Raw genomic sequence first — 69,843 nt, 5'->3', positions numbered from 1 at the left:
GACCTGTACTTTGTAGCTGGTGGCAGTTTGTGGATAAGGAGACTGTTACGTCTCGACACATTCCCTTTTCTCTGCTGTCCTACACTCTGAACGTACACCCACAAGCAGATTCACAAGAAGAAAATAAACAGAAAAAGACCCCACAAGTTCCTGGAGAGGCCAGTTCTATGCCCTAGCATGACTCTCACACCAGACTTGGGAGCCGCACATATTTTGGCCCAGCACCAACTGTCCCACCCTCCCCCGCCACTCACTTCGTCTCATATTCCCCCATGGCATCCTGGGTGATCTTCAGCTCTGCTGCCTGCCTCATCTTCTCTGCCGTGAACTTGTCCATCTGCCTCCCGAGGTTGCCGACATAGCCCTCAAAGTTGGGGTCCAGGCTAGTGGTGTGGGATCTGACACCCAGCTGCAGCAGCTCCCGCCTGGTTTCCAGCACCTGGTTCTGCTGCTCCAGGAACCACACCGGGTACTAGTAAGTCCAAGGGCCTAGGCTCAGGGGACAACCACAGTGGGCTTGAGCCTGGAGAGAGTGACAAGTGACTCCAGTTTCGTGTTAATTCCCAACATGCTATGGATAGAGGTTAGTTAGCCCTATTATTTGAAGAGATTTTAAGCATGTTTATACAGAGGTCCAGGTTTCCTAATGTAGGATAGGGTCTGGGCCTTTGAATGTTTACCAAGTTCCCTCCTTGATTATTAGTTCCATCAAAGTTTGAGAACTATTGGCCTGCATCATTTGGGAAGAGGTCAGAAAGAGACCTATCAATGAGCCAGCAAAAAACTCACTCTTGGGAATATTCTTTTACCAAATAGCCAGTTACCTGATGTGGACAAAAATATTCCCTTTTCCCTACTTCTCTGTTTTCATGACATTGCAAGTGACAACGACAGTAAGTACAAAAGAGAAGAATTAACTGACAATCGGTACCTTGAATGTGTTGAGCACCTTTTTGGTAAAGCTCATGAGACACTGTCCTCCTATAGTGAACCTCCTCCCCTACTCATCCCTCAACTCCTGCTCCCACCTTTTGGCCCAGCAACCCTTGTCAGGCCATGAAGGAAAAGTATAGTTCAGTTTAATTTTTTTTCCCAAGCTGGAGCTTTAATCAAGCAGGGGCCCATACAATCCCCCACATTTTTTTCAGTCTTATAGAGATATAATTGAGATATAATAAATGGTAACATATTGATAGTATACAACATAATGATTTGATTTATGTATATATTGTGAATGGGCTCCCACAGTTGAGTTAATGAACACATCCATCACATCACAAAGTTATCTTTTGTGTGTGTGTGTATGTGTATGTGTGTGATAGAGAGAAAGATAGAGACTTAAGTTCCACTCTCTTAGCACATTTCAATTACACAGTACAGTGTTATCAACTACAGTCATCAGGAAAGAAAATACTTCCTTTTTTAAAAAGATTTTATTTGTCTACTTGAGAGAGAGAGCAAGCACAAGTGGGAGGAGGGGCAGAGGGAGAGGGAGAAGTAGGCTCCCTGCTGAGCAGGGAGCCCAAAGTAGGGCTCAATCCAGGACTCAGGGATCATGACATGAGCCAAAGGCAGATGCCTAACTGCCTGAGCCACCCAGGCGCCCCAAGAACATAGCTCCTTAGTACACCATCTATAGTGCTAAGATGGCCCTAAATCCAGAGCTCTGGGCACATTCACCAATTCTACTTTACTTCTTACTGGCTTCTCCTTATTTTTTTCCCAGCTCCAGGTCTATGCAATAGTGCTGACCCATAGTTGCCCCTCCCTAAGAAAGAGCACCTTGAGAAGGGTGGGGTTGGGCAAAACTACAGCATTCCTCCCAGACAACCCTGAGCGTCCCATTGGCACAAACTCAAGATGCAACCTTCCTGCACGCCTCATCTTCCCCAGGGCTACTCAGAGTAAACTTCAATCCAAGATTGCTGTTTGGTGTAGCTAGCATAAGAAGTCTGGCCTCCTTTTGGTGCTAAGACTGGATAAGATCTGAAGGTCAGGATTTCTCCAGGCTATGAATATAGTTCACCACTCTCAACCTGGCCAACAGAATTTAAAAACCACCCGGTCAAATCATTTGCTTTGGCCCCATGCTCCTTTTTCCAGAGCCCATCAGCTAGACGACGTCTGGTTTTTGTGGTCTCCACTCATTGGCTTTGAGAGTGGAAATGCTGGGCTGCTGGAAAGAAAATCCAAGACTCAGAATCACGTGGCAACTTATGGGGAAGAAACCATTTGCCAAAGTCAATGTGTCCACTTACAAGATACCTATTGGCCATTTTGACTTATTTAAGAATGAACCTGTCAGCCTGTTTTGATTTACTATACATGCAGAATAGATTGCCTTTATTTAAGGGTGAGAACATGAGGCCATAGTTTGACGAAGTGGTGACAGGTAGCTGAGGGTCAGATCCAATCTCCTAGGGAGGCTTGGAGAACAGGAAGAATAGAGTGGGTACCTTTCACCAGGGCCAATTTTAAAAGACAGGGACTGGGCTAGTTGACCTCAGATAATCTAGACCTATACTATCCAATATGGTAACCACTAGCCTATTTCCATCATGGAAGAAAGACCTGGAAGAAGACTCACCTTGTCAGTGAAGAAAGTGTAATTGTCATTGGGTTCCTTGATCTGCTGTCGCTCCAGCTGCTTCACCTCCTGGACCTCAGGGTTGATCCTCACATCCAGTGGCTCCAGAAAGCTTTGATTCATTACAACTTCTTAGGTGCCCCCAAGGCAGACTGCTGGACATACAAACCCCAGCCCCCCAAAACCACCACAAAGGCCAAAGCTCACCCTACTGAGGCTGCCCACCCCAAAACACCCACCCCCATAGCTCCCAGACTGCTGCCTTGGCCCAGACCCCCAGCTCTACTGATGGAGAAGCTCCTGCTCCCACCAAAACTAACAAGACTCCCACTACTGTAACCTCCTGGCCTGGTGTGGTTTTGGCAGCAACCATCACTCTTGCAGACCAACAGTTAGTTTTCTGCCCCTCTCTGGCCCCCTCCTGGCAAGATGGCCAAGCCTCTCCAAAGCTCCTGTTCTGACACCTCAAGGCATAGATCTGCCTGCTCATGGTGACTCAAGGAGCATGAGTGATACTGAAGAGGTGGAAAGAGGCTGTCTCAATGTTCCTCTGCCAGGATGCAGAAGGATCCCCTCATATCTCCTGGAGTTGGCAGCTGGCCAAGGATAAGTTCTTGGGTTTGGCTCCCTTGAAGCTGAAAGTGACAAGAAAAAAAACACTACCATCTACTTGGGAACAGTATGTCAAATAATCATCACTTAGTTAGCAAGGTTTTCTTCTTATTATTTATCTATCAACTATCTGCTGACCTAGGCAATACAAAGTGTGTGTGATTATATCCCAAAAGCTCTTAGATAAGGCATTTTCTGAAACCACTGGTATTTCAACCTTATTAGTTTCTATCAGAGCGGTATTGAAATTCCAGGGACATCTTCTAGAGCCTTTAGACAGTGACACTGTTGAATTAGAAAGTGATCTGGAAAGAATGGTGACTCAGTGAGACCTATTCAATGGAGCCTTCTATAGTTGGTGGGAGTTGCTTCTGCTTCTCTAACCACCCCACCCCCCCCGCCAAATAGGTGTGTGAGTGTGTGTGTCCCAAAACAGATGTCCAAAAAAGAATAGGAAATAGTTAAATAAACTGCATCCATAAAAGGAGTATTATAAAGATAATTTAAATGATGGTTACAAGTTTTATGCAAACAAAATTTTTTTCCGTTTTCTTGTTAACTGAGAAAAGGAGAAATCAAAACTGAATAATCCGTATGACCATGAAGTCTGAGGCACAGCAAAAGAAGACCTAGAATAAGATTGGAGAGCGAGTCTGAATGTAGCTATGTATTTTTTAAAACTGACAAAAGCTAAATACCTTAGAAAAATATGTTCAAAGTATTATGCATCTATATCAAAGTGTCAACAATAGTTATTTCATGTAATGGTTTAAAATTTTCTTACCTTTCTATATTTCCAAGCTTGAAATAATGAGCAGGTGTTATTTTTATAATATAAGCAATCAAGCCCTGTAATGCTCCAAACCCCTCTGCAGGGAAATGAAACAGCCCTTCCTTTAGAAAATGCTCAGGCAGGCCAAGGACACTGGTCCCTTCTTTTGGTCACCCCATAATTATGAGGGCAGCTGCCCGAGGGAATATTCTGGACTCAGGCTCCTCTCACCATCTATCACCCAGGCCAGCAAAATGCAGGTTACCACACTGACCCGTGGCCCCATCTCGGGCCCTTCATACTCCCCTGTCCCCCCGCCAGAAGTCACCTGGTACCCCCGAGCGTTCACACGTGCACTGGCAAGGCTCAGCGATCTCTCCCAGTTGGGCTCCTTCTCCAGACCCAGGCTGAGTTGTTTCCCTCACCCTAGAATCCTGTACCCTGCCTGCTCCACCAGGCCTAAGTACCAGACCCCACCCATTGTACAAACACCCCTAATCCGATCCAGGCAAAGGAGGAAAACAGAGTGGGGGGGTATAGTGGAAATGATGTGGGATGTAAGATGTATACCTTTCATTCTTCATTCCAGCTCCATTACTTTCCAGTTTCGTGACCGTGGGCTTTTCAGCCTCCGTTTTGTCACCTGTCAAATGGGGTGATAATGACATCTGTCCTTGCTATTTAACGACGGCGTTATATAAACCCCTCAAAAGAATGGGAGAAACTACTCATTTTCACCATTGGCATTTTATAAAGATAAATGTTAAGTCCATGTCTTTCTCCAGCAGCAATAATAGCACCCACACCCTAACGTCTACTGCCTGATCACCGTGTTCCAGGGTGTGTGCCACGCTTCACAAAGATAATCTCATTTAATCCTCACGGCAGCACTATGAGGTAGATATCACCATTATCTTCAGTTTTTAGAAGGAGAAACTAAGGTTCAAAAGATTAAGGGCTTTGCCAAATACTGCAACTAGTGAGGAGGTAGAGGCAGACTTTGACCAAGGCAGACTGCTTCCAGAACTCCATACGTAGGTGTCGAATTGAATCAGATATTGAACGCATAAAACCTGCGGTGCCATGGATTGGGAGCCCTGCTGGGAGGTGGTGCACTTTGGCCACTAGACCAGCCTAGGCCCACTGGGAGAGAGGGGGTCTGAGGTGGAAGGAGAGGCAGAATGTGATTGTACAGTCCGTTCTGTATTGTCTTCTTCCTTTTTAGGTAAGGCTGGGATTCTAGTGAAAGTCATCACTATTTTGAAAATCATTTTCTTAAAAATTTTCTTGAGTGCCACACCCCAGGCACGCCATTCAACCCTGGACCAATCTCTGTGGAAGGTCATGAGCTGGAGAAAGTGTTCTCCCGGCCCTCGAGGCGTTTCTAGTCAAAAAAGGCAAAGAAAGAGCCGGCCACAGTGGGTCCCCAAAACTTCTTCTGCTCTAGCCTCTCCCTATGCACCTCGGAGCACCCTCCTCTGGGCCTCCCTGACTGAAATCCTATCCCCACTCCAGCCCTGCCAACTCAACAGCACAGACAGGGCTCTTTCCACCTGAGCTGGAGAGATATGTAAAGATAACCTCATTCTATCTCCTTGGGGAGAGAAATGACTAGTCTGATGTTGCACAGCAATTGCCCCCAAGGTGAAGGTCAGCATTTAAGTCTCCCAACTCCTGGTGAAAGGCCTCCCCTTCCTCACAGCAAAGAGGAGCTTGAGTGTCCCACTCAAGCAGGCTTTCTGGAGGGGGTGAGCTGTCCAAGGACTCTCATTTGAGTTGAGAGTGAAGAAAGAGTGTGGTAAAGGGGGGAAAGGGGGAAAGAAGCTCATTTGAATTCAGACCACGACTCACAGGTAGAAAAAGGGAGGGAACCACCGGAGGGAGGGTGTCCCAAATACTCTGCCACATCATCAGGATGTAAATACTTAGCCCAGTTCCCAGTGGAAATAGAGCTCATAAAACCCTACTGTCTGTGCCCATCGCCCTTTTGAAGCCCAAGACCTGACAAGTCAGTTACCAGATTAGGTGGAAGATGAGCAGAGGTAGGAGAGGTGTGTCCCAGATTCTGGACTAGTCTCCTGTGACACTTAGGAGGAAAGGAGACTCCATCCCCCAAAGCTGGCCCCTCACTCCATTAGTTGTTTACAGCCAGATTTCTTTCAGGCCTCAGGCCCATGTCCCTCTGAGCAGGCTCATTTTGCTATTGGAGCCCAACAGGAAAGTAACATGTGTCTGAGTAAATCGGAAGAGAAGGGCTTCGTCCTAGATAGAGTAGAAGTGAGGAGTGTGAACCATAGGTGGAGTGAGAGACTCATACCACCAATAGTCTCAGCAATTAAGGTAGTTGGGAATAAAAGCTGCCACCTTTCCTGCCTCACCTTCTTTCCCCTCAGAAAATTATCAGAATAGCTCACTGTTCCTGAAGCCTTTACACAGTACATGAATTGGGGAGCGGAGGCCCGTTTTCTATGCCCACCCTGGACCTTATCTGTTTCCTTACCTATATTGGGGGCTCAAAATCACTGATATTAAGGCTCCGTTCCAGCCCTAAATGTCTGGGAGACTAGGCCCTGTTTAAGGCTATGTTCATGCCTGCATAGTAAATACACCCTAAAACAGCCAAGCCCCTTGCTCTTCCCCTTCCTGGCTGGCACCCTCACCTCCGCAGACTCTCCCACCTAGCCAAGGCTGCGTCGGCCACAGCACCCTTGACTGGTCAGCCTCAGCTACTGTCTGTCACCCTGTGGCCTGCAGCCTTCAGAGCTCTCTCTTCCCACAGCCTCAGACCTGGGGCCAGCTGGTCTGGGATCAGGTGAAACCATCTATTCCTTATTAATGCCTCCCCTGCATTGCTCAAAGTCACCTCAATAGCCTCAACTAAGGCCTCACCAAGGCTTTGAAGCTAAAGTAAAATGAAAGAGAAAAGAATCTCCCAGGATTTTTTTTTTTTTTCTGAGTTGTTTTAAGCCATGTCTGCTGCATCGAATACCACATACATATAGCTTGACCTGACCCAACCAAAGCTACCAACTCCCATTTGGGCAACTCTGGCCAGTCTAATCCCAACCCCAAGAGCCCAGTCCTTCCTCAGCTCCACGAAGCTCCAGTGAGGTGACAGGCCTTTGTGGGGAAGAGGCTGAAATCATCCCAACCCCAGGGGAAGGCTGCCCTGATTGGAATGTCCAGGGCTAGGGCGTCTCAGAGGGCTGTTGGATGTGGGGCCTCAGTATCTGCTGAATGTGTTGGGGAATTTCTCTGATGGAAGTGGAGAAATGTTCTGTGAAAATAGTGGTTGTTTATTTTGGAGATCACTTTATAGTCCTCCAGAGACTTCCCCAGATCCTCTTCTTCAGCCTTCATTGAGAACTCCTGCTGGGGACTTAGGGCTTCAGGGATACAGAGTGTCCATGACCTAGGTTGAGCTAAGGGAATTCGGCCTTGGAAGCTCAGAGCTGCAGACAGCCTGGATGGAACTCAAGGGGCTCAAGCTGATTTGCCCTGAGGAGAAGGGACCTCAGATCAGAGCTCTTGTCAGAAGAGGGTTAGGGGGTGGGGGCCGGTAGCTGTGGGTAAAGCTTGTTAAGAGTGGCTTTTTCAGAAGAAGATAGCAGGAGGGGAAGAATGAAGGGGAGTAAGTCGGAGGGGGAGACGAACCATGAGAGACGATGGGCTCTGAAAAACAAACTGAGGGTTCTAGAGGGGAGGGGGGTGGGGGGATGGGTTAGCCTGGTGATGGGTATTAAGGAAGGCACGTTCTGTGTGGAGCACTGGGTGTTATGCACAAACAATGAATCATGGAACACTACATCAAGAACTAATGATGTAATGTATGGAGATTAACATAACAATAAAAAATTAAAAAAGTAAAAAAAAGAGTGGCTTTTTCTGGGAAAGAGAATTTTCCACAAATCCCACTGTCACCCTCCTGGCAATATCACAGTCCCCAGATCTGGCAAATATTTTCTGAGAACATCACGCCCACACCCTGACTCCAGGGCTAGCCCCTCCTGTTTCTGTTCTTAAAGACTTCCAGAAAAAAATATGTATATATATATATCCTTGGCTTCTCACAGCCACACTGCCTCAGGGCAACATGTCCCTGCTCCAGGAAGCTTCTTTTTTATCATTTCCCAATCTCTCCCTTTTCTGGTATCTTAAATCAGACAGGCAATGAGTAATAGCTCCTGGCTACCCACTTCTGCCAAAGCTTGACATTAAACACACACCGCATGTTATAAATTGCAAATGAAGTTTATTGTGCAGACACCAAGACCACAGCACTTTAGATGCAGAGCCAGCAAGGTGGGCTATATACACAGAAACATGTTTCCCTGGGGGCAGGGCCACGAGAAAGGTGCAGGCTTTGAAATGGGGCCCTCAACAGAACAGTCATCAGGAGAAGGACCACCAAATGGGCAATGCAAGGAGGGGCCAGGAAAGGGGGCACGGCTGGATGTACAAGGCCAAGCAACGCAGAGTCTTCCCTAGGGCTCAGAGGGCGTCACTGGCTCCCACTAACTGGTTTGGAGAGAAGGTATTTCAAACATGGTGTGTGGGCATCCTTTTCCTCCAAGATGCCACCAGAGGTGGATGACAAGCTTTGACTTGCTGTCGATTGGATGTACAGAGACAGGCTTCTACATTCTAAAGTGGAAGAGTCAAGAGGGGAACTCCATCCTTATCTAAAAGAGAAGGTCACGCTGGAACCGTAACCTTCACCTGAGCCAGAACCACCCTTTTCAGAGCTGGAACCTCCTCTAGAGCCACCTCCAGAGCCGTATCCCCCTCCAGAACCATATCCTCCTCCAGAGCCGGAACCTCCTCTGGAGCCGCCTCCAGAACCATATCCTCCTCCAGAGCCGGAACCTCCTCTGGAGCCGCCTCCAGAACCATATCCTCCTCCAGAGCCGGAACCTCCTCTGGAGCCGCCTCCAGAACCATATCCTCCTCCAGAGCCGGAACCTCCTCTGGAGCCGCCTCCAGAACCGTAGCCCCCTCCACCGCCACCTCTGGAGCTGGAGCCTCTGCCTCCCGAGCTGTAACTGCCACTTCCAGAGCTGTAGCCTCCTCCTCCAGAACTGGATCCTCTACCTCCAGAACCATAGCCTCCAAAGCCGGCCCTGGATGCCACACTCGAAGACATGGTGCTGCTGCTCACAGCTGCAGAGAGAGATAGTGTCCTCATGGAAATTCTGACTGCCTCGGCCTGCGTCCTCCCATTACACCACCATGGCCCAGGAACACCCCACTACTTACACACAGTCACGTTGCTACTGAGGTCTCCAGACATCCTGTCAGGGAGAGAGAAAATAGCTCATGGTGGGGCCCTTAGACTCTGTGTCCATATTGTTCTAGAGCTTCCACCTGCGAGCATGCACCTTGACCATCAGCCACCAGGGCCTTCCAGAGGCCCCTCTCTCCCATGCTGCCAGATCACAGAGATGGGCAGGCCCCACGTTTGTCCACAAGGCATAGCAGCCCAATGCATGCCAATTTTTTGCTCAGATGAAAATGATCAAAAGGCAAATTCACTTCTGATTTGCAACCCATTTTTGAGTTTAAATCCATGATACTGAGTCTGATATTCTGAACCCAAGCCATGCTAGAAATTTTGAAACGAGGCTGCACTGCGAGCATCCAATTCAGAAAGAACTACAACTCTGTACAGCCTCCCCATTCTACACCCTCCTGCCCCCGCCTCCTCGGCTGCATCAGAAATCTCTCCCACTTCTTCCTGCAGGCTGGGCATAGGAGGCATGGCCTCGAAGACAAGTGCAGAGCAATAGCCTAAGCAAAGCGGCTCCTTCCCTGTCATGCTGGCTTGCTGGTGGCCTGGGGTAGCTTGTCCCCTTCCGGTTGCTTCAGCCAGATGAAATCACTGGGGATGCTACTACCACGGACAAAGGGCTCAGACAAGGTCCTCAAACAGAGGAAGGAAAGGTTCCCTTGGGGCGGTTAGCAAATGATTCAGTTTGTCACCCAGGAAACCTGCACAGAACCAGGTCTGGCACCTGCTGCCGGGGAACAGCCAGCCAGTCAGGCCTCAGCCAGTCAGCACCTTCCAACGTGGTCCCCGGGCTCCGGCTCACAAGGTGGAGGGAGAAGACACCATGCACCCTGCTTACCCATAAGCCAATGTTTCAGGCTGTCTAGGACTAACCTGTTTTCACAACATTTTATTTTCTCTTTCAGAAAAAAACAAGACTAATTTATTGCTTAATTTAATCTGCCTTGATAGTCATTCGGTATTGATAAATCTACAGCTGTATACTAAATGCTTTGGGTCATGAATGGCTGCTTGAGGAACATCGTGATGTCAGCTCTCAGCTGTCAGAAGGCCCTGCTCCACCCCCAGCTTTCCCTGCCTTGGCCTCCAGCCCTGGTCCTAGGAGAGAGCGGCTTCTGCCTTCCCAGTGCCCCGCACCTGCACTCCTCGCCCTCCAGCAGCTTGCGGTAGGTGGCAATCTCCACGTCCAGGGCCAGCTTGACGTTCATGAGCTCCTGGTAGTCACGCAGCAGCCGGGTCAGATCCTCCCGGGCCTGTTGCAGGGCAGCCTCCAGGTCAGAGAGCTTGCTCTGAGCATCTTTGAGGGCGTGCTCTCCCTTCTGCTCAGCATCTGCGATGGCTTCTTGCACACTCTTACACTGGGAGAGAGGGAGAAAAGGTTTCTGTTGGTCTGGAAAGTGGAGTCTGCCTGGCACGGGGGGAGGGGGAGCGGGTGTGTTCAGGGTGTGGGAAGCCAGACTCACTGGCCCTGGAAGGGTTGGGTCCCTCCGGAGTTAATGCAAGGCACAAACAATGATGCTAAGGCCTGTTGTCATTTCTGGGGCATCGTCTATCAGTCACCTCTGCCTGGACCCTTACGCTTTCCCCGTACTGAGCTTTGTCCTCACAACACAGGGCATTATCCCAGCTTACAGCTGCAAATGAAAACATCCGACATGGACCACTTCACAGAACTTCTCTGCCCCTGGAGTCAACTCTCTGCCCCACATTGTCTCTTCCAAGCTAAGCCCCCCCCCCCCCCCCCCCGGCTGGCCAGCTCCCTGCTACACCCACTGCCCCACCACCACACCACTGCCCGTGCTTGGGGCCGGTGCGAAGCATGGAGGCCAAGCTCCGCCTCCAAACCCCCCCCCCCCAGCCAGATGACCTTGTGCTTTATTTGTTATCACTCTCTTTCATTTATAGAGACAATCTGAAAGGTAACACACTTCTTTCCCTGCCCTAATCCTCACTTTGGAATGTCTCTTAGACCACCATAAAAATTGTTACAAGCCTTAAATTATGTTATGCTCGATGTTTGGCATCAACACATGCTAGATTAGAATTACTCAGTTTCTCCTCTCTCTCTCTCTCTCTCTCTCTCTCTCTCTCTCTCACACACACACTCACACACTCCCACCCCCCACACACACACACCCATACACGACCTCCGCCCCCCAGCAAGCCCCACGCAACCCCTGGAGCTGCACAGCCCTCAGAGCTGCGCCCACCTGCTTCTTCACGTGGGCGATCTCCCCTTGCAGCCTCTGGATCATGCGGTTCAGCTCGCTGATCTCCATCTTGACCTCCTTCAGGCTGTCTCCGTGTTTCCCCGCCGTCACCTGGAGCTCTTCATACTGTACGGGAAGAGGAGGACAGTGGCAGCTTGGAGGAAGCCTGGCTTGAGCCAAGGAAAGTCTAATACAGGGTGGGTCAATCAAGCTGCCTTTGTGAGCAGTGGGGGACCGTCTCACATCCCCAAAAGGACTCGGCGCCATTCTCAGTTGAGGGCAGTTTTGGTCCTGTGGACACTCTTGCTTGGGAATGATGCCCAACTTCCATTAGACAAAGACACCCGTCAGCTCACTGGACACTTTCCAGCCGAGGTGAAACCCAGCTTTTTAGACAAAGCTGTGGTTCCCTCTGCTCTCTGCGTACTTGCCTTGCTGTGGTAGAGCGCCTCGGCCTCGGCCTTGCTCTTCTGGGCGATCTCCTCGTACTGGCTGCGGACCTCGGAGATGATGCTGTCCAGGTCCAGGCTGCGGTTGTTGTCCATGGACAGGACGATGTTGGTGTCGGTGATAGTCTGCTGCATCTGGGACAGCTCCTGCAACACGACGCGAGGCCTGGCCATGGCTTCCCTGACCATAGCCAGGGCAGTGAGGAGGCATCCCCCTCCCCAGAGTTAGGGAAATGCAGACTCTCAGACTAAGCTGAGTGGGATACGATGGGCGGGATGAAAGTGAGATAACCACCAATCCCCGCCCTCTGCCGAGGGTGCCCAGGGAATGACGGGAGAGGAGTCTATTTCTGAGCCCCCTGCTGGATAGCCTTCACCATGTAGACAAGGTTGATAAGTTTGATGCCCCCAGAAAGAAGCATGTGGATGACAAATGCTTCAGAAGATGTGTGTACACATGGGCACAGAGGGGAGGTCTGAAGCACGTTAGACACAGGGATGGGAAAAGGACAGCTCTCTGCCTAAGGGCAGCAGGACATTTGAGGAACGAAGTGAAGGGAATTCGTCCCAGGTTTCCCGAGCCTTCCTTCATCAGAGAAGATAGTTCTCTCCTCCAAGACCTACAGCCCCAGAAACCCCTAGTGGCCTGGAATGGTGGCGAGTGGGAGTCAGTCAGTCCATAAACCGCACTCATCCCACCTTTTCACCCGTTGGGAAGGACTGCTTTGATGGGAAGGGTGAGAAGCAAGGGTCTCTCCAGGAGCAGCCTCCTTACCGCCTCAAAAAGGAATTTCATGAACTCAAGCTCCTGGGTCAGCACATCTGTCTTGGCCTGCAGCTCCACCTTGGTCATGTAGATCTTGTCCACGTCCTGCAGAAAATGTGAGGAGTTTCTGGAGAAACTCACGCACGGCTCAAGGTATGGGCCCCACCCTCTCTCTGTGTCTCTCTTCCACCCAGTCCCTGTCAGTGGCTCTCCAACGTCCCAGGCATCTCAGGTGAGTCACGTCTCCATGGGGCATCATTTGGCACAGAGTCCACAATGTATCTCGACTACAGGCCAGGTGCCCTCGTTCCCTGCTCACGTTCCTCAAGACCATCAGAGCTCAGGCGGGACGAGCTTTGTCAACCATTCTCTCCCTCCTGCTTGAGACACTGTGTGTTCCTACTATGGAGCCTAATGGCCTCTGTGGCTTTTATCAGCCCTCAACTCTCCCTCCTGTCTGTCCATCCCACCTCACCCGAACTTCTCTGGATTTTACACCAAAGCTTCTGCAGGAACTGGGCTGAGAAGCCACATCTCTGCCTTCTAGCCCAAACTCGTCAGCACAACTGACAACATCTTTAGGCCTTCTAAGGGAGGTCCATCCCTTCCTCAGCTCTTTAGAAGACAACTGAAGTGCTTTCTGTGTTTGCATCTTGCAGGGCGCAACATAAGCTTGAAGGAGGTTATTGGTGAGAATGCTCCAGCAAATCTGCAGAGCAGCTCCAGAAGCTTGAACTGCAGAGACACTTTTGTTTTCAAGAGAATCAGCGGAGGACCTGCTTCACCCTTTTCCCTTAGTTACTGCTGTTTCCACTCAGAGTTGTTCTCCAGCCTGTCTGCCTGGACCCGGTGGGCTTCTGAAGCCTCCTCAGTCCCACCCAGCCATGACATTCTCTTGCTCACCTTTTTAAGGGTCACAAAATCATTCTCGGCAGCTGTGCGCTTGTTGATTTCATCCTCATACCTGTGGGGACCCGGGGACACAGCTGTTAGATGAGTTCTACTTTGTTTACTTTTTTCTTTTCCTTTTCCTACTGGACTCACTCCCAAATCCTCCACTCTCTAAGAGTATAAAACACTCCTTCCCTCTCCAAAGGGTAACTATGATGTCCCAAATAAGGATGCTTTTCTATAAATTAACTCCCAAACATGTGAAGAAAACATGATCTCTAAAGCCCTCAATGTCTTCCCCACAAATAATCGGCACACACAAATTATCACCACAAATGCAATGGGGACATGAGTGGCCTCCTGGGGGAACAACCAGATGGCTACGATCAATATTTATTTGGTATTTACTCGGCCACCTACTTCTTCCTAAAATCCTCAACAAGATCCTGAATGTTGTTCAGCTCTGAATCTTGGGATGTTCGTTCTGCAGAGAGCGTATCCACGTATTTCTTCAGTTTGGCAATGTACGCTTGAAAGATGGGCTCCAGGTTGGTGGTGCGGGTGCCCACATCCAGCCGCTGCAGCAGCTCCCACTTGGTCTGTAGCACCTGGTTCTGCTGCTCCAGGAACCGCACCTACGGGGACCAGAGGAAGAGCACAGGAGCTCTGGGTTGCCCTTCCCACCAGCGGGATTCATTTGCCAGAGGCAGCTCTGACCCTGCTTCGGGACATAAAGAAGTCTACTCGGCTTTGTGCTCCCAAGCTGGATGCCGGATCCAGCTCCAGCTCCCTGCCTCCACACTTGGAAAGTTCTATAGACTCCTAATGTTACATCTGGTACTTCCCTCACAGAGAACTCTTTTTCCTACTTCACTGCCCACTATCTTGTTTGCAGCTGGTCCCGAGACTCCAGGCCATTTCCCTCTCCCATCCTAGTTGAATTCCCAGCAAAAGTGCCATAAAGTCTTGGGCAAACCAAAAATAGGCATCCACTGGCACTGCTCCTAAAGGTGCTGAGTGTGAGAGCACTGCAGGGCAGGGCTCCTCGGTCTTACTTTTAAGAGCCTCGTAAATTTCTTAGGCAAGTTCATCTGCCTTGAAATAGGACAAAACCCTGTAATGCTCAAAAGTGACACCAATAAAGACTTTACGGGTCACAAAACTGAGAATGCTTCTCTTAAAGGCAGGAATTTCGTTCATCCCCAAGCAGGTTCAGCTTCCCAGAACTTAAGAGAGTAATGACTTCCAGGGAAGGAAAGACTGTCTCAGAAGATGTTTTACCAACAACTTCTTCCAACACCTGCTGCCACTTGGCCTGAACTACTCAGTCCATTACTTGTCTATATCAGTTTTCCCATGATTTTCAGAATTTTCCATAAATCTTACTTATTTAGGCTGAAACAATAAAGCCAAAGGCATACATAATTCCTAACTGCAGACTGTTTCAGAAGACGCAGCCCAGGAAGCTGGCCTCTTTCCCATTTGGGAAATAAGCCAGGCTAGTTTGACTACACCAAGGGCTCCTAAAAGAAACAGGAGTGTTTTCTATGTGTTGTTTCCTTTCCAGTGAGTAGTGGAAGTAGGGCATCCTGAGCATCAGATGGAGCAAACTTCTCATGACTCACCTTGTCAATGAAAGAGGCAAATTTGTTGTTGAGCGTTTTGATCTGCTCCCGCTCCTGAGACTTCACGTTCTGGATCTCTGGGTCAATTTTCACGTTGAGAGGCTGCAGGAGGCTCTCGTTGATGGAGACTTCGTGGATGCCTCCACCAGGGAATCCTCCAGGCCCACCGCCGCCAGGACCCCCAAAACCTCCAAAGCCACCGCCACCTCCAAAGCGGCCTCCTCCAAAGCCACCGCCGCCAAAGCCGCCACCTCCAAAACCGCCTCCTCCAAAGCCGCCTCCACCGAAGCCGCTGCCTCCACCGAAGCCGCTGCCTCCACCGAAGCCGCTGCCTCCACCGAAGCCGCTGCCTCCACCGAAGCCGCTGCCTCCACCGAAGCCGCTGCCTCCTCCGAAGCCACCTCCTCTGCCACCAAATCCACCACCGGAGCCAAAGCTTCCACCTCCTCCAGCCACACTAATGGAGATGCTCTTGGTGCCTCCAAGGCCAACAAGACTCCGACTGCCAAAGCCGCCCCCGCCGTAGCCCCCTCCGCCACCACCATGGCGGCTCAAGCAGGAGAAGCTAGTGGCCGATCTCCGGCTCCCACCGGAGAGCACGGCTGAGCCGCTGCTAAAGCCCCGGAATCCTCCTCCTCCTCCTCTTCGAGATCTGCAGGTGATCTGACAACTCATGATGCCCCTGCCCAGCGAGGAAAATTGAGGTTTCCAAGACGAGTTAAGGCTGGAAACTATGCTCTGCTGTCGGGAGACAGTCAGGGTCCCCTTTTATACCTGCCAAGTAGGTGTTGGTGTGCATGGGTGTGGGCACACTTATGCATGGGTTTGGTCTGCCTGGAAGCTACGCCTGGTTAGTGATTATCAAGCTAATAGCCATTAAAAGTCTGCTAATCAGCTCTATCCCCAAACTTGCTTTGACTGCAAACTTCTGTTTATCTGGGCATCTGTCATGCAATTCGATTTTTGTGAAATCATCAAAAGAGGAGATCAGAACGTGGGTTTCTCAATCTGAAAGAAAGACCTTCTGCAGACTGCTGTTCCCTGCTCTGGACCAATCCAAAGGAGGGCAGCTACCACCGGGCCTGTGCTGGCTTGCCACCAGGTGAGGCTGATGAAAGAGGCGACAGGTTTATTAACTACAGGGGCCCCTCAGTAGCAGCTTCAGAGTCCTTGCTTCTCCCTCTGTTCCAGGAAGAGTGTCAACAAGTGCTTTTGGGGAGTACGAATGCAACGTGGGCAAGTATGCATACTCTTACAGAAAGAAGTTGGCCTAGGATGCTTCAAAAGAGTTGTCATTTTTCAAAATATCTTGACTCCTTCCCATACCACACCAGGAGAACACAAGAGCCAGTCACTGAGGAGAGGAGAATTCTCTTTCTTGTAACTAGAAGTCCTTACAGCTATCAACCCTGTCATTTTTTGACATGAAAACCCAGAGGCTGAGGGACTTAGGGAAAGCCTCTCTATTCCTGGGTCTGTCTGACTCTGGGCACCCAACAAAAGGTTGCCATCAAAGGCTTTCCGTAACTCTGAGGTCCAAGTGTACATTGATGTAACCAGTCAGCAATCATGTATTATCGGGTGATTCTGCTAAGCAGCCAGGAAGTCCGACTTTTCAAGATCACCAGGGAAGGATGAGTATCAGAAAACCCATCAAGTCACCAAATGCAGAGAGAGCATCCACTCCTAAACTCAATCACAGTCCTTCCTTTGCCTGTGTGGCCAGGCACGTGAGTACTGGAATGGAATTTAAGGTCAGATGATCTCAAGTGTGAGTCCCAGTTTGTGATTTCCTGGCTCTGTGACTTTCAATTCAACATTGAGGCTCTGTACTCTTAGCTATAAAATGAGAAATTCACGCAAAGTGTTTTGAAAACCTTGATATGATACAAATGTTAGATATCACTACTATTTTGGGTGAAGCAAAGCTATCTCCTTCTCCTTCCTGGTGCTAAGGCCGTGCATTCCACGTCGGCCCATGAGTTACAGAACCAGGATTTCTCAGGGCCCAGGACAGAGAGAGCATAAAATAACATAAAAAACATAAGTTTTGAGTTTAAGTCTCAGTTTCACTGTATTTTAGCTAAATGACCCTGGGTCATTCAAAATGCTCTTTGAGCCTGAATTTCCTCATTTCCAAAAGCGAATAAGAAGAGTATGGCAATTGCAAAAACAGAACAGAACATGTACCTATGTGCCAAATGCAGTTCCTAGTTAGTAGCAGAAACTCAAGAATTGTCATTTCCCTTCTCCCAGCCCCTCCCCACCATCTCCGATCCTGTGTCTTAACTACATGGCTGGAGCAGGGATGAGGGTGAAGAACAGGGAGCTAGCTGTTCATGCTACTTGGTTTGCAATAAGAGAATGCTGAAGGAAGCAAACCCATGTGTCTCCTTGATTTTTTTTTCCCCAATCTGGCTTATATAATCATAATCGTACAAATAAATCCTGAGGCTTAAAGCTTAGGAGAGAACCTCAATCCAAAGTCAAACATGTCCTTATCTGTGGATATCTGAACAACACCCTAATTGTCCATTACTCCACCATGACTGTGTCCAGGCCACGCCAGCTTCAGGGGCATCTGAGTCCCTCTGTGAAGGAAAGGAAGGGACATTTATTGAGCATCTACTATGCCCCAGGCTTGTGCCGGGCACACAATCTGCATGTGTTCCTGCTCTATCATTCTCCTTTTACTCCAAGTCTCCCTTGCCATTCTCTCCACTGGGCACCTTCCCTTTCTAGACCCATTTGCTAGTTTTTGAAAGTCAAGTTGAAGATGGAGAGTCCTCCTTTTCCCTTGAAATGTGGAGGGTAGAATTAAGTCAACTTCGATGTCATATACCATTTTACTTCCATAGTTTTCACTTTACCTTTTACATAATCTCCATGTGCGTAAATATTAGTTAACACTTTATTTCCGTAGTTTTAAACTTTATCTTTTATGTCATTTCAGTGTGCTCAGCCAGATAACATGTCCCACATTCTCTAAGAGAGTGCAGTGGGAGTGAAGACTCAGTTCTGGCTGTGATTTGGTGGCTGACTTCCCCTGTGATCCTCAATGCCTTCACCTATAAAATGGAAACAATATCCCCCACAGGGATACTGACCTGTTGGTGTAATGGGTTTTAAGCTTTGCTGCCTCTGATAACAGAAAAGGGATCATCCTGTAGGACAAAATCCTTCTTTCAACAAGCTGCCAGCAAGCACAGACCCCTAAATGCTTTCCCTCATAAATTTTCAAAAGCCTCTAACCTGGCCAGTGGAGCAGAAAGGCAAGCCCCCAGTGTGAAGGGAACTGTTCAGCCAGTGAGAAATACACATGGATGCTGAGGGCAGACTCTCCTGGTAAGACTGAATCCCCTCTGCCCACACTCCCTTGTACCTCTCTCACAGTCCGTCTCGTCCTCCTTGTGCTGCAAGCCACGTCCCTGGACGTGAGCCAGGGTCACATTCATTTTTACCCCAAACCTCCAACCCCTTAGCGCAGAGCAGTCATTCACAGAATGAGCCTACGGATCCAAAAATCATGCTTCGGGTTTGGGATTGGGAATTGGCAGCCTTCCCTGACATGGAAATGTGATGCGAGCAGTGCTTGAGTCTTCACAGCCTGCCCTGCACCTGTTCCCCAAAGATCCCACCTGGACCTTGTCTCAGGCTTCTGACTCAGCCCCGTCAAGGAGGGGCTCCCCTCCACAGGCCAGAAAGGTGAATGTCTCCTTCCAAGGACTCAGAGCATCGCTGAACCAAGCTGCCGAGACCAAGTGCTTGGATTTCAAAAACAAAACCAACAACAAACCCTTCTCTTCCAGTCCCGGCTGCTGAGTTTGGGGTGCTCTAGGGACTAACAGCCATACAGAGCCCAGTAACATCAAAAAGTTCAGAAAACCCTCAAGCTGGAAACAAGCCAGCCACAGGCCAGCCTGCAGCAGAGACCTGGAAAGGCAGCAGATGTTCCGTCCCCGTCCCCGCACGGGTTGCTAAGCAGGGCATACTCCATCAGAGTGTCTAGATGGGGGCACAGGGGCCAAAGGAAAGTGGGACAGGGGGCTTACAGGCTCTTAGCAGGAGCCACTTGCTCAATATCTCCTCTGGGATACTTTATTACCAATGAATATCTTAACTCTGCTCACTCAGTCATTAGTCCCAGGGTCATCCATTGCAGCCCGGACCCCTCCTTTCCTACCTTTTTCGGGTTTGTTTGTTCGTTTGCTTTTGCCATGAACCCCATGGCTATTGATTTGAAGGCGTCCTGGCCAACCTGGTTGGAACTGAGAAGCCAAGGCTGGTGGACAGCCAGGCACCCACAGCATGAAGTGCCTAACATTCCACTGTGTGGACTCCATTTTGGAATGCAGAGTCCTTGGAACATACCACGTAACAGGCTTATCAGGAAATCAGAGTGTGCCCACTGCTCAGAAGCAGCGTAGACCCCAGAAACAGTAGGGTAAGGGCAGGGACACTGCCCAGGGCACGGCAGGGCCTCATCGCATATGCTGCTGGAACTCCAGCACACCATCACGACATGAAGCCTCCAGCATAGCGCCTGACCCACAGCAGGCACTCAACAATATCACTTCCTTTCCCACGGCTGTGGCCATAGAGGTCACATGCAGTTCTCCTTTTTCTACTTGGGAATTTTCTAATTCCCAGTAGACCTGCGCCAGACAGTGGGAGGTTACCCCTCCCTGCTTCGTTCTCCACCGGGTCAGTGCACGGCCCCGTGAGCTCAGTTCTGTCATGGCTACCTGCGCCTCGCAGAGACAGGTGTCCAGGCGCGTCCGGGCCGTCTGGTTAGTGATACCACTCCGACGCGTCTGCCTGTAGGTTCTCACCTGCAACACGTCTTCACTCACAACACAGAGAGCTGGAAAGTGGGTCTTCATGGAAAGTACTTGCTGTCCCCAGCCCCAACCCTCGTTCCGGCCTGTTTCCCAGACCACGTTTTCCTCCCATGCTGACACCAATGTTCTTACTCTTGCCCTTCAACCGTATAGCCATGCCAGCATGGAAGGACAGACAGCCATCAGACAGCCCCTCCCACCCTGGCTGCGATTCCAGGAAAGCGGGGGCATCATCGGTACACCACTCAGGCCTTCCTCACAGTTCAGAGATTCCTCCAGGCTTCCCCAGATCTAATGCTACCTCCTTCTTCCCCTACCCCTCACTGTCGGGGTGCCTTCCTGCTAATTTGGTATGACACTGCTGTCATTCGCCCTCCGCGCCTCTACCTGGATGCCTGCCCTTCCTTCAGCAGTGCCCCATCAAGCTGTCAGCCCACGTGTCCGCCCACCCCCAGCCCCCGTCTCACACCTCCCCATCATTAAATCTGACCCCCCATGTGACCTCTTTTATTTCTTTCAAGGCCTCCTGTGTTGAGCTGGCTGGGGATGATGGTAGGAGGAGGCAGGTGAGGAAACCTATCCCCTCTCAAAAAACGAGGGAGAGAGAAAAGCATGAAAACAAATGGAACTGTGGACCACCCAACAAATCACCTCTCATTTCAGGAGATTCCTGCTCCGCAGTGTGGCAACAAAGCTCTTCAAGCTGCCTTCAGATCTGCGGCGCTGGGGTGCCTCATTTGGAAGGAATGGCTGAAGGGCTTGCTTCTGGATGACCTGCTTGCCACAGGAATTTTATTAGGAAAAGAAAGATAACTGTTCAAAATTCTCAGGCCATCTTTTTTTTTTTTCCCCACATCGGAAACCATGGGTCTTCCAAACTCTTCTTTAAGAACCTTTTAAACCTTAAGAAAAGCAAGTGAAATCGTTACTAATTAAACAGTAAATGTCTAAAGGACTAATACAGCCATTCTTGCTGGATGTGTTACATTCGTGACACGAACTATATTCGTATGAGCCATGGGAACTCTTACTAGCCTGTCAGGTAGTCAAAGCAGTATTATTTGTTTCTATTTAGCAGTACTTTTATGAGGGAAGCTTTGTGACAAGCTGGGACAAGCCTGTTTGGTTGTAAAGGTCAAGTCCCTCTGCCTGAAAGTGACTGCGTGACCGTGGTATGTCACCCCTCCTACCAGTCTTCCCCTTCCTCACCTGTGGACTGAGGGGTTTGGAAACCAAGAGGGCTAGGAAGAACGTTGAAAGTGGAGTCAGAGGACCTACATCCTCCTAGCAGCCCTGTGACTGAGTGGCTCTAGAACCTAGGAGCAGCCCTCAGCCTTTCTGAGCCTTGGTTTTCTCATCTGCAAAACGGAGGCGTTGAAAAACAGACCCAGAAGGATCCCTTCAGTTCAGGAGTCAACCCGGGCTTCAAATGGACATGAAGGGGTAAAGCCCTGCGAGCTGAGGCAAACTCTGGGAGAACCTGGAGAACAAAATGTACAGACCCAGACCTTTCACTGATTTTCTCACTGAAAATAAAGAAATGGCAGGAGGGAAGGGGGAGAAATGGCAATAGCAAGGCAGACAGAGGGAAGCCGGAGAGGAAGGAGAAGGTCAAACAGGTATGGCTTCAGCTGGAGAAGGAGAGCTTGGCCAACAGGCAGGAACCGAGACGCCCCTGCAGGCTTGGGCAGTTCGGATCTGAGAGGCATGATTTCGTTCCATCTTGAGCACCACTCCCACCCCCTGCCCAGAAGCTCCTCCAGAGTTTCTATCCCTGTTTTTCAAAGATGCCTAGAAATAGACTTGATAATAAATAGCTGTGTCTTCGAAATAGCATTTCACCACCTCCAAACGCCGAGCACAGTAGCTAAAACCCAGGTCTGCTACTTCTTACATTCCCTGTCCCGGGACTCGGAGCTCACCTGCAGCCCTGGGAGCAGCAGAGAACTTTGCCTCTTCTTCTGGGACCCCACATTAGCCAGTCAGAAAAATTTTAAGAAAAGTCCGTCTGTCTGAGATTTGGAGCCCTTGGGATATGAAATCTCCAGGCTCTCTCTCTTCCCTTGGGTGGAAATACCTTTGCCGTTTCTGGCATTTGTCAAACTACCGACTGGTCTGGGTTTGCAGGCTTCAGTGCTGTATCTCTCCCACGCAGAGCAAGAGCCAGAGACGGGAATGTCACAGGACCTCTCAACAAAGATCCTTGGGGGGCGAAGGTGGCGGTGGAGAGTCTGTATGGACCCCATCTTCCCCCCCAGGCCTCCAAGTCAGCATTTCAGCTGGCCCTTAGATACCAGAGGGTAATATGCTGACGTTTCCTGGGCCCCATCTTTCAGGGAGGCTCCCAGGCAGCCACGCCCTGTAGTCAAGGCCTGTCCTCTGGCGACCCTTTACTCTATCCATGGAGTTGGCTCACTGTCCGTACGATGAAGTCCCCAGAGGGTCAGGATGATGTCCATACTTCTCTTTGTAGGTTTAGTTCCATGCTGTCACTATTAAGCAGAAACAATGCTTCTCTGGTAAGAAAGAGAGATGAAAATGACAGAATTTTATGACGGGGATGTTGTGGTGGAGTTGTCTAGGCAAGCCCATGACATTTTCTGTTGCCCCGTGCCATGATGACGTTCACCAAGCACATGTCCTCCCATCCATAGACAGCAGAGAGGAGGGCAGGAACCACCAAGCGGGGCTTCCTCAGGAGCAGGAAACATAGCAGCTGGAGGCACTGACCCATGGAGGGGACAGGGGTGGTGTGTCTACCTGGTTTGGCCTCCTTGGCAGAACCTCAATGTCTCCCATCTGCACAGCACTTTGTTTGTCCTTTATTAGGGGGTTGCTTTCCCATCCCTCATTCTATTCCCCAGGGCATGGTATGAGACAGGGAAACTGAGGCATGGAAGGGTTTGCTGTAAGGACACAGGCCTTGTGCCCAGGACACACGCTGTTGTTCATCACAGGGATTCCCAGTGTCTCTCCAGACACCAGAGGGCCAATAGTTTGGACCGGCCGCCTTCCTGGCTCCTCCCCACACATCCCACTTCCCCAAGGAGAGCCTGCTCCGAATCCCCCTTTGCTGGAAAGCTTTTCTGATGGACCCCAGGGGTGCCCGCCCCCCCCAGCAGTGCGCTCCCACACTCTGTAGCACCTGTGCCTTGTTCTCCTCACTTGTTTATGGCTCCCCTTTCTCAAGTGGTCAAGCCATGTTTGCCTATCTCAGCGCACAGACTCCCAAGCCGGGTTCTTAAGCGTGAGTCTGTGGAAGTGAACATAGAGAGACCATGGTGAGGCTCTGGGCAGTTCTTGCAAAGCTGTGTTCTTACAAAATGCTTGTGTGGGGCTGTGCAGTTTCACTGAGGAGACGGGGTAAAGCTCTTCCGGGGTCTCTCCGGGGCCCATGACCCAAACATGTTGACACACCCACACCTGTCCTGAATTGATCTCACTTCCTTGTGTCTCTTGTCGCCTGCCCCAGGCCCTGACTCCCAGAATTGGATTCGGCGCACGATGTTGCCTCAGATGTGCTGACTGACCCGTCTCTTTCGGGCCACTGCCTGAAAGCGGCCCATGGGGGCCAAGGGAAGAGGAAGGACTTTGCCGGGTCAGGATGGTCAGGCTTTCTGTTCACGCTCAAGGGGGTGGACACAGTGGGCAGGGAGCAAGGAGGAGGGGATGGGCATGTGGGCCCGGGGGGGTGTGGGGGGAGGAGTATGATAGATCATCAGATAGAGTGCGAGAAAGAGGGGTGGTCTCCTCCCTCTTCCCACCTCCCAGAAAATGGAGGTGTCACAACTAGAAGGGACAGGACAAATCTCAGCCTCCTCCTCCCTTCACCGAGTGTGAATGCAGCTCACAGTCCCTGTGGTGTGTTACTGCAGGAGACAGCAGGGAAGGACCAAGGACCGGGCACGGCAGTGCTCCGGGGGCAGTGCTCCAGGACCAGCGGGAGATGAGGAGTAAATCAAGCACGAGAGTGGGGAAGTTGCCACCTGCGCTGTGTCGGGGCCACCAAACCCCCAGGGGAATGGGTCTCGGCACTTGTAGGGAGGCTGGGAGCCAGAGAGTGTTCTGGGGCTGGAGGGCAGTCCGGGGACCGACACTGGGGTGGCCGTGACTCGATGAGTGAATCCCCCTGGGAGGAGTGGAGCGGGGCCACAAGAAAGCAGGGAGTGAGGAGCTTGTCCTGCTGCTAATCTCAATGCTGTTGAAAGAAGTGCCAGGCTGTCTACACAGTATTTTAATAGCTCCCACACCCTTGGGGTTTGATGTCTTACTCACCAGCCGCCCTCCTCCCATATTTTCCACTTCCCTGCTTCCCTAGAGCAACAGCTGGGAGATTGGGTTTAGCTTGACCCCCAGGATTACCCTGAACCTTCCTAACCCTTGCTCCTGCAGAAAGTTCCTACAGCTGCAGTCCCCACACAGACCCTGGTGTGGGTGTGGTGTCCTGGCTTTCCTAGGAGCAAACTGCTTCCCAGACAGCAACCTGGAGAACATTATAGTCCAGCACTTAGGCATCTTAGATGGTCCTGGAAAAACAGGCTTTCCCTTTGCCTTAAAGCTCAGACAACCACCTGCCAGAGGGGGAGCAGTCTCCACCAGCTTCTCTTTGAGAGCCAGGGAAAGGAGTAATGCCAGGCAGTGAAGGGGAGAGATTTAGGTTATGCTGCTGATGAGGCCGGGAGATGGCAGAGAAGGGGTCCTCACTGGGGTTTTAGCAACAGCACTCGGCTCTCTGCTTGGCATTGGGGAAAGCAGCCTCCCCTGTGCCCGGGGAAGACCAGGGGCCCTTCAAAGGACTGGGAGGGCAAGGCTCCTTATCAAGCTTTGTGAGTCTCCTGGTGGGGAAACAGCATGAGAGGGAGCTTCTGAGACTGGGTCCAGGGCTGAGCTGCCCTGCTCAACTGGGTGGTGGAAGCACAGGCTTCCAGAACTGGGCCTTTGGGGGCTCTTCCTGTCCCTTCGGTCTTCTCCTTGCCCTCTGCCTCCGTGGAAAAAGTGACCACAGTCTCCCAACAGAAAAGATTCTGAGGGGGACACCTGGGTGGCTCAGTCGTTAAGCGTCTGCCTTCGGCTCAGGTCATGATCCCAGGGTCCTGGGATCGAGCCCTGCGTCGGGCTCCCTGCTCTGTGGGGAAGCCTGCTTCTCCCTCTCCTGCTCCCCCTGCTTGTGCTCTCTTGCTCTCTCTCTGCCAAATAAATAAGTAAAATCCAAAAAAAAAAAAAAAAAAAAGAAAGAAAGAAAGAAAAGATTCTGAGGGACTCTGTGTTCAGGAGGAGAAAAGCTATGATGACAAATGACCCTCACAGAGTGCCATGTAATACACAAAGTCTACGTCACACGCTGGTTAAGGACATGGATTCACTGTGCAGTGAATCCTAGCCCTACCACTTATCAGCTCCGTGACTTTACAAGGGTTACCTTCCCTTTCGTGGCCTCTATTTCCTCATCTGTAAAGTGGGCATGATGGTGGTCTTTACTTCAGAGAGCTGATATGAAAATAAATGAAATAATGCATGTGGCACTTAGCACCATTTCCAGCAGGAAGCACATGTTTCTGCTTTCCTATTGCCCACAGCAGTCGCAGACATCTAGAAATGTCAACATCGCGGTAAAATAAAATAAATAAAATAAAAACAACTTCACCACCCAACCCTGCTCTCAAGCCCACCGCCCAGTCCCATGCTCCCTACAGCTCCTGTCCCTTCCCCAGCTGGGACCCCACGGCAGTCAGCGTAGCCCTGCCGAGGTATTAACCAGCCACTCACTGCAGAGCTAGCGGTATCCGTTCTAAGATATGAAACTACCCCTGTGGATGAGTGCTTCTTTTAAAAGGAAGATTCTTGAATGCTCCAAGACCCATAAGAATGAAGCCATAGGGAAGAATGAGAGACAGGACAGCACCTTGGTCCCCAAAGAAGCAGCCTTCTCCAGGCGCGCCAGCTATGTGGCTACCCACGGGCCCCACCTCGCACTCAAGAGCTTTCTCCAAGAAGGACAGTGGTAGTGACGCACCCTCCCTGTAACAGTTCAAATCACCCTCACAGATGTCACTTTGCTTTTGTAATGTCCTGAAGTAAGTAGGGCAGGTACTATTATGCCCACTTCACACATGAGCAAACTGAGCCTCTAAGGTAGTAAGAGATTTGCCTGAGGTCACCAGGTGAGTCATGCGGCTGACTTAGGACTTGTACCAACATCTTCAGGCTCTGCATCCCTCTGTGAGCCCCACTTCTGCTCCCTCCACCCTCTTCGGCCTAATGCCTGCTCCCCGCACAGAGATTTGAGGAGAGTGCTCTGCCCCTCTGAAAAGCTCCCCACCCTGTTCCAGTATCTGGATTAACAGCTCAGAAACAGGTTAGAGACCACCCCAACTGATACCTTCATTTGTAAGAAGAAACTGAGGTCAATGATCTGTCCAGGTCCCATGAGAGAAGAACCCAGCCCAGCAGGCCTGCCACTGACCCACCTACCCCTGACAGCACGGAATTTCCAGCCAGAAAAGGCCTCAGGTAAACCAGCTGTGAGGGCTTAATAGATACCACAATCAACACTCAGTTACCCACAATGATGGAAAATAGGAAGTAAACAGGAGTTGTGTCCTTTCCAGACTGTTAAATCTTCCATTGCAACACTTCCCCTGGGCTGTTAAGGCATCAAACCACCTGCTCCTTCCTATTCACACCTCTGTGGATGGCCCAGGAAGAGGCTAGTAGGTTGGTTCCAGGGGCAAGATCATCCAACTCTCACTCCATCAGACTGTCAATAACCACAGGCTGGTGATTGACCTGCCACGGGATAGACTGCATTTCTTGCCCTGGTCCTGCCAAGTACAGTCCTCCCTGTGGTGGCACGTGGCAGGTCACAAGTGCCAATGAGGTGGCATGATGCTCCGACCACACAGCCTTGCCTCAAAGTCTGATGTCCTCACCATGGAAACCTTGTTTATGCATTATCAAGCCAAGAGAGAGGATTACTGAGGAGAAGGCAGCCAAAACTGGGCACTTCCCCTGGAGCCCAGAGGAGTTTCTCTGATCCCAAGCATGCCCTAGCAGTGAGCATAGTGTGAGTGAAGACATGTTAACCAGTGAATGTTGATCAGGAATGGTTTCAACTATAGGAACGTCTCGAGTTTTCTTCAGGGACACCGAGGGAACACACTCTTGTTTTCTACTTGTCCAGAATGTTCTTCCAGTTCCACCAGGTATAGAACAAAAGGGAATCAACTGTGCTGACAACAGGAGAAATTTAAGGCTGGTAATAAAAGGGACTAATCAACTACCCTGTTCCATACAGAGTAGGAATGAGAAGAGTAGAAATGCATAGGTTGTTGGATCCAGAAAGCTAAGCCAGAGACCCGCCCGTCCCCACACCCCTGCTCATCTTCCAAATAACTAAAGTTAATTAGGGACACCTGTATGTAGCTAGAGGGTCAAGTTGGCCTCACCTCAGTCCTTGCCTCATACACACCCCACCGTGAACAACCCATGCTCAAGGATTGAATTCTGGCATTTTCTCAACTGAACAAACAAAAATGTTCTCCAAATCACCTATCTGATCAGTTCAAACCAAGATCACACTTTCATGCTTTCTTAAATAACAAGTCGAAATATTCTGGAAGTTGAATCTGAGACTTGGAGAAAGAAGGCAGGAAGAAGAATATGGAGGATTTGGGGAGATTATGGGGGAAGGAAGAAGGCGGTCTCAAGGTTGGAAGTGGTTCCATTCGTAACTGACTCTCTCCTGAAGTACCCTGGCCTTGAGAAAGGCCAGTCTACTCGCGTATCTCTGGTGGGGATTAACTTGTCATCTCATGAGGCATCTCTTACCACCATCAGACAACTAAACAGGGGTGAGAGATCTTCTTCAGAGGGACCCCTGTCACTGCCAAGCAAGAACAGGCCTCACTCTCTTCCTTCAACAATGGTGTGGTCCATCTTCAGTGAAAGTGACCACCATGCCCACCCTCAGTCATCTTTGATCTCCTTTCAAGTCCTTCCCTTGCCTCCGTTCTTGCCCCTGAGTTGACAATAGCTTTTCAGGGAGTCACTCAACCTTTCCAAATGCTCAGGATGGAGCGTCACACTGGGGGAAAACCTTTGCCCCACTACCAGAGACTCCCTGTACCAAGAAGGATTTAACTGCTTCCTTATGTCTTTATGACTAGCAGAACAGAACCAAGAAAAATGTCTTTTTATTATTCCCAAGAACTTTCTGAAAGACTCAAATTTCATGATCTTCACCCTCACTGCCCCTGGGAATGACTGCCTTGCGATAACCAATACAGGCCCCATCGTGTGTAAAGGAGCTTTCGTGCCAGCAGAGGACACTCTATGCTGCTTAGACAGAACTAGCAGTGCCTATTGACAGATTGGAAACTGGGCGTGGGCAGGAGGGAGGGGTGGGAATAACCCAAGGTGAACCTGGGAAGGTCATAAATTGACTAAGACTGCTCCATTTTTCTGATAATGGGTGGCAGGGAGTGCCACATTCCCTCCAGCAGATATGGGAGGGGCAACACAGTGACACAGAGCATCCCAGGGCAGCTTGGGTATCCATCCTTCCAACAAACACCAAAAATTGCTGGTGCCACCCAACTGTCTTGTGCGCATCTTTACCCTCCCTTTCATCTGGCACAAGACACCAGCAAACTACGACGCCAGCAACTTTATAGACCACTTCTCTGGCCTCTCACTGTAGCCAGCCTACTAGCCACGTCCTCTTCACAAGGGAAGGGGCCAGCGGTGCCCACTTCATTCCTTTCACCTGCCTGAATCCTGACCATGTTTCTAGGCTCTTCTCAATGTGTAGTTCCTCCAGGAACCTTCTGCTCACACCTGACTTCTCTTCCTGGCTGTTTCTTGGAGTGTGTTCCTTCCCTTTTGGTGTCCATGACATCACGCTCTCATTTCTACTATCCTCCATGACTACTCTTGTACACTCGACTGATTTCTCTTTCTTTTCTGTCCTTAGGAAGAATGCTCTCAGGAGTTTGTTCTTGATTCTCCTCTTTCTCTCCTTTTTTTTTTTTAAAGGGAGTAAGTTTCTTTAATTGCAAATGAAACAAACTAATGGAAACAGTCACACAAATCAGGGGTCCATCTCTGAGATGGAGATATAGCTTTTCCACACCTCCTCCCACTCCACGAGCACGTGTGTGCGCGCGCACACGCACGTACAGTTGAAAATATGTACATCATATTCCGCCCCCCTCGGATGCTCTAAAAATGTCTGAGCTTCAAAGTGTGTCCTAAAGCAACAGTACTGTCAGCCGCTCTTTCTGCCCACGGGTCCTGTCCCCTGTGCTTTAATAAAACCGCCTTTTTGCACCAAAAAAAAAAAAGAAAAAAAGCAACAGTATTGCCCTAGAAATCTTTTGGAAATCTGTGGAGTGGTTTTTTTTTTTGCTTGTCACTGTGATTTGGGAGGGCTGCTACTGACATTTAGTGAGCACGATTCAGATTACGCTAGACTTCCTGAACAACTTTTGAATGCCCCGCCATTTATAATGGCTTGGCCCAGAACCCAACTCCATGTCACAAACACACACAAAGTGGTTCTACTCAGTTTTCTGTTCTCAACAACTGAGTGGTTGAGGAAAGCAACAGCTGTGTAAATCAAGAGAAGACTATATTTTCTTTTCATTAGAAAGCTTACAGGAATTTTCACCTTTTAGGAATATTGTGTTGGTCAGTGGCAAAGTTGCTCATGTATTTAGATTGCCAGACAGCAGACCTGTGTCAGCCTGCATTTGTAGCTGGTTGAACATACGGTGATTCCATCTGTCAGTGCAAACATCCAATACTTCATTATGTTTTCTAATACAGTCCTGTCTGAGAAGTTACAAAGTGAACTATAGATGATATGATTACCAGTATTTTCCTGTTTGTGTCTCCTTTATATTGCAGTTAAGGCACTGTATTGATTTGTATTAATTATATGTGATTGCAAGGTTTACCATCTATGCTTTTCTTTTCCTGACGGTGAAAGGGTATTGTTTTAATTTTTGTTATAAAACAGAGGGCAATGAGACTGATACCTTTAGAATAACTGACCTAAAGAAAGAACATGCCTTTTCAAAGTAAACTTTTATCAGTGTCCATAAAGCCCCGGTTAAGACTTCCACACACGTTTTTGATAGAACAGAGTAGTTGAATGAGACTTCCTCATAGTCCCTACAAGGGACAGACAGAAGGTCCCCATTCCAATGAAGACTGTCCTGGGAGGTTATGGTTCCTAAAGTTCCATGCAAAGCCATAGGCTCTGGCTCAAGATCATCTTTTGAATTTTCTCTCCCAAGGGCTAGTGAACAGCCCCTGAGGCTAGTGAAGACCCTCTCCCAAGGGAGGGAGTGGAGATGGCAGAATTGAGCTAAGCTGAACTAGGACCTGAGAGGTTGCAGGAAGAGTTGCTGGATTCTGCTTTTTTCCCACGGGCACTAGATGATTGTCCAAGGCCTGGAATTATAGAAGAGGCACTCAGTGTGGAGGAAGGGGAGAAGTTGGGCAGGCCATTCTTCTTCAGAGTTAGATGAATCTCAGAACTCTATTAGGGACGTGGCTGTGTTCAAGCCACACAGTTATGAAAAGAAACTTTGGCCAGTTTGGAACTTTGGAAGAGTGGCCTTCCACAGTCAACTGATGGCTGTGACACTGTGACCATTCAAGGAAGAAGAATGGCCCAAATGGAGCCCCAAGGGCCAATGGAAGGATTCTGTCCCTCCAGCTGAGACATTCGGAGTGAGACACGTGGATCTAGACCCAGGGAGAGAGGCTGGCTGTAGACAACTTAAGGTAACGGCTAAAGGCTAAAATTGGTTCATAGGCTGTGGCATGTAGGCAGAAGCCACAGCCAGATTCCAAAAGGCTTATCTGCTGAAGAACATGCAGTTCAAATCCCAATGGAGACAGTCAAGTCTGGTGGCAGGCTTGGGGGAGGCTGGGGTGGCAAGACCTCTGAGAAAAGAGAATAAATATATAAGTGTATTTTTACTTGCATGTGCATATGCACATACCTTTGGAAGGATACCCAAGAAACTACAGTTGCCACAGAGAAAGGGAACTCAGTGGTAGGGGATGGGAGAATTTATATCATACGGTTTTACTTGTAGATTTCCACCCTTCTGAATATTATTATTTGGATAGGCACCAAGCCTCAAATTCACACTGGACTTACCCAAGGATGAAATAAGGGAATCTAAGGGACTCCTGAGTGGCTCAGTCTTTAAGCGTCTGCCTTTGGCTCAGGTCATGCATCCAGGGTCCTGGGATCGAGCCCCGCTGCCTGCCTCTCCCTTGCTTGTGTGCTCTCTCTCGCTCTCTCTCTCTCTCTCTCTCTCTGACAAATAAATAAAATCATTAAAAAAGAAAGAAATATGGGAGTCTAAGATTTTGAGAGGTTATCACTAGATCTGTGGGACCCCACTGTCTTGGCTGGAGAGCCCCCGAAGAATTGTGTCTGGTCTCATGGCCTTTAAATTTTCTCCTTTTGAGCAAGCTCCTTCCATGTCTGTTTTACTTTCCTACTGCGTGTTCTCTGCAATTCTCCCTCTACTCCTTCTTCCTGAGTTATCTCATAGTTTAACTTTCAGATTTTGATGAAGTTCAGTTTACACCTCTAGCCCCCATAATTATATGGATAGAATAGAGGCACCTCAAAAGACCTAACGCATCATTTCTCCACACTAGCCCTCTTGCTACATTATCTGTTATTACCCAAGCCAGAAACGTGGAGAATTCCTCAACTCTTCCCTTTGTGTCACCCATCCCCAACCCACATACCAATCCATCACAAAGTCCTGATAATTTGAATCCTAACTACCTGTGGAATGCAGATGTGCACCCTCATTTCTGGCCACCCACCCACCCCTAAGGACCTGAACTTAAGGTGTGAGACTTTATCGTCTTTGGCCTGCACCTTTGTGATTTTTCCCTATCAAGTCTTCCCACTCCACTATGGTCCCCTCCAATCTAGCCTGAGTGATTCCTTTGAAACACCCATCTGACCATGCCAGTCTCCTATTAAATCCCTTCACTGGCTCCTTCTCACCTATAATAGCTGTTTTAGCCCCTAGATACCTGGGGTGGGGGGAGGCATTTCCATGAACAGATCCCTCATAAGTAGGCCAGATTTCTTATGGGATACTCATGTACAAGACAAACTGTGGTCCATGCTCAATTTTTATTCCACCAGCAGTAAAACAATGCCTTTGTCTTCCATTGTCCCAGTACATAGTAGGTTGCAATAAGCCCATAGGTCCAAAACCACACCTGAGAACTTCTGACCCACAAACTAGAGTCCAGACTCATTTGATGCCTACAAGGAAGGTCCTTTCTGAGTGGATCTAATGAACTCTTCACCCTTATTTCTTTTTTTTCTGTTTTTATTTTATTTTATTTTATTATGTTATGTTAATCACCATACTTGACATCATTAGTTTTTGATGTAGTGTTCCACGATTCATTGTTTGCATATAACACCCAGTTGTCTATTCAATACGTGCCCTCCTTAATACCCATCACCACGCTAACCCATCCTCCCACCCCTCTTCCCTCTAAAACCCCCAGTTTGTTTCTCAGAGTCCATAGTCTCTCATGGTTCTTCTCCCCCTCCGATTTCCCCCCTTCATTTTTCCCTTCCTACTATCTTCTTTTTTTTTTTTAATGTATAATGTATTATTTGTTTCAGAGATACAGGTCTGTGATTCAACAGTCTTGCACAATTCACAGCACTCACCATAGCACATACCCTCCCCAATGTCTATCACCCAGCCACCCCATCCCTCCCACCTCCCACCACTCCAGCAACCCTCAGTTTGTTTCCTGAGATTAAGAATTCCTCATATCAGTGAGATCATATAATACTTGTCTTTCTCTGATTGACTTATTTCGCTCAGCATAATACCCTCTAGTTCCATCCGCGTCATTACAAATGGCAAGATTTCAGGGCTTTTTGATGGCTGCATAATATTCCATTGTGTGTGTGTGTGTGTGTGTGTGTGTGTGTGTGTGTGTGTGTGTGTGTGTGTATCTCACATCTTCTTTATGCATTCATCTGTCGATGGACATCTTGGCTCTTTCCATAGTTTGGCTATTGTGGACATTGCTGCTATAAACATCGTTCACCCTTATTTCTTGTCACTAACTTCATGCTCCTTCAGATGATCAAACACTTCATGTAATTTCATTCTTTCATGTCTTTACCCATATTATTCCTTCTGTCTGGAGTGTCCTTCTCTGCCTTGTATGCCCAACAAATTCCTGTTTATCCTCTAAAACCCTGCATGCATCCCTTTTGTATGTATCATTTCTACACCTTATGTGTGTGTTTATCATCGCCTGGGTTGGGTGCATTGTAACAGCACATTTGCCTACACCCCATCACCCAAGCCTCTGAGCTCTTTGACAGCAAGAGCCATGTCTTGCTCATCATAGTATCCCCGAACATGTGGACTTGTCCCTGACACATAGTATGTGTGCAGGAACTGTTTGTCGAACTGAATGGAATCCCAGATTTTTCCTCGCTGTCTCTCTAGTACTAATGCACTTCATATTAGTCAATTTAGTTCTTCAACTAATTATATACTGACCTACACATGGTTTTCATTTAGTCCTGTGACCTGACAGGTTTTGATAAGTTTCACTGTAAATTATAGGGTCTGTGTTTTATGTCTGACCTTACCAAGAAAACCCAAGTCCAAACAAGATGAACAAGGGTATCTCCAATGTAAAATATAACTAAAGAAAGTTGTAACGCAAGAAAGAAGTTAGAAAATGTGTGCCAGAGTACTAGAACATTCTCATTGGTTCATTCACTCAGTAGTATCCCAGGTGTCGTATCTAGTGGCCCCAGAAGTCTTCTCTCCCGTGGAGGAAAGTAAACCATCTCCCTCAAGGCCACTCAACTCCCATTGTTCTAAATCAACAATCACCATGCCACCTATTCTGACTAACTCAGTTTAGTCAGGTATCTTGCTAACAGGATGGGGAGCTCTGGTATTTCAGTCACTGAATATGTCATGAACTAATACATGGGCATTATGGTTCACACATCCATCACTTATGTGTTTAGTTCACAAATATTAGTCCTCAGGAGCAGATTTAAATTGGGTGCACTACCAAAATCAATTCTACATCACTACAGAGTTGTCTCTGGGCCACAGTGACCATGCCAAGGCACTTCCCTCCTCAGTGCCCTCGACAGCCAGCTGTCTTCTACTTCTTTGTCACTCCCTTTTAATTTCATGCAACTACTTCTGTATGACTTATTCGCAATTCACAAAGCATTTCACATTATGTATTTTATCCTCTTGATGTCCAGAGGCAAATAGTCTCATCCCCATTTTATCTACAAGACAAGTGAAGCTCAGAAAGGCCAACTGATTTGTCTAAGGATCCACACATCCAGTGAGCTGTGGATTATTTTCCTCAGCCCGCCCCTTAAATACCACAGTAGCTTAAACCCAGTTTCTCTGAATTGAAGTTTGTTCTTTTTCACATCAGTCCAGACAGGATTGGAGAGGAGAGATATAGCTCACCAAGTTGTATGTACCTTATACTCTTGTTGATCTATACTCTCTTTATTCCCTTCAGTTCTGGTTGACACTAGAGCTAGGAAGACTTTTCCTAATTGGAGGTCATGAAAATTAATCTTCAGGAAAGTTGACTAACATTTTCATGGTCATAGAACCCCTTGGAAGCTGATGTTCATTGGTCTTTAGAGCAAGCATCTACTGAGCTGTCTAGAGACCAACAAGCAATGTTACAATAGCCAGATCAGCAGCAGCATTACTATCAAAAATGGCAATATCAAAAATACCAGTGTTAATCCTTACAATAATTCCCACAAGGAAGGCATGTTATCCCCATTTTAAAGATAATAAAACTGAGGTACAGAGAGGTCTGTAACTTGCACATTATCACAGAGCTAGCAAATAGGGTAGTAAGATCCAAACCCAAGCATATCTGAGTTCAAATGCCCATGCTTCTGATCACTATGCTTTCCCGTTGAACTACTTCACAAGTAAGAGCTATATGTGCACAACTGAACTTCTTAGATTGAACAGAGCCTTGGGTAGGGGCCTGAAAGAGGGGAAATGGATACACTACCACTCTTGGTTCTTGAACTCCCAAGCCAAAGTCTGTATTCTGGCTGTAGCACCTGCAGTACCCATGCCCTTCTCGTCACTGACTGTTCCACATGACCAATTACTATTCCACACCATACTTTGCTTTCTTCTCAATACCAAACTCCTCCTTCCCAAACTCCTTACTCACTGCCCTTTCCAAGAAAGACTTCTCAGACGAATAAAAGTTTCTCGGATGAATACTCCAGTCTCTCCATTTCTCCATGATATCTGCACACTCTGGGAAAGAGTGTGTTGTATTTAACTATTAAACGCTTAAAGATGAATGGTGCCTGACCAAGGTCCCCATCTTGCCCATCATTTTCATGTGTCCCAACTCCCCCATACGCCACATGGCTCCAAGGTCTTCTTTCCCTCCCACAAAGCACCCACGCAGGACAGAGAATGCCATGAACAACGCAGATTGAGACTCAGAGAGAATTTCAAAATGCAGTTTATTGCAGCAATACAAGGAAGGGGGCAGTTTAAGACCTCTCCACAAAAGACAATCAACTTGCTCACACCTTATATACAAAATCAAAGCAGCACAGAGCTTGCTCCAAGAAAGAGGATATTAAGGAGTGTCCAGAGCACGTGCTCCATGCACAGCAAAGAAGCTGTGGTTCTAACCAGCCTTCATCTGGCTGACTTAAGGAAGTGCTTTGAAATGTAATGTGTGTAGTGGTCATTGCTGAACAGTTTCTTGGGTAAAGCACAAAGCAGGGTCATAGCCAGAGGGACTGAGAGTGCCACTGATCTAAAAGCTTCTTTGGGAAGCAGAGAAGATAGGAAAGAGCTGGGAAACTGGGGTGAACTGGTGTAACTAATGAAAGCTCTTTTCTCCAGCGAGGCTGGGGCAACTGACCTTGGTCTTGCCAAGCATATTTGGTAGTGATGGTGAGGGAGAGCTAACAGGATGGAGGACACCTCTTTATCTGACTGCTCTGGAATAGCTGGTGGAAACAAACTTCACGCTGGAACTGCCACTAGAGGTTTTGTTACCCCCAGAGCTGGATCCCCGGCCTCCGGAGCTCCCTCCGGAACCCCAGTTGCCCCCTCCAGAGCCGCCTCTGTGGCCCCCACTGCTGCTACCGGAGCCGTAGCTGCCGCCGCCTCCAGAGCCGTAGCTGCCGCCGCCTCCAGAGCCGTAGCTGCCGCCGCCTCCAGAGCCGTAGCCGCCACTGCCCCCGCCTCCGGAGCCGTAACTGCCGCCTCCGGAACCATAGCCGCCGCCGCTGCCGCCGCCTCCGGAACCGAAACCCCCGCCTCCTCGGCCACCACCTCCACTGATGGTGGTGTGGCTGGTGTTCACAGCTGCAAGGGGCCACTCAGTTATCGTCAGCCCACCTCCCTTTCCAGCCCAGCAAAACCTGCACGTGCCCCGCCCCCCCCCCCCCCCCCCCCCCCCCCGAGAAAGCGGCTTGTACTTACACACGCTCACGTTCGGGGTACACTCTCCAGACATCCTGTAGGAGGAAGAAAAGCAAATCCCTCTTGACTCTCCAGCTGCCGAGGCAGAGATTCTCCTCATTTGGGGCTCCTCCTACCCACTTGATCTGAAACCCGATCCAGTCCCCTCGGCCTCCCAAACTTCTTCTCAGTGCAAACACAGCGAGAAATCTCCATGGAAGATAGACAAGAGTCTTGAAGCGAGTGCCATTGACCTTTAGGCCAGCTGACATCTGAGCCAGCCCAGATGGAGGATAAATGATTCCTTCTCAAAGCACTTCATAGAGATGCGATAGCCCTCCAAACAAAGTTCGGGACCCAAAATGAGACCAAGTCTTTCCTCCTGCGCCCTGCACCTCTCCTCTCCCCCTTCCCAGGACAAGCTGCAGCCCCTTGGCTGCATGCTGGATAGCAGTCAGCCTACAAGGGAAGAAGCACCATAAGAAATGGCCAAACTGCCCAGGGTTCTGTCCTCACCTGCTTTCCTCTCCTTCCAGAAGGGTTCTGTAGGTGGCGATCTCCATGTCCAAGGCCAGTTTGGTGTTCATCAGCTCCTGGTAGTCACGCAGCAGGCGGGCCATGTCCTCCTTGGCCTTCTGCAGGGCATCCTCTAGCTCAGCCAGCTTGCCCTGGGCATCTTTGAGGGCATTCTCACCACGCTGCTCGGCATCACTGATGGACTGTTGCAGCGTGGAGATCTAAGAGAGGAGAAGCTCCTATGTTACACATTGTCCTATCGCCTAATCCACCCTTGCCTTCTCATCTCAGATTCCTCTGTCCACCTCAGTGAGGCTGCTACCCTGGGTCCAACAGAATCACAACAGTTTTAAGTCAACTCATGGCTCTGGATAGCACATCACTGCCTCTGGATAGCTCGTCACTGCGTTACTTCCTTAAAAGCCCTTAAAGGGAAGGCAACAGCCTCTCCTGGCCCTGACTTGAAGCTTCTCTACCCCTTACACACCTGACATTCTTCCAAACTCCTACCCTGAAACCTCCTGGCCGCCTTTCCTCTCATTCACCATGTCTTTGCATCATGAGCTAGATCAATCATGACCATCACATCCATTTCTCTGCCAGGTCATTTTCACAAGCTTCCCTAAAGAGAACCCAGCACAAAAGCTCAATTGTGGAAACCAGAATGATCACCAAAGGCTTGGAGTGGATTGCAAGATTCAACACTAGGAAAGTGTCCTCCAGTTACCTGAGCCTCCTTCCCCAATGCCATATAGCTATAGCTGAGCAGTAGAAGGAGGGAACAAGTACCTGCTTCTTGACACTATCAATTTCAGATCGCAGTCTCTGGGCCACCCGATTCAGCTCTGAAATCTCCATCTTTGTACTTTTCAGACTGTCCCCATGCTTGCCAGCGGTTATCTGGAGCTCTTCATACTAAAGATGGTGGATAAAGTCAATTAGATGTGGCAGAGCATACCGTGGCTCACACATACAAATATAAGAGAAAACACAGGACAGCAAGACAAGACATTTCAGGAAAACTGGCTAGACATTTGGCTCATTCACCTTGGTCTGGTACAGCGCCTCAGCCTCAGCCTTGCTCTTCTGGGCGATCTCCTCATACTGAGCTTTGACCTCAGCGATGATGCTGTCCAGGTCCAGGCTGCGGTTGTTGTCCATGGACAGGATGACATTGGTTTCGCTGATTTGAGTCTGCATCTGGGACAGCTCCTGCAAGACATAATAGTTCAGTGACTCTTACAGTGTTAAAATAAAACACAACTTAGACAGAGGGAGGAGTCAGGAGATGGAAGATATATCTTTGTTCTTCTGGATAGTGATGGGTGCAGGCTCAGAGGCTCTTCATTTGGGTAAACATGGTCGGAAGCAGAGGACTTACTGCCTGGTAGAGCACTGTGAGGAAATCAATTTCCTGCTGCAAGTTGTCAACTTTGGCCTGAAGGTCCACCTTAGTCATATAAGCAGCATCCACATCCTAGAGGAACAATGGACATCGTGAAGTCATGTTCTTCCCAGGGCAAGTCCTTCTCACTAGGTGTAAGGGGCCTCTCCAAGTAGAACAAGCATTTGGAGTCTCCTCCACACCTTCCTACTCCAGGCGGATCACAATCCCTAGACTGCCCCACCCCTTAGAATCACAATCACAGGACAGCTCGCCTGAGTCGCTGAGAACTTGCCTCCCTACCTCCTCCATGAAGGCCTGAGAGAGCTGGAGAAGCAAATAGCCTGGATAAGCCCAGGTCCATGATAATGTCGGGGGCAAACTCTATTCGGCTATTCATCAGGCCCCCACCAGGTTCTCCACATCATGACTTCCTTCTGCTTAGTAATTGGAGTCCCTCTTGCATTCTTTATTTCAGATGTGAGGTCCATTCTACAGATTTGCTCACCTTCTTGATGGTAACAAATTCATTTTCTGCATTTGTCCGCTTGTTGATCTCGTCCTCATACCTACAAGGAAATCAGAGGGATTTCGATATTTGGAGAAGGTGAGACCTGAAGTTCAGCTTCCCCCACTGAGATTGGTATTAGCTGTCATTGCCTCCCGTTATTAGCCTAGGACAGCTTGGCCACCCCTTCCTCCTGAGCAACAAAACTACTAAGCTGTTTCCAGCTTCTAAGAAGAGGAAGAATTCTGAAAATGCCAAATTAGTTGGCTTCTAACCTAAGAAAAGATATCACTACATATTGTCTTAGCTTAAGACTCATAACCTTAGCTTGCCACTTTCAGGAAATATTTTAGAACACAAGTCAGGGATTGCCTGGCCAGTCTTCCTTACTTGTGCCGGTAATCTTCCACCAGGTCTTGCATGTTCTTCAATTCCGAATCCATCCTAGACTGGTCATTCTTCAGTTGGTCCACTCTCCTTCTAAGATTGTTGATGTAGGACTCAAAGTAGGGTTCTAAGCTGTGGGTCCGAGTGGAGGTGTCTACCTGCTGCAGCAGCTCCCATTTTGTTTGCAGCACCTGGTTCTGCTGCTCCAAGAACCGCACCTGAGAACACAAGCCGCCATTACTGACTGATGCAGAAATGGAGTCCACTGGCCACTGAGTGCCATAAGCTACCCCACAGTGAGACCCATGCCTCATTTGGAAAAGAATTTGTTCCTTCAAGTCCTGTTTTCCTGGACATGGCAGAGAAATAGGAAGATCAAGTTAGCATCATTTTTTTATAACAAAATCTAACTCACTGTGAATTCACAGAAGCTTTAATTTCCTGAGAAGGGTAATTATTATACTGTTGCAGCTAGAAATTTCAAAGGAAGTAACTAGACAAATACCAAACAGCAAAGCCCTATATAAAATTACTGCAATTACACTTGAAGTGGTTACATGATACTTAAGAGATTTGCCTTTCAACCTTTTTTTTAGGTAGATTGCCATAAACATTGGTATGCATTCTGTAAGCATTCACACATTCAGAGGTATGTTGGGGAGATCCAAAATAGAATTTGAAATCTGTTGTGGATGACTTTGAGTTGACATTATTGATGATTAAGCAAAAAATAAGAAATGGTTTACATGTTTTTCCAGAGCAGATACTCAGAGTATAAGTATAAAAAAGAAACTTGTACCAAGGTAACATTTTCAGAAGGCAGAGCTCCTCTCCTGAAAGCAAAAGATGTTTGGTGCTGACTTACTACATCCTTTCCACTACAATATCACAGTGCACTCTATTCACCCTCAACTCCTTTTTTATGGTTAGGAAGACCTTTCCAGAACTCTCATTTGCACCCTACAAAGCTGAGTTAGCCCTAGTTCTTTTGCCTTCATTCACCATATGTAAGTCCCAATTCAGCTCAAGAGCTGAATGAAAAGATACTTTAAGGTGATGTCACATTGACCCACACTTATGTAGCCCACGACCTCTTTGTTCAAGAGAGAGTTTAGTCATTAGAATCATTCACAAGAATACTTCTAACATATCTCCTAGAAGACAATTCCACAAAATATCCAAACAGAAACTTGAGGCTGAAACCCAAGCAATCTCAAATGGACCAAGAGCAGCCCTCCACATGTGCCCTAGGCAGATAAACTCACCTTGTCAATGAAGGAGGCAAATTGGTTGTTCAGCGACTTGATTTGCTCCCTTTCTCGAGTCTTCACTTTTTGGATCTCAGGGTCAATCTCCACATTAAGGGGTTGCAGAAGGCTCTGGTTGATGGTGACTTCCTGTATGCCACCAGGGGGGCAGACAGGCCCAAAACTGCCTCCACCAAAACCGCCTCCACCAAAACCGCCTCCACCAAAACCGCCTCCACCAAAACCACCTCCACCAAAACCACCTCCTCCAAAACCACCTCCACCAAAACCACCTCCACCAAAACCACCTCCACTGCCAAAGCCTCCATAGCCACCACCACCAAAACCGCCACCCCCAAAGCCACCACCACCACAACCACCACCAAAACCACCACGTCCACCTCCTCTGGCCACGCTTATGGAGATACTCTTACTGCCACCAAGATTGACAAGGCTTCGACTTCCAAAACCACCGCCACCGCCACCACCTCCACATCTTCCCCCTGAAAATCTCCCACCACCTCCCCCGCTGTGGCGCACAGAGCTGCTAGTGGTCCTGCGTTGGAAGCCGACCACTCCGGCAGAGCCAGAGCTGAAGCCCCCTCCGCTCCGGAACCCAGACCTAGAACTAAAGTTTCGATTCATGCTGCCTTGGAGAGAGTTGGAGCAAAGTCGGGAAAGGAAAGGAGCTCACACTCCTCTACCCCAAGCACAGAGACTGTCCCTTATATACAGGGAGTGCATTTGGGCTTGGTCCTCGAGTCAGCGGGACGCAGAGCCTGTCAAGGGTTTGGTTTGCCTGCAGCCATACAAGATTTTTACGAGCCTCAACAATACGATAAACACTACACACCTAACTCCCAGGATAGCTCTCAAAATTGCTGTGTGTGCAAGATCGATCGTGTGGTAATCATTTTATCAGACAAAATCTCTCTTCAAGTGCTTGTGGCTTTGGGAAAATAGGACCCTGCATTTGCCACCTGGTGCTTCTTGGTAAGATTTCATAACCTCCTGTCACAGAGATATGTATGTCCCCATTCTTGCCTTGCCCTTGTAAGCTGCTAAGCGCACTGTCCCCTCAGGCCTGGCAGGGGCAACTCCTCATGCTCGAATCAGAGGAGGAACTCTCCGGCCCATTTCTGAGATTGCTCTCTAGAGCCCAGAGCTCACCAAGTCATATCCCCTGACCTCGAATAAGACTTTAATAAGTGAAAAATTAAAAGAACTTATTTTTATTACATGTGCATTAATATTATAGGAAGAGACACTGGCAGAGAATATGATGGATGGGCAGGTGCTCTGGAAGGGTCTGAGGAAAAGACATGTTCTTTTCTAAGTTTGCTGGTTGTTCCTTTTCCTCAGAGACAGGCTGGGGCAGGAGATGGAGATGCCAGCAAAAGGAAAGTGGTGCAAATGGAGGGCATGCCAATGCCGGTGGGAAAAGCCAAGAGAGCTGGGAGGTAACGGGTAGAACCTAGTCCATACATTCTGTAAAGCAAAGGGATGGAAGTGAGGCTTCACAGGGGGCTTGGAGCCTGACACCAGATGACATGGAGAGACGACTGTAGATTTGGGGGGAGGACAATGATGCGAGTCTGGAAAGCCTGATCCGAGAAGTGAAAACTGTTTCCGGACAATAGTAATGGCAATAGTAACAGGTATGATAAATAGCTAAGACGTATGAAAAACTGGCGCAGTACTAGGCACTGTTCTACAGCTTTTATGTGTATTCTCCTATTTCATTTTCACAGCTCTGAGACAGATGCTATCGTGCTATCCGTTTTTAAAACAGGGAAACTGAGGCACCAAAGCTCCAATTTACAAAGGTGGTAAGGGGCATAGCGGGGAGTTGAACTGAAGATGCTGAGTGACAGTGTGCGGGATCCTAACCAGTGTGTTGTACGACACCACGGCAATGACTTTGGGGTGTGCTGGCCGTTGTGTGTAAAGCCAGGCGACACAGGCAGCTTCCTGCCACAGAGAGCTCCAAGGCAGGAGGCCCATCCTATCCCTTCGAATCCTTGGCCCCAGGCACACGCAAGCGCTTGCAAAGTGCCTCAACTCATTCACAGAAGAGGGGATTGCAGGCGCAGAGTTCAGTGGGCAGATTTCACTTCTATCCAGGTGCAAGGGTGTCCAAACTGCATAGCAACTGGCCAGGAAGTCGCAGGGGCCCTCCTGGAGGAGCACCCCTTGATCAGTCTTAATGGACAGAAGCGGGGTTGAGATCTGGAATGACCTGAGCCCTCCATAGACTTCCGTTCTGAGACTCCTTCGAAGCCCAGCCTGCTCCCCACACTTGCACATGAACACAGAATTAATTGAAAGACTCGGTGAGAAGCCAGCGCGAAGTTCAGTGGGCTCTGCGCAGCTCTGAGTGGTAAATCACAGGCCTGTGTGGGAGGTCCCCACTGTGGGATACAAGACACAGGGGAGAAGACCCTCCGGCTGGGAGCCCTGTGCTCCTAAAGCAGCACAGCTGGATGTCAGCCCTTCCCAGCCCCACCTCACCGCTGAGCCTTGTCCCTTCCCTTCTCCCACAGGTTTTGCACACACCCTCCTCCAGAAAGTGCCCCTCACTTCTCCACTGGTCCCCCTCTCGCCCCTCATCTTTGTGATGCTGTTGTCTGGGACTCGGTTCTAACACTAACATCTGTGGGCTGCTAAACCCGTCATCTATCTGGGGAATGAGTAATTCAGATCTTGTTCCTAACTAGGAATAATGGGACCTGGGACGGTCTTGGCATGGTAATGACTGTTGCCTAATCACCTCCTGACGGGCAATCAAAATTCTTCTAGTTCAGCACACTCCCTTGTGAGACATGTCGCTCTGCACATTGATTCCTTCTAGCAGTTTGGAGGGGTGTGCCCCTGTGTGTGCGTGTGTGTGTGTGTGTGTGTGTGTGTGTGTGTGTGTACATGTGTGTGTTTATCCTCTCGCCTCTGCCAGCCAGCAACAGATCTCTCGGGGACTCGTGCTTCCATCCCCAAACTGAGAAACTGACAGTAAAAGCCAAGAGGTGGACAGTCAGACAATTGATAGACAATTTACAGAGCTGCAAAACTTACTGTAGGGGCTACGGTGAGGAGGGAGAGTCAGAGGGAAAAGAAGAAACGAGAAGGTATAAAAATCACCATCAGCTGACATTTTGTGCACTTCACCTGACCGAGCGCATACACCAATACTATGCCCACGGGAACCACGAGAACGAAGCTGTCAGACTGTTTGCACCCATTTTACAAAGTGGAAAACCAAGGCGTAGGGAGATGAGGGGACTTGCTTAGACACTCCAGCCCAGAAAACACACATCTGGGACTAGAACCCGAGTTTCCTGGTTTCAGTTCAAGTGTTCTTCCTTCTAAACCTGAGAAGAGGCTCAAGGACAGGCAAGTGGAACAGGTTCCTGTACATGAGTGTCAGACGATGACAGAATATTCCCATCTACAGGGACTCAAAGACCACACCATCTAACCCGCCGATCAAACACGTGAGAAGGCAAACCCAACGAAGTCAAAACATGTGTCCAAGTCATGAGATCCATTCCTGGGGATCATCCAGTTTCTCAATCAAACTCCCATTCTGTTCCCACGGCTCACTTTTGCGGGAGCCCAGCGGGTCTGGAAGCTGCGACGCCACCAGCCATCCCAGCTCATCCTTGCCTGCCATGTCCCCAGGACCACGGTCAGTGTGCAGTGATAATAAAAGGCAAATGTGGGAGAAAGGTGTGGGCCATGCACCCTTCCTCCTGGCTTCCTTGCGGGCCCTGCATTTATAAAATACAGAGAGCATGAAAGAGGAGAGAGGCAGCCACATCCACAGGCACCGACTATGAGCTAGGAGCCGCGTCTCATCTAAACATTACCCAAGGTCCTCACCATGGTCACTAGGATTAGCCCCATTTTAAAGAAGAGACAACTTAGGTCCATGGAGGTTAAAAGACATGCCCCCAGCTGGGAACTGACAGGTCAAGCCTGTCAAACTTCGAGAACATGCCTGCCTCTATCCCAAAGGGCTCCTCGTGTCATGGGCCTGCCCCTAGGGCCTACAGGTTTCCTGCCACCCACTCGCTGAGCCTCACATCTTGACCTTCCCACTCCCATGCTTTACCCAAACCATTCAACCCTCTCCCTCTTCCTCTGTTCCTCTCCATCTGACAAACCCACTCACACTCTTCTCTCCCTGATGGGTCTTCCAGCCTGTCAGTGACCCACTTCAAACTTCTACTCATAGGCAAGCTCTGGGACCACCCACGATCTCCGTTCCTGAGCACTTGGGCCTGAATCTGGATTTGTCCCTCAGGCCTTGAGAGCAAATGCCTACATCTCCCTGCTCCGCCAGGCAGTGGACAAGGCCCACTCTTCCAGGGAGTTTTCCTTGATTAAAGCCACTCGGCTGCTCCATTGGTTTCTTTTTCTAAGCTCAGTTGCTGCCAGATTCAAGTACATATTCACGTGTGTGTGTGTGTGTGTGTTTGCTAGTCCCTCAATTGCTCTGGAAGACTTTTGAAAGCAAAACTAAGTCCTCTGTGTCTTTGGATGCCCTCCTCGAATGCCAATTGCTCCAGCTTCCCACACAGTCCCCTGCACCTGAAGGGTACCCCCATTCGTGCTGGATATCAGAGTGCCAGAGCACTTCCAATCCCGAGGACCCACACACATACCCCGGAACCGATCACTGGGACGAAGCTGCCACAGGCAGACTGTGGGTGTGGGCAGGAGCAGGGGTGGTGATGTTTTGATAGCTTTTTGCAGGATGGGACTGAGTTGAAGAGAGACATGCAATGACAAGCCATCCAGCCCTGCAGGACTCCACCAGGGACAGGAGAAAGAAATTTCAGGGGAGTGGGGAAAGCTGAAGCCTGGGGGGCATAAAGGAGAGTCACAGACAATGGGGAGGCGGGGTGAGATGTGGAAAGCCTGCAGCCAGCAGAGGAGGGGCCGAGGCTTTTTATGCAGAAGGAAGAGGTCCCCAACTAGGGAAGCCTGCTCAGGACAGATAGAAGGGAAGGAGGTCCCCAGTGGCTTGCTAGCAGTGCTGGAGCTGAATAGAGGCCAGGAAGGAGGAAGCCAAAGAGGAACATGTAGGAGAGGGGAGGTGGATGTTGTCTGAGCTATGGAGTCAGCCAGAGACCCACTCTTGACCCACTGCAAATTTCTAGCTGTGTGACTCTGGGTAGGTCACTTGCCCTCTCTGAGCCTGAGTTTCCTCATCTCAAAGAGGGGACTACATCTACCTTAGAGGGAAACCAAAGTGTAGTAGATGCTAGATAGAGGAAGAGGGAAGGATTCTCTCTTACTATTGCATTGGGAAGGATCCAGAAAATGATATAACAATCAGGAAAAACTTTGGAACAAGACCCTGTTTCACTGGAAACTAAAAAGACCTGGAAAGGCAGCTTAAGTTTTTGCGATAAGGTCATCTTGTGTGGGTGAAAGCCTTGGGGGAGGAAAGGAGCATAAGTCTATAACAAGGAGGGTAAGGCCCATCACACACAGGAGGGAATGTTGAGTGCAACTGCAGCCCAAGGGGGCTAAGCTAGCTAGGAATTACTGTCACTGTGGAATACCTGTTCTGCAGGGTGGGGACAAATTCCCATGCTGAGCATGCTGGGACAGGTGTGGAAGCTGGAACACACCCTCAGAGCCCCCAGAAGCCCTTCCAGACGGACACTGGGACATTCAGAACCAGTCCTCCCAACATCCCAAGTTCCCAGCTCAGTCTTCAACAGAGTGTTGATCAACCTGAAGACACACGGTTTCCTGGACTGATCAGAAAGCTGATAAAACCAGGGCAGCAGGTCCAACCAAATGATGGGAGTTACACCAAGCTTGAAGAGGGCCTCTCGGAGCACATGGCTCATGATTGGAAGATGCATCCTGGGCCAAAGGTCCAGTAATGGAGGGTGAAGCAACACTCTTCACAGGCTGCTTGATATCGAGGACTTTCCCAGCCCAGAAACGTACACCTTGTCCAAGGTCAGACAGAGTTAGAATTTTATTGAGCCAATGGTTGCTCCTCCTGTCACCATGTTCCTAGATAACAATCTATGTAAATGAGAAGCTGGTGGAATTAAATTTAGATTCCCAGAGCACGCTGCCCTGCCCCAGCCTCACAGCTGGAGGAGCTGTGGGCAAACACCCTGGGAGTGGCCTCCTGCCCTCCTCTGTGCTCCCTCCTGCCCGCCCCTCTGTTGTTTGGTGGATGGGCCTGCCTGCCTGCCCCTCTGTTGCTTGGTAGATGGGCCTGCTTGACTCTCCCTCGGAGTATCAGCGCCATGGGAATAGCACTGAACACAAGCAGGGATGGAATGCTTCCTAGCCCCTGGAAGGACCACAGGTGTTCCCCCAGCCCTCCCCCAGGGCCCGTGAGAACCGTATGAGATACCACATGTGGAAGCATTTTGTACATGGTTAGAGGGCTATGGGATGGCTCCTTGTTGTCACCGGGGTGAGCTACAGTGAGAGGCATTTGCTCCTGATGGGATCTCATTGTCTCTAACAGGAGTATTGTTTATACCAGGAAGCCTCCTCCCAGCATCTTTTAGTGCTAACAACGCCCTGGCTCAGGCCCAGAACAGGACATCAAGGCCTTTCCTTGGAGTCCTAGATCCTCCTTGGCTAACTCCTCTCTCCTTGCCCTACCTTTCTCATGCCCCTGCCCCGTGGAATCTCTGTTCCAATATTCTAGGATTCAGGCACGTGATTCCCTCCATCTGTCCCCTGGTTCTCCATAATTGAAAAGGTCAAGGCTTCTGAAGAGAAAAAGCAGAGTCATGTCTTTTGGGGCAATCCCAATTATTGCCCAGAAGGAGAAGGATGGGCAAGATGACCTCTGATCCACCTTGCCCTGTGTTTTCATCCAGAGTCAGCTTGGATTTCCTAAGCACATCATATGCGCATGCATGATCCCAGGGAGAATCCCATCCACACCCTGGACTAGGTCTGTGGTGTCAGAAAACTTGGGTTCATTTCACAATTCTTGGTCCTTGGGCCCTTGGCCTCTCCATGACTTGATCATTCCTTGGCATCTGACCTTAATTTTCCCCAATATAAAATAGAGAGTGAAACTCCTTTTTTCTCAGGCTCCATCACATGAACTCTTAGGCCAGCAAAGGGATGAATGGCTGCCATACACATATTCCCACATATCATTCAGTCCCTCCCTCAACCTCCTGCCAGATAGTTAGCCAACCTCTGCTTGAAATGTGCCAACTCCTCATGCCTCTTGTGTCTCAAGATCAATAAAAATTGCTTCTTACCCTGAGCCAAATGTGCTGCAGTTCCCACCTGTTCATCTGGGTCATCAGCTGGGGTCAACCCCTCTTTGCCAAGGAAACTCTTCAAATCTTTGCAGTTAACTGTCACATCTCCCCCCAAAGACGTCCAGGGCCTTCCAGCGTCCCCCTGTGGCCAGGTTTCTGATTGTCCACCCCCACTGTCCTGGCCACTGTCGTCTGAATGGACTCCTCTTTAGTAATGTCCTCAGAGTGGTCAGACTACAGAAGAGCCAAAGTAGACTTGGCACACTACTCTCTTCCTGGTCCCCACACCTGTCCCCACTGGCCACCAACTGCTGTTGGCTCATGCGCTGTCACCATCGGCAGCTGAATACTCTAAACCAAGTTTATACCCACTGCTGTTTTCTCTCTCCCCGTCCCTGTCCCGTGCTCTTGGATTTTTTTTTTTTTTTACTTCAAGTGTGGCATGGCTTCTGTCTATGCCCTCTCTCCTTGCCTTCGGGCAGCCCCTCTGCCCACCTCTCCTTTCCCAGCCCATTCCCCCACAGGTCTGCTGCCAAGGTGAGATGGGGAGAAGCCTCTCAGAGAGAAGGTAGGGGCCTGCGTGGGAACACACTGTCTTATCAATATGGACTGCAATCATATTTGAATGAATCCCATACCCAACTGTCATCCGTACTCCTTCAGGGAAGGAGAAAGTAGGTCACATCTTTTATGCAACTCCTTTACACAGACTCAGAAATATCACATAGGGTAAGGTGGTAGCTTAACTTGCTCCATTCTTTTTTTTTTTTTTAAAGATTTTATTTATTCATTTGAGACACAGAGATACAGAGAGAGAGAGCATGAGCAGGGAGAGAGGCAGACAGAGAGGGAGAAGCAGGCTCCCCACTGAGCCAGGAGCCCAATGCGGGGCCCGATCCCGGACCCTGGGATCATGACCTGAGCCGAAGGCAGATGCTCAACCATCTGAGCCACCCAGGCGCCCCAACTTGCTCCATTCTTGAATGTCTGCATCTATGCTTCCCCCAGAGGCATGGATTCCAGAAAACCCTGCCCAGGACCCCCACTGGGTGAATGGGCTCAGTCTCTTATCTTCTGAGCTCCTGTCTCCTGGGAGGCAGACCTCTCTCACTCACACACATTCAGTCTCTCTTATCTTTGAGTCTGTGGAAGACTAGCCCCCTGTCTGAAGGGCCCTCCCCTGAGGCCCTGCCCTCACCTACTTCTACTGTTTTCCCCAGGCCCGTTCCACTTTCTAGCCCTCTAGGAGGGCCAAGCTTTGGGGTAAAGCTTCCCTTCCCCAGAATTGGCACCTACTGCAGGCCCCACAGCTCCTGCCATGGAGGGTCTGCCTGTGTCCACAGGACAGGCCTTGCGACCACCTTCAGGCTAAAAGGTCCACAGAGACTCATTGCTCTGATTTCTCCTTCCTCTGAACTTTCCCCTCTGCCATAATCTATCATTTGGGTTGTGAGTACCTGAAGATTCAGAAACGCGTTCAGTCAGCACTGCATTCCCAGGGCCGAGGCCACCTCCTGGCACACGGCTGGAGCGGAATGAATGCGTGCTGAACCAATGTGTAACGACTTCGGAACGAGCGGCCACTTTCAGCACTAGTAAGATCATGTCTGCAAGGTCTTTTAAGATCATGCAATAAAAAATAATAAAAATAATATTTCCCAGATATGAATAATAGCAGAGGCCTGCAGAAATTTAAGAAGAAATCACTTATCTCTGATTGAACAGCAGTTTGAGATCACAGAAAATTTTATTGTAGAAACACCAGAAATGTCCAGCCCTTCAAGGTACAATCTTCAACCAGGAAATGATGCGGTCACGGCACTCTGCAGGGGACCCCTACTGAGCCCGTCCGATGCCCCCAAGAGAATCAGGGACTTGGAGGTTGCGTTAGGACTCAGCGAGGAAGCGAAGGTGACTCCAGATCTTAGAAGCAACACCACCCTCCCCCTCTCCAGGCCTGCTAGTTGGTTGATAGTTTCCCCTTCCTGTCCCCTCCAGCGCATCTCAAACATTATCTCAAACATCCTGTGTAAGGCCTGAAAGGAAGGGTCAAATTCTCACGAAGTGCTCAGTCACAGAGAACAGGAGGCAGAGAGACTTTGAAAGCCCGGGAAAGGGCACCATGCTTCCTTACATAACGGGCAGCTTCAGGACTGGTCAGAATTGAACCCTCCCAAGACCCATGCTTGATCTTCCAATTCCTCCGGGCCTGGCACCTGGACACAGCAGCTCTGGGTGGCATGTGCCCAGCCTCCTGGACAATTCTCAGAAGGGCCATTATGAAGCAGAGCTCAGGAAGGGCCAGGCTGCCGACGAATGGAGCTGTCAGGAGAGGCAGGACAGAAGAGAACTCCATGGCTTCCCCTTGACTCCTCTATTCGGGGATAATTCGTCCTCCCAGGGGACAAGGATGCATGCCCTCTGAAATACTCCCACCTTGAGCTGTTAGCCCAGAGAATAATGCTTCTTAAGATGGAGATGCGGAATCAGGACCAGACATACTTCAAGGTGCCTGATGAGGACAGCAAATCCATACTCTCCATCAACATGAAAGTATGAGGCTAACAGACCAACAGACAGGAATGGGTCCCCAGTACAGAGGTTCCTCTTGTCAAGCTACTCGCCCAAACGCTTCGTTCTGTGGGTCCCCTGAGGGAGAGATTATTGTTCACAGGGCAGCCCAGGTGCAGGAAAGGGAGCCTGGGGGTGAGAAACCTGGTGCCCTTGACATTAACTCTCCATTATCCGCTCTGTAGATACTCTACAGGCTCTTTTTCTCCAGTGCTAGACTGGGCCCCTGGGTGTCCCCAGGGGCAGGGGCAGGGCCAGCCGAGTGGAGTCTGAGTGGAGAGAGGCTGTGATTCTGACCACCAGCCAGCGCCCTCCAAAGACAGATCTGCTGTTTGGGGTTATCCGCCTGCTTCACCAGCTAGCGTGGAACGTGTTAGCAAAGCTGCTGAGACCCATGAGGGAAAGGTAAGTGAGAGGGGTTCAGGAAGGGCGCGCAGGAGGGGACAGGAGAGCGCCCTCCGGCGGGGCTGTGTGAGCCTCCCTCTACTCCACGATTCGCTTGTGGGAGGTGTTGGTGGAGGTCTGGATGATCTGCACGCGGGACGAGCCGCCGCCGCCTCTGCCCCCGTACTTGCTGCTGCTCCGGCTGCTCCCTCCGTAGCTCCCGCCGCCGCCACCGGCGTAACCACCTCCACTGGCCCCTCGGGAGCCCCCGCCGTAGCTGCCGCCGCCCCCACGGGAGCCGCCGCCGCCGGAGCCCCCGTAGCCTCCGCCCGAGCCTCCGCCGTAACTTCCGCCGGAGCCTCCAGAGCCTCGGCCGCCGCCGCTGATGGTGGTCTGGCTGCTCTGCACAGCTGTGGGGAGAGGGCAGCCCGAGCTGGGGTCAGAAGGGCTGGCCGGGGGACCCGCCTGCACCTCCCCTCTGCACCCCTCTGCACCCGCCCTGGGGCAGCCTCCTGCACCCTTAGTCGCAGGGAGCGTCTGACTTGCAAAACCATACAGGATGAAAATTTTCCCGTTTTCCAAGTATTCTTCACAGGACAAAGCACTGGGTGTTTTACGGAACTAATGAATTGTTGAACACTACATCAAAAATCAATGATGTACTATATGTTGGCTAATTGAACATAATAATAATTTAAAAAAAGACAAAGCATGTCAGGACCCGTTTTCATTAGCCAAATACCTTGACGAGCTCTAAGCTGCTACTGATTATGAGGTCTCATCAACATTAAGATACATAAGCACTAAAATCGTAACAATTTATTTCAGCGAATTTCTCCAGGCTCCCCAGTCTGTGGGCTCACTGTGGTTTTTCATGGTGCAGGACTAGAAACAAAATCGCTGACTGCCGGTCCCTGATGGCCTGCCCCTCCCCCGGCCCTCCCTCCAGCGACCCCAAGCAGCCCCCAACCTGGACCCTGCTACTTACAGATGCTCACGTGGCTCTGCAGCTCCCCTGACATCCTGTAAAACCAAAGCACGCACATCGGTCAGACCAGCAAAGCCCTGGGGAAGGCAGGTGACAGACGGCCTGGAGACATCCAGAGCAGAGACAGTCCCATAAAGTGAAAAACTGTCCCCAAGCTTTAGGGAAAGGTGGGTGCACAGGCCAGGAGGTCAGGGAGTGAGGGGCTAGAAGGGGTTTTAAACAGTTTCTGGAAGCCATTTAGCACTGGCTGCAGTGGCTTAGGTTGGGGTATAAGGACATTCTGCTCAGAGGCAGGGGAATGATGACAATGACACATCCTCTGCTTCTGATTTGAATGTTTCTGCTCAGCCCGGGGCTACCAGTCTTTCCAGAAAACAAGGATTGTCTTCCCTCCAAATAGTCGGTCCCACCACTCAGGGAGGCAGCCTGCACGTAGGCCCCAGAAGCATGGTCCACCTGCTCTCCTCGCCCTCCAGCAGCTTGCGGTAGGTGGCGATCTCCACATCCAGGGACAGCTTGGCCCCCAGCAGCGCCTGGTAGTCTCGCAGCAGTCGGGCAAGCTCCTCCTTGGACTGCTGCAGGGCCTCCTCCATGTCCTGCAGCTTCTGCCGTGCATCCTGAAGGGCCTGCTCTCCTCTCTCCTCTGCATCCGAAATGGCCATATGCATCTGCTCAATCTGCTCAGGAGAAAGTCGCAAAGAAGAACTGAATGGGGGGTGAGTTTCAGGAGCCCCATCTGGCAGGGCCCTGTGGGAGGCGGCATGTCTGGTCAGCCCACCCTGAGCATCCTTCTCACCTGCTTCTTGATGTTGTTGATTTCTGCCTGCAACCTCTGGATAGTGCGGTGGAGCTCAGCGATCTCCATCTTGCTGTTCTTCAGCTCGTCTCCGTGTCTTCCCGCTGAGATCTGGAGCTCCTGGTACTGAGGGTCAAAGGCAACATCGTGGTCAACCTGCTGCGCACCACGAGGCCTTCCACGAGGGAGTGAGTCTACCTTCCCAGGCCCTACCCAAAGCTGCTCTCCAGGGACAGTTCCCAGGTACGCCCCACCCCCAGAGCTGTGATACCCGCCATACACACTCCCGTACTAAAGCTCCCTCGTTTGAGTCAGGACACCACACACACACATACACACACACAGTGTTGTTCAAGCCTCCCTCCTTCTCATCAGTCTCTGGGCCAGACCCACATCCCAGACAGACAAAGCTACTCCTGGATGCCCTTTTCCACCTACTTGTTCCCCCATCTAAACCTTACTACAGGCCCTTACCCACACGGGGACCTCTTCCCCTTTGCCACCACACCCATATTCCTTCCTACCCTTTTCCAGGATGGTTTCCCTAGCAGCCATGACCTTATTTCCTCAGAGGCCATCAGCATGCCCCTTCTTGATTCCCATTCTCCTCTCTATGTCATTTCTGTATCTACATGGCCCCATCAGTAGGCTCCCATGGGCAGGGCTCTGGAGGAAGCAAGGGGCAGGGGGTTGCTGGTTCAAGGGAAGCTCTGCATTCTGATGCTTTCCCTGTTGACCATCCACCTCCCCGGTCTGATGCTGAAATCCATGCCACTCAGAACCCCTGCCTGCAGGGCAGTGAGACAGAGGCCCGCCAAAATTGGAGTTGAGAAAGCAGATCGCCAAGTGTCAGGAGTTCAGAATGTAGGGACCGGCCTTTGACCCTTAACTACAGTCTTCACCCTCCAAAAAGGTCCGAGTCCACTGATATTAAAGAAGTAATCAAAGATGTGCCTGAAGACTTAGCCACAGAGATGTTTATCTGATAAAGGTAAATTCTTACCACCGAGCATCATGCTGCTATTAAAAATGGCGTAGAACGTTTAATGTCACAGAACGGCATTCACAAGTAATAGGTGAAAGAGTAAAGTACAGAACTACAGCTTAAAAGATCTCATTATGAAAAAAGTAAGAATTAAAACATTATAGTGGTTTAGGGCATGGGTTTGTAGGCGGGACACCTAAACTTAAGTCCTGCCTGTGCCGCTTACCAGCCATAAGACCCTAGGCAAACTAGGTGAGTTCATACTCTACTATCTTCAAAATAGGGGTAATCAACTCCTTACCTCGCAGGGTTGTTGTAAGGAGTAAATGAAATTTTATATATATGTATAAAATGTATGTGTGTGTGTGTGTGTGTGTATATATATATATATATATATGTATATATATATATATATAAAATAACTTCCAAAATAAGAGAAAGATGAGAGAAATTCTGAGGCCATGTCTGGTTTGGGGTACCAAGTCTGGGTGGAAGGACAGCAGTGCCCACCTTGGTCTGGTACAGCGCCTCGGCCTCATCCTTGCTCTTCTGTGCGATCAGCTCGTACTGGGTCCTCACCGCATCGATGATGCTGTCCAGGTCCAGGAAGCGGTTATTGTCCATAGACAAGATGACATTGGTGTCGCTGATGTGGGTTTGCATCTGGGACAGCTCCTGCAAGGCATAGACCACAGGCTGACTCCTTCCACTCTCCTCCTGGGGCCTCAGGTTCCCTCTACTGTCCCCTCAAGGCTCTTTGGGGAAACCAGAAGCCTGGGCCAGATGAGAGTCTTGGGGAAAGTTCTTTGGATAGTTGTTGTGCCCCAAGAGGTGTCTTAACTAAAGGTAAAGGCCGCCAGACCTAGCTTCTGGGGAGAAGAAAGGAGTGTGAATTCAGAGCTCCTGTAGGCACTACCTGCCCATCATGCCTCTCCTGTGTCCTCTCTCCCTGCCTTACTTGGCTTGGCTGCCATCTTGGGCCCTCTGACAGGCAGACTTGCTCCTTGAGAAATACATGAGCTCTCAGAGCCATAGAAAGGACTCTCCTTGCACAGCCACTCCCTCACTTTTGAGCCTGGGCTCTACCACCAACTAGATGAGTGACTGAGCTAGTGATTGAGTCTCTCAGTGCCTCAGCTCTCTCATCAGCAGAATGGAGACCAAGACGTGGCAAAGCTCCTTGCACAGCACCTGGCCCAAGGTAGACATGAGCAACAGTAGGGCCAGGGCTGGTAGAAGGGTATTATCCATCACCACTGTAGGCTTCGTCCCTTTAGGATCCACACTGTCCTCTCCGACAGAATTCCCCAATAGCCCTATTGGATTCCCAGCACTGGTGAAGATTTCTGGTCGGTTTTGTCCCTGTATGTCCTGGATATTAACCTCATTTCCAGATAGAATCAAGAGCTGCTCCATCTTTTCCCTCAGGACACTCCCTGCCTCCCATCTCCAGCACCTGCACCCAGGAATCTGAGCACTGGGGGTTGGGAGGCTGACTCCAGTCCCAGAGTTGAGGTTACTGGAGAGAGGATTCCCTAGTGGGTCATGCTGGGTTTCATGCCTCCCCCTCCAACAGCCCATACCCTTTGTGACATGTGAGGAAAGAGAAGGGTTTCTCATGAGGACTGAACTCACCATCTCAAATAAATACTTCAGGAAACTGATCTCTCCAAAGAGAACATTCACCTTGGACTCCAGGTCTACCTTGCTCATGTAAGCAGCATCCACATCCTGAACGGCAAGCAAAAATATTCTGACTTTATTGTCCAAGTGTTGCCTGCCACCAGCTCGCTGGGTAACTCAGGCAAGTGGGAAAACCTCTCTGGGTTTATTTCCTTGCCTGAAAATTTCCTCACCTCACTCAGGTGAGGGACCTGCAAAAACTCTGGCTTTCCTGGCCAGGAAGAAATGTGACACCAAGGCCCTCATCCCAGTCAGTCACACAAAGCACCCAGGTCCCTCCCCAGGTCTCAAGGCTGCACATAACTGACACTCAACAGGTGTCAGTTGATTGAACTTCACATTCAGGACTGTGGAGAGATGAGCACTCAAGGAAGGCTCAAGATTCATATCAACATCACTTTCAGACTTAACCCCTTCAGTGCAGGGGCCCAGCCTTCAGGCCACACCCTCAACAAGCTGCCCCTAGCAGTCATCTGCCCACCCCTTGGTCACACAGCATCCTACAGGAGTTCTTCGCTCTGCTCAGTCCCCTGGACCCACAGTCCCCCTAGGACCTCCCCCATCCTTCACCTTCTTCAGGACGACAAAGTCATTTTCAGTGTTGGCCCTCCGGTTGATCTCTTCCTCGTATCTGTGGGAGGAGGTAAGAAACACAGATAGGCTGCTGAGGCTGACCTTGGCTCCTTGAGATTTCTCCTCACAGCAAGCGGCTTGGAATGTCCCAAATTTTTAGTGTTAGACTTTGGCTATCCCCTGCCAGCGGATAGCCATTTTTTGCAGTTGAGGACATAAATAGCCACTTTTACTAAATTGTTTTAAAAAGGAAAAGAATGTCACCTACAATGTTGCCCCCCAACACCTTCAGTGTGAATTTCATCTTTCCCTTTTTGAGTCACACACTCTTGACTCTCTGATTAGTGTGCCAGGTGATGTCAAGAGTAGCACTCTACACCCCTAGCATGGGGAGGGAGAAGCCACTCAGTTGCCTGCACAGTGCTGGAGCAGCCGATCTGGAATTAGACAAGTCCCGACCATTATGATTAATAATAGCGAGTGCTTAGTATGTGCAGGCACAGTCTAGGAACTTATTAAGCATAATGTCAAGCATAATGTCATCTAAACAAGTGGTTCTCAAAGTGTGCACCCCAGTCCACCAGCATCACGTGGAAGCATACTAGAAATGCAAACACTCTGGTCGCATTCCAGGCCTACTCAACCAGCTTGCTGCACACCAAAGCCTGAGAGCCCAGATCTGCCTGTCACAGCAACCCAACGGGGCGGGTGCTTACCATCCCCACTTTACTAAGGTAAAAACTAAAGGCTTAGAAAGACAGACTTGGCAAGCAGCTAGAAAGTGGCGAAACCCACCAGAACTTGGCTTATCTGGGTCCAGCACCCTGAAGATAGTCTGCCCTCACCCACCCAATACAATTGAGAGCTGACTGGTACCACCATCCTACCAGAGCTGCTATATGCAGGATGGTGCCCTCTGCGGTTGTGTGGTACAGAGCCGGGTGGCTGCACCTGGGGACCCGGGTCCACCCTTCACATATTAACACGAAAGCAGAATGTCTTGCCCCTGAATCAGTTCCCTGCCGTGCTTCCCTCTGACCCCTTTACCCTGCCTGGGCTCTCACTTGTTCTTGTAGTCCTCCACGACATCCTGCATGTTCCTAACTTCTGTGTTCTGGCGCATCTGCTCAGCACTGAGAAAATCCACCTGCCTCCGCAGCTCACTGATGTAGTTCTCCAAGATGGGCTCCAGGTTATTCGTCTGAGTAGAGGTGTTTACTTGCTGTAGCAGCTCCCACTTTGTTTGTAGCACCTGATTCTGCTGCTCCAGGAATCGCACCTAGGAGCAAGAGACTTCCAAATTCACCCCAGGCTGTGGGTCCAAGAAGCATCCCCCATGGGTGGGAAGACTGGCAACCACACAGCATATCTGGACCTCAGAGAATCAAGATGGCCCCTCTTGGGATCTGAGAGCTTCCCTTTCTGTGGGACCAGGACACACAGAACACAATGTGGTTTCTGATGGTTGACCAAGGGCTGTAAGCTCAACTTGCCTAAAATTAACACTAAGTTACTAAGCTAACTCTGGTTTTGAAGGCAAACCACCTCCATTGGAGTGCCTTCTTCCCTTCAGCTACAGCCACCTACACCACAGAGCTGTCACTCCCACGCTCCACACTCTGTGCCAACGTACAGAAACGGTGCTGCAGAGCATCTGAAACACTAACATCTCCAAGGCTCATTTCTCTTTGTGGCTGAAATGTTTTCTGTGATTGAGGAGAGGAGACAATAAGAGAGAAGAAACAATCTGACTTAGAAGATTATACTGATTTCTGAAAAAAAACCAGCCCGGGTGCCCCCATCCTGCAGACCCCACCACGTCCGCTGTCTGCCAGTGTGTTTCAGGAAGGTCACCTCACTTAAATGTTAACTCAGAATTTAAAAAAAAATAAATGCTCCCACTTTTTATTTTTTTTAAAAGGTCTTATTTACTCATTTGACAGAGAGATAGAGAGCACGAGCAGGGGAAAGGGCAGAGGGAGTGGGGAAGCAGACTCCCCGCTGAGCTGGAAGCCCGATGTGGGACTCAATCCCAGGACCCTGAGATCATGACCTGAGCTAAAGTCAGATGCTTAACTGACCGAGCCACCCAGGCGCCCCTGTTTCCACTTTCTAAAAATGTTGTGTAATGCATGCCCATGCCCCAAAGTAAGGACTTTGGGGGTGTCTAGTGTTTGGGAAATACTCATGTTGCTATTCTCTTCATTAACTTTCATTGATGCAGAAAATGGAGAGTGGACATCCTCCTATATTCTATCTCTTTTCCCGAAACTGGGCACAAAGTTCAGGTATAGGGTCCAGAGAGCTGACTGGCTATGCTGACCAAGTACATGGATTGTGCTCCGCATGATCATGATCAACCCTCACCTTGCCTCTGCAGGTTGCCCTCAGATGGAGCCTCCCTTCCCACGCCTTAGGTGGAGATAAGGGATGCCTCTTAGGTGCGGACACACACACACGTGCACACACACACAACACACACACGCACACATGCACACACATGCACACTCCAGGATCCTCCTGGGAGTTGTGTATGAGCACAAACCCATCGCTTTGTGCAGTCAAAACAGAACCCTGAAGACACTCCCCTACAATGGGGCACCAAGGAGGATGCCCCAAACCCCTGGCCCTTAGGACTGCCCTTCTGAGGGGCCGGCCTTTGTTAACTCCCTTTGGATTCTGACTCTAGGCTAGGAGACGTGCACAGTGAATGCTATTCCCCATGGCTCATTTTTGTTAGCTTCATCAAAGCAAGAGCTAAGGCAAGCAGATCTCACAGGTTGTCTCAGCTTGAAACCCACCCCGCCGTGGGAAATTCCTGCCACCTGGCCTCGTTTTGCTCTAGCGGCACTGCCAGAAGGTGGACAAATCAAACAGGGTTCTCAGCCCTGTGCTCAGTATTGTGGGAACTGAAGGGAACAAATCTCATGGGCCCACAATAGAATCTCCACATCAAATAAACAATGAGGGGCAGATTAGCCAGAGCACCTTCTCCCCCTGCACACGATACCTCAGAGCACATCAGCAAAAGAACCCAGGGTTCTCGTCAGGCCACCCAAACCGCAAAGGCAGAGACTGGCTGCAGGGAGCGCCAGGCAATTTTAATAAGATTTAATCTCTAGAAAAATCACTGAAAGCCGTTGTGATTTTTCCCAGGCTCCCCAAAACACTCCTGGGCTGTGTCCCATCAGCACAGATGAAACTTAGCATCATACTGAGCTCACCTTCGTGCTGGAAAAAGCACACCCCTCTTGGCTTGTCATGACCCAGGGACCTCCTGCTGCCTCCGGCAGCCCAGATCTCCCCAGCTCTTTGCTTGGCTATGCCCTATTTACCCTTTGGTCTCAACTAAAGTGACATCCCCCTGGTGTCTCGCCTTCATAGCCCACGGTCCTTTGCCCGGAGCATCTGGCATGATTTGCTGTCACTTGGTGCTGTTTGAGCATATCCCTCCCCTGCTGGGGGAGCCTCAGGAAGGCAGGCCCATGTTGTCTTTGGTCTCCTATGGGCACAAGGTGCTCAGACCCATGGACACACAGCGACCCAACACAGAGAAGACAGTTCATAAGTATCATGGACTAATGAAATGCTAAGGGCTTTGGGATTGCCTCCAAGTGTAGACAGCTGTCCCTCTCAATAGACTGGAAACTCCTAGAAAGCAGGGGATTTTGTCTGTTTTGTTTGTAATTGAATCTCCCACACCCAGAATCGTCTGGAACATGATAATTACTCAATAAACATGTTGAACGACAAATCAAATCAGCCCTTCAGGTGTCAGGCCTGGACACTCAGAGAGTAGAAATGGGCACAAAGGCTTTTATAGAACCAAAGACAAGGAAAAGGGACCTCAGGAAGGAAAGTGATGGGGTCCATCTCTTCCCATGGGGACACCGGCCTGGCTTTGTTCAGCTGAGGTTGACTCCTCTATGCCAGGTGGTGAGTGGCCTGGATAGTCTACACCCGGAGGCATGTGAAATATCTGGTGTGTCATATGGCCTTAGGGACAATGGAGAAAAGTAACACAGGGATGGGGGACAGGGATGCTGGTGTGAGGGTGCTATTTTGAAAAGGGAGATCAGGGAAGGCCCCGCTAGGATAGTGGCATCTGAGAAAAGACCTGAAGGAGATGAGGGAGCAAGCCAGACCACTCTTGGGAAGGAGGCGTTCAAAGCAGAGGGAATGGCAGGAGCAAAGGCCCTGGGGCAGGCGTGGGGTGCTGGAGGATGCAAGCATGCAATAGTGTCCTAGTAAGCAAGAGAGAAACAGGGGAGGAGCACGGAGGGACTGTAGGGTCACTGCAGACAATGACTCTGTACCGTGGGGAGCTAAACTCCTGCCCTCACTCTGTTCACTAGACCGTGCAGCTTGAGAGATGTTCCACCCAGTGGTGGTAATGTTGCCTAATTCTCACAAATGCAAGCCAGGGGTGAGCAGTAGCTGCAGGGTGGAGGCCAGATCACACAGGGCCTTATAGGATCTTGGCTTTTATTCCAAATGAGACTAACAGTCAATGGGGGATTCAAAAAGAGAAGTGATGCAATGTTTTTTAAAGAATGGCTCTCGTGTGGCTCTGGGGATGGACTATATCAGCTTAAGGGGGAAAGCAGAAAGACCAGGCCAGAAACTAGAGTCAGAATCCACTGCAGTAGAAGCCTTCTCCCTTCCAGACAGGCCAGAGTCCTGGGGGCTCTTTCCTCTTGGTCATGACAAGCCTTAGGGAAGGACAGGTTGCCACAGTCTCCTGCAACTCGGCCTCTGCCCATAGCCCCATACCATAAAATGCAACAAATGTCCTATATTAATGGTGGGAACCACAGTCAAATGAGTCCCAGGAGATCAGTTACCAGTAGCCCATGGCCATTTCACTGACCTCCAGCCCTCTCTTTTCCTGTCTTCTCCCTTAGCTTAGTCTTGACTTCCAGTTGGGTCACCTCCTTACTCCAGTCAAGCTCTCCCAGTCCCTGCCCTTGCCTGAGGTATAATGACGGTCAGTCAGATTTCCCATCCAAGGTGATCAGAAGCAGCCAGAAGCACTGTGTTCTGTTGAGCTCCTGTTTGGCTATCTCTGGGCCTCAAGACTCTTACCCCTCCTCCCCCAGCCCACACACTCTGTCCTTTCCCAGCATCTACCCAGATATCGGAGACTGTATATACAGCCCAGTGGTTGACTTTAGCCGTGGTTAATCTGCAGTCAGACCACAGGTCAAGCTCTGGCCTCAACACTGAGTTCCTACGGGACTGACGGGAAGTCACTGAGTATCCATGGGCCTTTGTGCCCCAGGGTGCTTCTCACCATATCCCCAAGAACAAAGAACACGCTGGGGAGCCTACAGGGGCTACTGTGCCTCCACCTCCGGACAAAAGAAAATGCTGGAGGAAGGTCTTTACCACAGGCCTCTACCAGCCTCTGCTTGCTGATCTGGGTCTGGACCAGCCCTAATCTGAGGTTTAATTAGGGAACTAAGGAGAGGGGCTACAATGGCTCCACCTGGCCCATTCTTGGCCTTGGATGAACTAAAACAAGGAACACTGATAGAATCCTACTTAGTCTGCTATTCACTTTAGCCCTCAGTGATAACCTCAGAGCATTCACTTGGGCTATGTCATGGCTCCTTGAAGACAGGACCTGTGTTCTAGTCTCTCTGTAGTACCTGGCACTGTATCTGACATATAGTAGATGTTTAGTAAATGTTTGTGGGATGGATGGATGGATGGATGGCTGGATGGATGGCTGGATGGATGGCTGGCTGGCTGGCTGGCTGGCTAGGATAAGTGCGTATATGGAAACTGAATAATGATGAATGAGAATGAAGTCACTACACCATGTATTTTTTCTGTGGGGTATTTTCACACTTCTTACCTGCTTTCCTGCCAAAAAGAAAAGATAAAAATAAATCCCCTCAATAAGTCAAACTGAGGCCTAATGAGATAAGCGCTTTCTTAAGGTCCCAGAACATATGCTTCTGGAAGTGATTGTTACCACCAAACTGAGATAGTACAAGGTGGTAAGAGGTGGCAGGGCACAAGGCCCTCTCAGTTATTTGATCAGGGGCCAGAGACTCACCTGCCCTTGAGGTACTCACCTTGTCGATGAAGGAGGCAAACTTGTTGTTGAGGACCATAATCTGCTCCCGCTCCTGGGTCTTGACTCTCTGAATTTCAGGATCCACCTCCAAGTGAAGTGGCTGAAGGAGGCTCTGGTTAATAGTCACCTCTTGGATGCCCCCTGGGGGACAGGAAGGACCAAAGCCCCCAAGCCCAAAATTGCCACTCCCCAAACCACCTCCTCCATAGCCACCACCCCCAAAGCCACCACCTCCAAAACCACCTCCCCCAAAACTTCTGCCCCCTCCTCCAAATCTCCCTCCTGCTCCCCCACCCTGGCAGAAACCACTGGCACTTCTCCCCACTAAGCTAATGGAGATGCTTTTACTGCCTCCCAGATTGTAGAGGCTCCTAGAACCAAACCCCCTGGCATGGCTTCCATACCCACCACCACCACCACCACCACCACCACCACCACCACACCTGCCTCGGACCTGACACACAGACCCCACAGCTCGACTCCCCCCACCAGAGCCTGCAGAAGAACCAGTGCTGTAAAACCGCCTGCTCCTGGAGCTAAATGCTGACTGAGAGCTAAATTGGCGGCTCATGGTTACTAGAACATACAGGGAAGTAGCCAAAAGAAAAGTCCCAGCTGGAAGGAGGCAGAGACCCAGGAGGGAAAAAGCTAGGACTCCTTTAACAAGAGATCTGGCTTAGTCCCTATATATACATGCATTTGCTGGGCTGGGCACCTTCCAAATTCTGGGAGGGGAATATTTATGTTTGGTTTGCCTGCCAGCAACATCTGTTTAAAACCTCACACCTATGAGTTGCAGAAATTGTACTGTAGATAAACTTCCCCAACTTGATCGTTTATCATTCATCTCTTGCCATTTAGAGATCAGAATGCAATAACCTCTCAGGACCGAGTTGCTGGAAACTCCTATATGGTTTCCCCCAAATCATTAGCTGATACCTTCCTAAGAAACTCCACCATTGAATTGTTTGTCTTGGGGTGTGACCAGGAGATCTGGGGCAAAGCTAGGGGTTGTCTAGCTGCCTTGTGATCACAGCTGGGACAGGGGTGGAGACATCTGCTGCCATAGCATTACCCTGATCAGATGAAAGCTTTGTTCTGACCTCCCCTCCCCCTGCTTCTGCTCCCTGTTGTCATTTATCACCACGATGAACATCCCAAATTTTAATCACATGAAAACGGGGTATTGTGGTCATTGAGTGCAAGTGAAAGCCAGGAGACTCTGCCCAAGACTGTTCACATTTTGCTGGGTGCATCATGTGTTGCTCTATGTGCCTCAGGCTCCTCCTCTACAAAGCAGATGAGGTCCTATAGCGCTGAAGATCTGTGGTTGCAGGTGCATGGAGCGTCTACCAGGACTGAACATGGTCTTCTAGACCAAAAGACAAACTATCATGAAATCTCTTTTTTTTATTTCCAATGTATTTTAGACCAGTGCTTTTGTAAAATAAAATTTTAAAAGTTTCCCTTAAGAGGAGATTTTTTTTTTAAGATATACAATATACGGGCCCCGATTTTTATTTTTAAATTCAATAGACATAAAATTGTTCTATTGTTAAATGGGAAAAAATTAACTTTCCAAATGGTTATTCTCAAATTCTATATTTGTCTCTTCTCAAAGCTGTAACAAAGTGCCCATGGAGCACTGGTGTATGGGCCCACATTCTGGAAAGCACTGCCAGCAAGCATGGAATGAAGCTCATTCATTGAGCATCAGCGTCAGCCAACAAAAATGTGTGTTTTCCCTCTGGACTCAAATGGATGGCGGCTTTCACCCAAAACTTAATAAAAACAATAATAATAAAACAACAACAACAATAATAATAATAATCTTAAATGTCCAGACTCCGAAAAGTGGCTAAATGATTGCTTGCCCATTTGGATACAATCATTTAAAATTATCTGCAAGGAGACTGAGTAGGAGCACTCTTGAAAATGCTTATGATACAACATTAAATGAAGAAAGCTAAATACACGAGGCTGTCTGAGCTATGAATTCATAAAAATTAAGAATGCACAGAAGGCAGGCTTAAAAAGTAACCCAAAAAAAGTACATCAACTTATTAAGAATTGTAGAAGCGTTTTTTTTCTAATATTTTAAACGTCCTTTTCCTTTGTATTTATGCAATAAGTAAATATTTTTGCAAAAGTTGGAACTGAAACCACAGCTGCCAGCAGCTACAGAGGTGGGAAAGACGGGTGGTGGGAAAGAACAAGAGAGGTGTCGGGGAGCCGCAGTGAGGAGAAGGCACCCTAGGCTGGGAGGGGCTCTGTGGGCAGCTTCAAGCATCCACACCTTATCTGCTCAGTTAACTGCTTTAGTGGACCATCTCCAGGAGACACTGTGGGAGACAGAGAGTGAGCCTGAAATTTACAGTCACAAAAACTGGTTTCAGCTCCCAGCCCTGCTTCTACTACCCTGTGATCTTAGGCAAGTCACTTACGCCAGAGCCTCAGATATTTAAAGGAATCAGAGCAGCTATTTCTCAAAGAAACTTCTCAAAGCTGTAAGGCATGTGAAAAAGCACAAAACACGGCGGAGCAAGATGGCAGAGGAGTAGGAGACCTAGATTTCGTCTGGTCTCAGGAATTCAGCTGAATAGGGATCAAACCATTCTGAACACCTACGAACTCAACAGGAGATCGAACAGGAGAGTAGCAACAACTCTCTGAACAGAGAAGCGACCACTTACTGGAAGGTAGGGCTTGCGGAGAAGTGAATCCGAGGCGATATTCGGGAGGATAGACGGCGGGGGAGGGGCCTCCGCCGGCCGCTTCTGGCAAGTGCTAGAGCCGCGGAGCACAAAATCGGACCTTTTAGAAGTCGGCTCCGCTGAGGGACGTCGCTGCAGTGGCTAAACGGGGGGTGGAACCCTCGCGGGACAGTGTGGACTCAGGACCCTTGGGGTCACAGAGATACCGGGGTGCCTGAGTGCAGCAGAGCTCCCAGGTATCAGAGCAGGGAAACCGGCTGCAGATACGGAGCAGAGTCGCGGGTTCTCAGCTCGGGGTTGCCATAAACTGTGATCTGCGGCCCAGTCGGGGCACGGCTCCCCCAGCAGGGACCCAACAAGCAGCAGATCCGGGGAGACTCCCCTTCCTTCCCGGGGAGGAGCGGTGCGGGAACGCACTGCAGGGATCTGCTGGGTTTGGAGACTCCGCGCGGGGTCGGGTGCCAGAGAGAGCAACGCTCAGTCACAGGCCGGGTGAGCACGGAGTGCGGCCAGAGACCGGGGACACGGAAGTGACTGCTTTTCTCTGGGGGCACACTGAGGAGCGGGGCCCCGAGTTCTCAGCTCCTTCAAGTGGAGATTGGGAGGCCACCATTTCTGCCCTGGGCCTCCAAAGCTGTACCGAGAGCTTGCAGGGAACAAAAGCTCCTGAGAGCAAACCGGAGCAGCTTCCTTAGCCCGGACCGACAAGGGCGGGGCAATTCCGCCTCCGGCAAAGACATTTGGGAACCCCGGCAACAGGCCCCTCCCCCCAGAAGATCAGCACAAACAGCCAGCAAGCCAAGACCAAGTTGATCGATCAAGGAGAATAGGAGAACTCCAGCGCTAGGGGAATACTGCACATAGATTCATGGCTTTTTTTTTTTTTTTTTTTTTTACCATGATTCATTATTTCATCAAAGTTAATTTTTGTTGACTGTTTTTTTTTATTTTTCTTTTTCCCTTTTTCAACCAACATCTTATAAATCCCTTTTTAAAAAAAAAAAAAAAAACATTTTTTATTTTTCATTTTTAGAGTCATATTTTATCCCTTCATAGTAGTTACCCTTATTTTTGGCATATATATATAAGTTGTTCTCTCTTTAAAATTTTGAGGTACAGTTTCTTCTAACAGATCAAAATATACCCTAAATCACTAGTGTATGGCTTTGTTCTAGTCTCCTGCCTGATCACATTCTCTCCCTTTTTCCTTTTTTTTTTTTTCTTATATCTTCTTTCTTTTTTCAAACAACTTATCTTACCAAGTCCTTTTATAAAATCTTTTATAATTTTCATCTTTACAGTCATCTTCCATCCCTTTATTGTATCAACCCTTATTTTGTACATATATGTCTTTCTTCCTTTAAAATTTTAGGAGGCACTTTTTTCTAACAGACCAAAATACGCCCAAAATCTAGTGTGTGGCACTGATCTATGCACTAGCCTGATCATATTTGATCATATTCTGCCTTTTTTGTATTGTTTTGTTTTAGTTTTTATCTTTTTTTTTTTTTCTTTTTCTCTTTCTTTTTTCTTTCTTTCCCTTTCTTTTCCCCTGGTGTCAAGTCTTTTCTGATTTGTATACAGTATATTTGCTGGGGACGTTGTTAACCTGTTAGCATTTTGTTCTCACATTCATCTATTCTCCTCTGGACAAAATGACAAGACGAAAGAAATCACCTCAGCAAAAAGAACAAGAGGTAGTACCGTCAGCCAGGGACCTACTCAACACCGATATTAGTACGATGTCGGACCTAGAGTTCAGAATCATGATTTTAAAGATACTAGCTGGGCTTGAAAAAAGCGTGGAAGTTATTAGAGAAACCCTTTCTGGAGAAATAAAAGAACTAAAATCTAACCAAATCGAAATCAAAAAGGCTATTGATGAGGTGCAATCAAAAATGGGGGCACTAAATGCTAGGATAAATGAGGCAGAAGAGAGAATCAGCGATATAGAAGACCAAATGATGGAAAATAAAGAGGCTGAGAAAAAGAGAGAGAAACAACTACAGGATCACGAGGGCAGAATTCGAGAGATAAGTGATATGATAAGACGAAACAACATTAGAATAATTGGGATCCCAGAAGAAGAAGAGAGAGAGAGAGGGGCAGAAGGTATATTGGAGCAAATTATAGCAGAGAACTTCCCTAATGTGAGGAAGGAAACAGGCATTAAAATCCAGGAGGCACAAAGAACCCCTCTCAAAATCAATAATAATAGGTCAACACCCCGACATCTAATAGTAAAACTTACGAGTCTCAGAGACAAAGAGAAGATCCTGAAAGCAGCTCGGGAGAAGAGATATGTAACCTACAATGGTAGAAACATTAGATTGGCAACAGACCTATCCACAGAGACCTGGCAGGCCAGAAAGGACTGGCAAGATATCTTCAGAGCACTAAACGAGAAAAATATGCAGCCAAGAATACTATATCCAGCTAGGCTATCATTGAAAATAGAAGGAGAGATAAAAAGCTTCCAGAACAAACAAAAACTAAAGGAATTTGCAAACACGAAACCAGCCCTCCAAGAAATATTGAGAGGGGTCCTCTAAGCAAAGAAAGAACCTAAAAGCAGCAAAGAGCAGAAACGAACACAGACAACAGACAGTTAACAGTCACCTTACAGGTAATACAATGACACTAAATTCATACCTTTCAATAGTTACCCTGAATGTAAATGGGCTAAATGCCCCAATCAAAAGACACAGGCTATCAGATTGGATTAAAAAACAAGACCCATCAATATGCTGTCTGCAAGAGACTCATTTTAGACCCAAAGACACCCCCAGATTGAAAGTGAGGGGGTGGAAAACCATTTACCATGCTAATGGACACCAAAAGAAAGCTGGGGTGGCAATCCTTATATCAGACAAACTAGATTTTAAAACAAAGACTGTAATAAGAGATGAAGAAGGACACTATATCCTACTGAAAGGGTCTATCCAACAAGAAGATCTAACAATTGTAAATATCTATGCCCCGAACATGGGAGCAGCCAATTATATAAGGCAATTAATAACAAAAGCAAAGAAACACATTGATAACAATACAATAATAGTGGGGGACTTTAACACCCCCCTGACTGAAATGGACAGATCATCTAAGCAAAAGATCAACAAGGAAATAAAGACTTTAAATGACACACTGGACCAAATGGACTTCACAGACATATTCAGAACATTCCATCCCAAAGCAAAGGAATACACATTCTTCTCTAGTGCCCATGGAACATTCTCCAGAATTGATCACATCCTAGGTCACAAATCAGGTCTCAATCGGTACCAAAAGATTGGGATCATTCCCTGCATATTTTCAGACCACAATGCTTTGAAACTAGAACTCAACCACAAGAGGAAAGTCGGAAAGAACTCAAATACATGGAGGCTAAAGAGCATCCTACTAAAGAATGAATGGGTCAACCAAGAAATCAAAGAAGAATTAAAAAAATTCCTGGAAACCAATGAAAATGAAAACACAACTGTTCAAAATCTTTGGGATACAGCAAAGGCAGTCCTGAGAGGAAAGTATATAGCAATACAAGCCTTTCTCAAGAAACAAGAGAGGTCTCAAATACACAACCTAACCCTACACCTAAAGGAGCTGGAGAAAGAACAGCAAATAAAGCCTAAACCCAGCAGGAGAAGAGAAATCATAAAGATCAGAGCAGAAATCAATGAACTAGAAACCAAAAGAACAGTAGAACAGATCAACGAAACTAGGAGCTGGTTCTTTGAAAGAATTAACAAGATTGATAAACCCCTAGCCAGACTGATCAAAAAGAAAAGAGAAATGACCCAAATCAACAAAATCATGAATGAAAGAGGAGAGATCACAACCAACACCAAAGAAATACAAACAATTATAAGAACATATTATGAGCAACTCTATGCCAACAAATTAGATAACCTGGAAGAAATGGGTGCATTCCTAGAGACGTATCAACTACCAAAATTGAACCAGGAAGAAATAGAAAACCTGAACAGACCTATAACCACTAAGGAAATTGAAACAGTCATCAAAAATCTCCCAAGAAACAAAAGCCCAGGGCCAGATGGCTTCCCAGGGGAATTCTATCAGACATTTCAAGAAGAATTAATACCTATTCTCCTGAAACTGTTCCAAAAAATAGAAATGGAAGGGAAACTTCCAAACTCATTTTATGAGGCCAGCATTACCTTGATCCCAAAACCAGACAAAGACCCCATCAAAAAAGAGAATTACAGACCAATATCCTTGATGAACATGGATGCAAAAATTCTCACCAAAATACTAGCCAATAGGATCCAACAGTACATTAAAAGGATTATTCACCAGGACCAAGTGGGATTTATTCCTGGGCTGCAAGGCTGGTTCAACATCCGCAAATCAATCAATGTGATACAATACATTAACAAAAGAAAGAGCAAGAATCATATGATCCTCTCAATAGATGCAGAAAAAGCATTTGACAAAGTACAACATCCTTTCTTGATCAAAACTCTTCAGAGTATAGGGATAGAGGGTACATACCTCAATATCATAAAAGCCATCTATGAAAAACCTACAGCGAATATCATTCTCAATGGGGAAAGGCTGAGAGCTTTTCCCCTAAGGTCAGGAACGCGGCAGGGATGTCCACTATCACCACTGCTATTCAACATAGTATTAGAAGTCCTAGCCACAGCAATCAGACAACAAAAAGAAATCAAAGGCATCCAAATCGGCAAAGAGGAAGTCAAACTCTCACTCTTTGCAGATGATATGATACTGTATGTGGAAAACCCAAAAGAATCCACCCCAAAACTGCTAGAACTCATACAGGAATTCAGTAAAGTAGCAGGATATAAAATCAATGCACAGAAATCAGTGGCATTCCTATACACCAACAACAAGACAGAAGAGAGACAAATCAAGGAGTCGATCCCATTTACAATTGCACCCAAAACCATTAGATACCTAGGAATAAATCTAACCAAAGAGGCAAAGGATCTGTACTCAGAAAACTATAAAATACTCATGAAAGAAATCGAAGAAGACACAAAGAAATGGAAAAACGTTCCATGCTCATGGATTGGGAGAATCAACATTGTGAAGATGTCAATGCTACCTAGAGCAATCTACACATTCAATGCAATCCCCATCAAAATACCATCCACTTTTTTCAAAGAAATGGAACAAATAATCCTAAAATTTGTATGGAACCAGAGGA

At 48.9% G+C, this 69,843-nt stretch overlaps 3 protein-coding genes and 1 long non-coding RNA gene across 8 annotated transcripts; 1 reads left to right on the top strand and 3 right to left on the bottom strand.

Moving 5' to 3' along the window:
- Positions 1 to 8,649: 8,649 nt before the first annotated feature.
- Positions 8,650 to 15,874, bottom strand: KRT2 (keratin 2). 2 transcript variants are annotated; one of them, XM_035729202.1, is made up of 10 exons: positions 15,565 to 15,874; positions 15,200 to 15,477; positions 13,995 to 14,209; positions 13,587 to 13,647; positions 12,693 to 12,788; positions 11,900 to 12,064; positions 11,469 to 11,594; positions 10,396 to 10,616; positions 9,228 to 9,262; positions 8,650 to 9,131 (listed from the first exon to the last, which is right to left on the bottom strand). In XM_035729202.1, the coding sequence occupies exons 1-10, from the start codon at positions 15,872 to 15,874 to the stop codon at positions 8,650 to 8,652; spliced, it is 1,989 nt and encodes a 662-aa protein (XP_035585095.1). The 2 variants fall into 2 exon arrangements, with proteins under 2 accessions (XP_035585095.1, XP_027448168.2); XM_027592367.2 differs by having other exon boundaries at positions 15,200 to 15,874.
- Positions 15,875 to 35,618: 19,744 nt separating this feature from the next.
- On the bottom strand, positions 35,619 to 41,259 carry KRT1 (keratin 1). Of its 4 annotated transcripts, XM_035729182.1 has the most exons (11): positions 40,923 to 41,259; positions 40,633 to 40,877; positions 39,371 to 39,585; positions 38,981 to 39,041; positions 38,470 to 38,565; positions 38,136 to 38,300; positions 37,878 to 38,003; positions 37,089 to 37,309; positions 36,594 to 36,628; positions 36,318 to 36,476; positions 35,619 to 36,275 (listed from the first exon to the last, which is right to left on the bottom strand). In XM_035729182.1, exons 1-11 carry the CDS (start codon positions 41,257 to 41,259, stop codon positions 36,094 to 36,096), a joined length of 1,842 nt encoding a protein of 613 aa, XP_035585075.1. In that variant the 3' UTR covers positions 35,619 to 36,093. The 4 variants fall into 4 exon arrangements, with proteins under 4 accessions (XP_035585075.1, XP_027448171.1, XP_027448172.1 ...); XM_027592370.2 differs by having other exon boundaries at positions 35,619 to 36,476; XM_027592371.2 differs by having other exon boundaries at positions 35,619 to 36,476; positions 40,633 to 40,907; positions 40,950 to 41,259.
- On the top strand, positions 38,784 to 39,666 carry LOC113921573. The gene is made up of 3 exons (XR_003519725.1): positions 38,784 to 38,830; positions 38,951 to 39,079; positions 39,394 to 39,666. It is a non-coding gene; the product is annotated as an uncharacterized LOC113921573 (long non-coding RNA).
- A 9,671-nt stretch (positions 41,260 to 50,930) lies between the features above and the next one.
- LOC113921553 (keratin, type II cytoskeletal 1b-like) lies at positions 50,931 to 62,512 on the bottom strand. The gene is made up of 9 exons (XM_027592372.1): positions 61,940 to 62,512; positions 56,921 to 57,135; positions 55,854 to 55,914; positions 55,236 to 55,331; positions 54,111 to 54,275; positions 52,616 to 52,741; positions 52,276 to 52,496; positions 51,820 to 51,854; positions 50,931 to 51,241 (listed from the first exon to the last, which is right to left on the bottom strand). Exons 1-9 carry the CDS (start codon positions 62,510 to 62,512, stop codon positions 50,931 to 50,933), a joined length of 1,803 nt encoding a protein of 600 aa, XP_027448173.1.
- Positions 62,513 to 69,843: the final 7,331 nt, after the last annotated feature.

Source organism: Zalophus californianus, chromosome 9 (genome assembly GCF_009762305.2).
Source record: "Zalophus californianus isolate mZalCal1 chromosome 9, mZalCal1.pri.v2, whole genome shotgun sequence".
In the NCBI taxonomy this organism is placed as follows: domain Eukaryota; kingdom Metazoa; phylum Chordata; class Mammalia; order Carnivora; family Otariidae; genus Zalophus; species Zalophus californianus.
Note: the sequence above shows the minus strand (reverse complement) of the source record. Positions and strands in the feature narration are given on the sequence as shown.

Bases quoted from the DNA above. Each gene is read 5' to 3' on its own strand.
- KRT2 (XM_027592367.2), bottom strand. From the start codon at position 15,874: ATGAGTTGTCAGATCACCTGCAGATCTCGAAGAGGAGGAGGAGGAGGA. The intron at 10,617-11,468 runs GTGGGCGCAGCT...CCTCTCTCCCAG, and splicing joins TCGCCCACGTGAAGAAGCAG to TGTAAGAGTGTGCAAGAAGC. The intron at 9,263-10,395 runs GTGCGGGGCACT...TCTCCCTGACAG, and splicing joins CTGGAGGGCGAGGAGTGCAG to GATGTCTGGAGACCTCAGTA.
- KRT1 (XM_027592369.2), bottom strand. From the start codon at position 41,259: ATGAATCGAAACTTTAGTTCTAGGTCTGGGTTCCGGAGCGGAGGGGGC. The intron at 37,310-37,877 runs GTACTTGTTCCC...CTCCTCTCTTAG, and splicing joins TTGATAGTGTCAAGAAGCAG to ATCTCCACGCTGCAACAGTC. The intron at 36,629-37,088 runs GTGAGGACAGAA...TTCCTCCTACAG, and splicing joins CTGGAAGGAGAGGAAAGCAG to GATGTCTGGAGAGTGTACCC.
- LOC113921553 (XM_027592372.1), bottom strand. From the start codon at position 62,512: ATGAGCCGCCAATTTAGCTCTCAGTCAGCATTTAGCTCCAGGAGCAGG. The intron at 57,136-61,939 runs GTGAGTACCTCA...TCTTGCTCCTAG, and splicing joins TTGCCTCCTTCATCGACAAG to GTGCGATTCCTGGAGCAGCA. The intron at 55,332-55,853 runs GTGAAGGATGGG...CTTGCCGTTCAG, and splicing joins ACTTTGTCGTCCTGAAGAAG to GATGTGGATGCTGCTTACAT.